General features: G+C 41.7%; 1 protein-coding gene across 1 annotated transcript; it reads left to right on the plus strand.

Annotated features, from left to right (window-relative positions):
- Positions 1–7,272: 7,272 nt before the first annotated feature.
- Positions 7,273–59,367, plus strand: pcdh19 (protocadherin 19). The gene is made up of 5 exons (XM_080035791.1): positions 7,273–9,410; positions 12,387–12,732; positions 36,833–36,891; positions 38,696–38,868; positions 58,508–59,367. Exons 1-5 carry the CDS (start codon positions 7,279–7,281, stop codon positions 59,068–59,070), a joined length of 3,273 nt encoding a protein of 1,090 aa, XP_079891917.1. The 5' UTR covers positions 7,273–7,278; the 3' UTR covers positions 59,071–59,367.
- Positions 59,368–72,089: the final 12,722 nt, after the last annotated feature.

Below are 72,089 nucleotides of genomic sequence, written 5' to 3' on the forward strand. Positions count from 1 at the left end.
ACTAAGCTAATTGACCATATGCTAGGTGAACAGAAACTTCTGAGTTCTGTGTAATGTCTCTACAGAGCGCTGTTCTTTTATTTCATTTATTTATTTATTTGTTTCTCGAACAGCCAAGGTCCCCTAACAAAGGCAACTTATTTTTCGCGCTTGGGTAATAACATCAAAATGAAATCTCCGGCATGCTGTAGTGCCCGTGATTAAATCTTGCTCAATATGGAAACAAATGTTAATTATTGGGATTTCATCACCTAAACATTTTAAAACGCACAGCTCCGAAAAGTCTGTAAGGAATGTACAGTAGGAGACTAGGTCCAAAAAGCCTTAACAATGCTTTTTATTTGTCATTCAAAGTGACTGTAAAATGTTCGATTTCCCAATTCAGCAATGTTTAACAGAATGCTTTTTGGTGGTCAATCCATTTTCAAGAGAAAACGGAAAGCTAAACTGTAAATGGCAAATATCAACAAACCCTCTGTGAAGCATGTCCTCTCTTAAAAATGGAGCCCCTCTAGGCAGAGGAGAGAAAATCAATAAGTGCACCAAAATGATCCTGGTATGTCCTGTACTGTAGACTCTTTTTGAATATATGATTTTCTGATTGAATGTGATAACGGTATTTCGTATTATCTGTAGCCGCTATGGACTGTTTGCACAGGTATGTTACACGCTTACTCATGGTGTACTGCTACTTGCATGTTTACATTTATTTTACAGAACAAGATATACAGTGGGTGTATATATAAATCTTATATTGGACCATTTAGACCCAATCATATTTTATATACAGTGCATTTTAATATGAGAATATGACGCAAGTTGCATTTTAAATAGCACAATTTACTGCTATTACTAATATTATAAAACTGTAACACTACTTTAAAGAGAGTACTTAAAGAAATAGCCATTTGGAGTTAAAATTTATATTAATCATACAAACATTCAAAGAGAAAGAGTGAGAGCACATTTGGCTCCAAATATGAGAGGACTGTACATAAAGTCTGTTAATTGCCATATAACAGAATAAATAGCTAAACAAATTATGCACGCACAGAACAAGCTTCTCTTAAACACTGTTCATTTCAGAAGCAAATGGGTCATTGGGTTACTAATTATTAATTGTTTAAACATCAACAAACTGCATATTAAATCAATGCATCTCTTGATGATCAGAAGCTCCACCAGCCACACGACTTCAAACAGCTCCACTGAACAATTATTTGATTCATTTGCATCTGTATGCATCAAGGGGCTGCATCCATTCTAATACGGGACCATCTGCACCCATCTTTCTGCTAGTGACAGGCAAAGCGTGACCAGAGCGAACACCTTTGACATTTCACGATAACATTTCAAATCAAATTTGGTAAAAAATCTAAGGCAGCTCTTGTGCTGGCAAGCGACAACACAAGTTTTCTACTCGGGTACCACTTCAGCAATTCATTCGAGGAAAGCACGGCGTCCAGAAAAAAAGCACAAACACAAACACTTCTATTTTATTTCCACTCGCTGATTCACAGAGGACTGACAGGGAGGGAAATAAATGGGATTGAGTGGTATTAGCACTGGTTGAATGACATAAAGCCAAGCCTTACCCACTGTACTATTTCCTCCTCAACTCAACCACAATGGGGGTCCCAGGCCAGTGCTTTGGGCAAATTAGGATTAAAAAACAGGATTAGATCAAAAGTAGCCCAACAACAACCTACAGCACAAGAAAAAAGAAGTTGGTGAAGAATGGGAAAAAGAAAGTCCAGTTTGTTGTTGAATTGTCCTTGCAGCCATGTTAGCAAGCCCAGGGGACTCTGTGGACCCTCAGAGAGACACGGTGAGGATTGATACTAATTGATGTATCATGGACAGACCCGGTGTGGAATGCAGTGGAGGGCGTATCGTCATTGACGAGAGGGGTATAAATTAAGCCTGTCAGTTCTCCTTTCCTTTTTATGCCTCTGGCAAAGGGTTGCTCAGGAGGAATCAATTTTTTGAGAAGCTGTATGGACGAGTACCATAATAATAGCATCATCTTCAGCGCCAGCCAAAATAAGCGTGGCCATCTTTGCCCATTCACAATCAATGCATCGCTGTCTGTCTCTGCTGTCTTGTGCTAGCTCCTGTAAGTCGGTGTCTGTTCATCGGCCGAGTTCCAGTGCCCAGGCAGCCAGGACACAGGGGTGATAATGCCAGCATCTGTCAGAGGAGCTTACATATTCCTTTCCAAGCAAGCAGCAGGGACAGACTACAGACGTGTGCCATTCCTTGGCAGCAGAGAAGAAAAAATATATATATGAAATAAAATCAGTCATTCTCTGTGTACTTTCAACTGCACTGGTTCAAGCTTTCTCCACCACAAACGCTTCAAATATGCTCAAAACAAGTGCGAGTTGGTGAAATTCCCACATAGTTAAATAGCCTTGCTCTGCCTTCTGTCTTAAAGTGCATGAATACACTCACTGCACAGCCTAAAAGCACACACAGTACAGTACTGCATTTCTGTCCAGAATTACATTAAAATGGAATAATTGTCACAGGACATACATATATTTCACAATATCGGTGTAACATTCAACGTCTCAATGTGATTCACTGAGTTACTTACTAATAGGTTGCCATTCATCCATTTTCTGCCGGTTTTTCTTCAATAACAATAGCAGGTGTCCTCATTCGATATATAAAAAAAAGTATCATACACTTATCGTACCTTATTTTGAAATAACTAATGTGAAAATCTACTGATAAATCTGTAATGAGCATGGAGTGTTACTTTCAACTAGCATGGAGTGTTAGTTTCAACTACTAATACTGGTGTGCTATACAATGGGGCAAAACAGAAATCAAGCCACAACATAAAGTGTGGTCAGTCAGACACTCCTGAGCTTGAATGACCGACAGTTTAATGGATCAGTAGACAGGTAAACACATTACGTTCTCACAATCAGTTCCCCCTCTTTATTTCACCAACCAAAGTGATGGCGGTGAAAACAAACACTGATGCCAAATAGTCGATGTGCCACCACTCACAACAGAAAATTTAAGGATTTTAACATAGGGGCAAAATCAATACAGGACACAAAGGAACGCCAACAGAAGGAAGTGTATCGAGGTGGGTTGTAGCTCATAAATGAAATATGCCACCACTCTGTGAGAGAAAGAAATACATTGTGGCTAAATTACTGCGCTATAGTTTATGATCAACCCTGCTGCTCCAGGCATTGCTGTTGCCTCTTTTTCACACTGCACTCAACTGCGCGGGAAAGAAAATCTGCAACATTTTTAACCTTCTTTTCCCTTATCGGGCCCTGTAGCTTTCCTGCTCCAACCAAAGCGTGAAAGACCAAGGATGTTTATCATGTCTTACTGCTTTACAGACAATATTATACAAGAATAGTCACATAAATACATGACAAACACACGTTTAGACAAATATATCATATGCCTATTCATTATGGATGATTCATACAAGCCATTTGGTGTCTTGCTTATTCACAGACAGCATGTAATGTAACAGCAACAAAGGCACATTGTGTAGTGCTAAGTACTTTAATGGACACTACTGTATTACCAGGGAGAACTTGTTCAACTCACAAGCCAGCAGGCAATGCAAGCCTCTGTAATATCATCTCAGACTGATAGAAATACCAAACTTACTACCCACTGTGTTGTACATACAGGCATCAGAAAGCCCCGAGGAAAAGACAGTCCCCTGCCTCCGCCTACAGTTGTTTAACTCACTGACATTAAGAATGCATGAGCTTAAAGATTCTTCTAGTGATTTCCTCATGCGACTGCAATATGGTCTTGAAAAGTGCCATGGAAGAGCAAACAAGTTGCTTTGTTGACACTTGCTTATTTGTCAAGATGTGATTGCATTATGCAAAAGGAAAGAAAAAAAGACTTCTCTTCAAAAATTCCACAGCCGAGGCGTTTAACAGTGATTCGTTTAGGAGATGGAGTGGATTCATGTTTTTTTTAAATTTTACAGCAGTATTATTCGGAGATGGTGCCAAGTGATTCTAGGCTTTTAAGGATAAGTATCCCATTTCCTCTTGCAACCTGTAAGACATAGTAGCATATTCTCATATAACAGTTTGATGTCAGCAATGTCCATCTAATAGGCTAAAATAGGCCCAGTGCTTCTGCTTCCAAGTGTTTATTAGACTGACAAGATTTTGTAATAAATAAAAACTTAAATTAATGTGTTACGTGTCTATATTGCACAACAATTACCTCATTCTACTTTGCCTATGCAGTTCATCACACTTTGTTGATTGAGAATGGCTCAAAACTAATTCACCTCTTGGACTGCATATTAATTGTGGTCAAACTGCCGACGAAAAAAAAGAACGGGTCTGCCAGCGCGTTTCATTGTTATTCTTGTGGCACGCTGTTGCTTTTCATTGGGGTGAAACGGTCTCGGGGTGAAATGGACAAGCTGGAAAAACAGAATCGAGCGGCGGCCGCGGACGCTAGGTGTCACCCTTGTGACTTTGAAATCGGCCTACCCCCAGACAGGATGTGATGGTGAGAAGCAGGGAGACTGGCTGGCTGGCTGCGTTTGTGTGCGTGTGTGTGTGTGTGTGTGTGTGCGCGCGCGCGCGCGCGTTCGTGAAAGAGGGAGCGGCTGTGAGCAACACTTCTATCTGAATCGGAAGAGTGAGATTTCATGGAGGGTGCATGAGAGGGTTAGCAGACGAACTTTGTATCCACCCCCTTCCCTTTTTCACTAGTTTTCTCACTTTTGGAGGTTGAAATGCATGCTACTAGGCCTATTTGATTACACGAGGAGCCTCAGTATGATCCCGACGTGTACATGGAGATGAGGCAGAGGGGACGCACTGAATGAAAGGATAATAATTGACTTGTTGTTCCTTTAAACATTGTGACTAGTGACAGACTGGAGGTCATAGTCCACCCACCTCATTAGTAACCTTCAACAATGCAGCTTACAGGCACAAACGATTTAATTGCAGTGTAGGCATATTATTATTATTCAAAGGATGAAAGTATTTCCTCTATTATTAAGCTCCCACCGATATAGGCCACAGTGACGTTCACTGTAAAGTATTAAATGTAAAAGTCCATTAATGGTAACTGTACATTTAAAAGACTTGTGTCCTTAAATAGGCTGAAATAAATTATTCACCAAACACGTGGTCATGATATAATTTATGATATCTCTATTTAACTCTATTCGCCCCTGTCTGTTTTATCTGAATGATAAGGGGACTCGTGGGCAATATTCAGTCGGGAAATGTTTATTGGGCTTTTCATTGTCATGACGTTCAAGAGGAAAAGGTAGATTGTTCTGTATTGATTGGGCCCTGGGGCAAGAATTCATCTTAGCACATATAGCATAAAAACAATAATCTATAATGTTCGTTTATTATAAGGAATCGCTTCACCAATCGTTCCCGGTGTTGCTTGGCTGCAGAGGTAGTGCATATAAAACGCAGGAGAGCAACGTTAGAGAGTATTAATGATGTAACATAATAGGTACAGTTGAAAGAGCTCTACAGATCACCGGGGCCCACACTTGACTTTGAAATACGCAGTTCGGGGCTAGAGGGTGAAGGAAATGCTACTTTGTTCTTCGGTGATATCTATCTGCTTTGGCACAGAGGATGCCAAACTGTGACATGTCACTGAAGATTCCAACAGATCCATATAAGGTCCATATAACCTCCAGGGATCCACCTAGAAAGAGAGAGGTTCTGAGTTGTCAAATAGGCTATCACTTGTTACAAATAACTGGCCGTCAGCTGCTGTAGCAGAAAAGAAAACAACAAGGACAAATATGTGAAATATTATCCTTATAGCATCTCCACTCTGCTGTGGGAAATGAGTTAATTCTTCTTTCCTTTTTTTTTTTTTTTTGCTGCGGCACCCATGGAACCCCTTTCAAAAGACCCCCACGAGTCCCCGGACCTAATCATCTAATACACAGCTTCGTGTTTCAACTTGTACCGCTGTAATTGCCCGTTGAGTCGTCCATCTGCAGTAGAACAGGTAGTTGGCTGTGTTTCATTGCTGTGCTGTGCTTTTGCCCCACCCACCAGCAGCCTCCCCAGCCCTCCTGTGTAACCCCTGATTGGCTGAGGGGATTGCGGGTCCCGAGACCGAGCGCTCGCATCGGAGCTGCGCGTCCGCCAGTGTGCACTAGTGAAGCGAGAGGAGCGCTTGTTGGACCCAACCAGACAGACAGTCTACTGGCAACGAGTGGTGATTTTTTTTCTTCCTTCTGCCTCAACCAGGCTGGATATCTAGGCTTCTGTGCCTCTACTTTGCTGCAGCCCAACACGAAGAGTGTTTTGTATTAACAGTATCTGGCTGCTTGCATCGTTTCCCCTTATTGGCTTTTGATGACATATTCGTCGGGTGATTTTTTTTTGCCTTCTTTATTTTGTGTTGCATGGACTAATTATCGGGATATGTGCAGCCATTTCCGAGTGAGATGCGAGGAAATTAATTTGTAAGTAAAATCTTCAAGAGTCTTGCGGAGGGGATGAGAGACTAAATCTGCTGGGGAAAAAAAGGTTATCGGGACTTCAGTGATGTGATGAGACATTCCTGCACCCTTGTTCTTTAGGCAAACATATGCGGACTTAAGCTGTTGAATTATTTTTTTTTCGACTGCAGAACGTTTTTTGCATCTTTGATCAGATGTGCATTTTGAAAGCCTATTTAGCTGCCGGCCGAAGAGGACAGTTTTTCACAGCGTATGATATATCGCATTAAAAAAAGATGTTTATCCACAATTCCACTTAAATATCTGCTGAATTCAAGGGGGATATTCTAACACGGACTTTTGAACCCCGTTACTTCACCTGCACAGAAGATTTAATTTTTGCGATTTTTTGGGGGGGACTTTTGTTTCCCAGAGGAATTCTCATTCTACGCCAGTCCGAGCATCGTTCTCGTATATCAACCCACTTGAACATGGACAGTTCATCATATGAGCCATGCATGGATTTACACGGCTAAAACACTGTTGTGAGAAGATTCAGCATGTTTTCACAGATCTGTCGTCCTCAGTGTTCTGTCCGCTGCAGTAGACCGGAGGATGTGCTCTGCCCGAGAAGTGTAAATTAGGCTAAGGCACAATTAGGGCTTTTACACCATGATATAATTTGCATATCACTAAAGCTGTTCCCCACCAAAACACTTTTTCCGAACACTTTAACGAGATGATTCATTTGGAACCATTTTCCTGCCTTGTGCGTAAATATCAAGGTCTTTATTAGACAGAAAAACTCAACAGGTACAAAGCAAACAAAGGAGATGGAATTAATACAAATAATTGCCGTGTTCCTCTTAATTTGGGTCGGGGCTGAGGCTGTTATCAACCTCAAGTATGGAATAAACGAGGAGATGAAGCCCGGGTCAGTGATTGGAAACGTGACAAAGGACGCGCTAAAACAAGGATTTCAGATTGCACCGCAGCCCCCATACTTAAGAGTCATTTCAAATTCAGAACCGCGATGGGTGGAACTCAGTCCAGCCGGGATCCTCACGACCCAAATGAAAATAGATCGGGATGTAGTGTGTCGACAGAACCCAAAGTGCGTTATCTCCCTAGAAGTGATGTCAAACTCCATGGAGATCTGTGTCATCAAAGTTGAAATTGAGGATTTGAACGATAACGCACCAAGATTCCCAACGAGCCACATTGACATTGAGATTTCTGAGAATGCATCCCCTGGTACCAGGTTTCCCCTAGAGGGGGCAAGCGATCCGGACTCGGGGATCTTTGGAGTGCAATCATATTCCATAACCCCAAATGAGCTTTTCGGACTAGAAATTAAGACTAGAGGGGATGGCTCCAAAATTGCCGAGCTTGTTGTGCAAAAATCGTTAGACAGGGAGACCCAGTCCCACTATTCATATGAAATCAGTGCAGAAGATGGAGGAGACCCTCCTAAGATAGGCGCGGTCCAGTTAAATATCAAGGTGATGGATTCTAATGACAACAACCCTGTTTTTGATGAGACTGTGTATACAGTTAATGTGATGGAGAATTCCCCCATCAATACATTAGTCATAGACTTGAATGCAACAGATCCTGACGAGGGCACTAATGGAGAAGTCGTGTACTCCTTCCACAGTTACGTCACCGAGAAAACGAGGAATGCGTTCAAAATTGACTCCAGAACAGGGATAATCACTGTCAGCGGTGTTTTGGATTATGAAGCAACACACATATATGAGATCGACGTGCAGGCCAAAGATCTAGGTCCCAACTCTATCCCAGCTCACTGCAAAGTCACAGTGAATGTGATGGACACGAACGATAACCCACCTGTCATCAGTTTACTCTCGTTGAACACAGAGATGGTGGAAGTTAGTGAAAACGCGCAGCGTGGATATGTCATTGCGCTAGTCAGGGTGTCAGATAAGGATTCTGGGGCAAATGGCAAAGTGCAGTGCAGGCTGCAGGGCAATGTTCCGTTCAGACTTCAAGAATATGAGAGCTTTTCCACTATACTTGTCGATGGCAGGCTGGACAGAGAGCAAAAGGACACATACAACCTGACTATCCAAGCGGAGGACAGTGGCCTCCCCCCTTTACGCGCCACAAAATCGTTGGTAGTCAAAGTCACAGATGAAAACGACAACCCTCCCCATTTCCTTAAACCGCACTATCAAGAGATGGTGATGGAAAACAACCTCCCTGGCTCGTGTCTGCTGGCAGTGTCAGCAGAAGACCCGGACCTGGGGATGAATGGCACAGTGTCCTACTCCATAGTCCCCGGTGAGATTAAGCACATGGATGTAAACACATATGTCAGTATAAACCCATCAGGCCGCATTTACTCCATGAGATCATTCGACCACGAATACACCAGGACTTTTGATTTCAAAGTTTTGGCGAGAGACAACGGTAATCCCTCGCTGTCAAGTAACGCCACGGTGCGTATTGTTGTGTTGGATGTGAATGACAACACCCCTGTCATGACAAACCCTCCCCTGGTTAATGGCACGGCGGAGGTTTCCATCCCTAGAAACGCCGGCGTGGGTTACATGGTGACCCAAGTCAAAGCAGACGACTACGACGAGGGGGAGAACGGGCGTCTGACCTACACCATCTCGGAGGGGGACAGGGCTTTCTTTGAAATAGACCAGGTGAACGGAGAGGTGCGCTCCACCCGGATGTTTGGAGAGAGCGCCAAATCTAACTACGAGATCACGGTAGTGGCGAGAGACCACGGCAAGCCCTCCCTCTCCGCCTCGGCCTACATAGTAGTCTACCTCTCGCCGGACCTCAACGCCCAGGAGCCCATTGGACCCGTCAACCTGTCCCTCATCTTCATCATCGCTCTGGGCTCCATCGCAGCCATCCTCTTCGTCACCATGATCTTTGTGGCGGTCAAGTGCAAGAGGGATAACAAGGAGATTCGAACGTACAACTGCAGGTACTGACTGGATCTACCGTGTGTGTGTGTGTGTGTGTGTGTGTGTTCGTGCATGTAAGAAAAATAGCGAGAGGGAGAGAGAGAGAGAGAGAAATATAGTGTGTCCTCGATTGTGCTTGAAACTGCGTCTTGACAGTGCATTGCTTTTAGTCATGCAGCATGTAGAGGCCCCGAATGTAAAGACTGCAGATTTTCTTGCGTTTTTCTGCCACAACTGAAACTGAGGAATAATCGCAGACACACACACACACACACACACACACACACACACACACACACACACACACACACACACACACACACACACACACACACACACACACACACACACACACACACACACACACACACACACACACACACACACACACACACACACACACACTTATTCTGCTGAAACCCACTGTTCCGTGTTAAGAACGTGACTGACTGATTGAATTCATCCATTGTAGCCAATTGACTCATACATATGACGGTTCAGCTGTCATGTCCAATTTGCGGGTGTTGGCGGACAATTAACGTCCCACCGGTTCAATAGCAGTCCCAGACATTTATTATTCAACGTCCAGCGTAGCTGATTGGCTGTTATCAGCCTTAATCTGGTTATGAGCAGTCCTCTAGGATCAGTCACATTTACCCTGCCTCCCTCTGCACCAACGAATAGTCTGGACAAGTACGACAACAAAGTGAAATAAAATGTAAAACCCCCCCCCAAAAAAAATTAAAAAAAACGCACTAAATATAAATATTTTAGATCATATGATATGTATTTGAAATAAATATGTAAATCACATCAAAGTCATTAACTATTTACCCAGTTCCCTAGAAAGCAGCAGATTATTATTTTCTGGACCTTGCATATTGAACATTCTGTTTTGTTCATCAATCTGATCATCAGCTCTGGCTTTGATTTCCCCCTGCCACATTATCACACTATAAATTTACATATAGATTGGATTTGAGAGTTTTACCTGAAGCTATAATCATATTTCTCTCCAAAAAATAATAATTTCAATTTAAAGTCTACTTAGGCCATTTTCCAAAAAGATATATACAAATAAATACATTGATTCTAAAGCTCACCTAACCTTGCTTTGATTTTTTTCTGAACATGTATTCGGAGTTGTGTGTGTGTGTGTGTTTTAAACCTCAGAGCTTTTAAAGTGCTTTCCAACATTTTATGAATTGCAGTGCATCCTGTCCTCTCTCTATTAGCTCTAAGTAAAAGCAGGAATACTCTGGTTTCAGCCGTGACCTTACTTTCTTTCTTTCTTTTCTTATCTCAATGCTAAAAAACAAAAGTCATAATGTGTTTTATCCAAGCTTGAAGGAATACCAGTGCATTGACATCACAACAGGTGCTTTATGTAGTATCATATGTTCAACGTCAGGGAGAAATTTTGTCCATAGAAGAAACAATGATAGGCAACACCACATTCCACATTTAAAACTACTCTCCCACTCTCCCTGCTGGGTGCTTTAATCAGCACTGATGTGCTCTGCTTCTCAGTCACCACCTCCAATATGAGGAGCAGTTATCTCCAATTTATTGCTTGTCCTCTGTCAGTCTATCTGATTCTGAAGATTTCCCCTCCCTGATTTCAATTTGGGCACAGTGTGGACTACATGTTGAAATGATAAATGTAAAAGAAATGTAGATTGGTATTTTCTACCCTTGCAGCTGCCCATTTTCTTTCCTTTGAATCAAAATGGGGCAGGAAGCTGTTTTCAATATGCAATCTAAAAGAAAAGTGAAAAAGACAAACTACTGTGGCGCCTCTTAGCCAGTGTGATTTCAGAAGCGGCAGAGGATTAGAACAGAGGGCCAGTGGGGGCTAGCATAGCAGAGACGTTCAAAGCAAGACAAGAGACAGGAACACAGACATTACAGACTACACAATTGCAGATGGTTTTGTTGTGGGCTTTAAAGGAATACAAACCATATGCTCCATGCCGAAAGGTTCAAACTAGTTTTCCACAGTTTGAAGTAATGCAGAGGGTAGAAAACATCAGAATATACATGTGGGAAAACTGCAAGGCTGTGCGAATAATGGATATTTTCCCCAATCTGGGGGATCCTTTGATAAAAGATGGCTGTGCTGCTCATTTGCTCTTATTAAAGTCAAAATACTCAGTTCAAGTTTGCAGCAGCCACTGAGAGCAGCTAAATGAATTTGAATCTGCAGTTCTCTGGCATGCCGTGTTGCTAGTGGGCTCCCTTGATAATGAAAGAAAAAATGGAATTAGTGTGGGTTGTGTGCTTTGAATATGATTGCATATACCGGTAGTGCTGCTGCTCAGTACCTGTGTGTGTTCCTTTGCTTTGCTTCTGTGGTTTTGGCATGTTTGCATATTGTCTGCCTGTTTGTGACATGTCGATGGTTGAGCATGCAAATGCAAACAAACAAGGGATGACAGCTCCATTGCAAGCCAGGTGTGGGGATTCACTGAAAGGTGGAGTCAGCGATTCTGGAGAATGCTTGTTGTCAGAATCACTTTTTTGTCAAAATCTGTGAATATCTGCTCGCAATCCGCTTCCTGTCCGTACTGTATGTGCACTGATAAAACAAATATGGTGTTAAATCAACTAGTATGTTAATAAAGGGTATGCAAACAAAGGGGGCCCACCACAGCTAGAAACATGCACGTTCACAGAGCCTAGTCTGTGTATAAACACCAGATTTCTTTTTCAGTGCACACACAGTATGGACAGGTAGCAGATCTTGTGCAGAAGTTCACTGATTTTGACAACAAGCAGCACTGTCCAGAATCGCTGTCTCCACCTTTTAAGTGTCACTGTTTCACCCCTGGACACTGTGGGCAATGAGTTCTTTGTCTTGCACCAATGGTATACCAACAGCGGCCTGTAGCTGGCATGGATGGCGGGGGCAAGCTTCTTTTTTTTTGTGGAGCGTGTGGTGTGGACAGGGGAGGAGGAGGGGGAAGGCAGAACACTGCTTTATTGAGTCTGTTCAGTTTCTTTTACTTGCGCAGGGTGGCGGAGTATTCCTACGGCAACCAGAAGAAGTCCAGCAAGAAGAAGAAGCTGAACAAGAACGACATCCGCCTGGTGCCGCGTGACGTGGAGGAGACAGACAAGATGAATGTGGTGAGTTGCTCGTCTCTCACCTCCTCGCTCAACTACTTCGACTACCACCAGCAGAGCCTGCCGCTGGGCTGCAGGCGCTCCGAGAGCACCTTCCTCAACGTGGAGAGCCAGAACTCACGCAATGCAGCGCCCAACCACGCCTTTCAGCACCCGTTCACTGGGCAGGCCCACCAGCAACCAGACCTCATCATCAACGGCATGCCCCTGCCAGAGGTGAGATACAAATTCGCTGTGCCTCTCTGTACCCTAAATTATTGGCCCGGGGCTGCTTTCTTTGGGTTGTTAGGGTGAAAGAAATAAAAAAGGGGGAGGTGTGTTTTTTTTTACTACTAAATCCCCAAATGGGAGTTATTTTTTTTAGTGGCAGATCATTATTCTTTTAATTTTTTTAAGGGCTCCTTGATCTTGCTGAATCTTAAAGAGTGAGATATATAGAAAGCCAAAGCACCACCTTTCAACACATCACAAGGTCTAGTGGAGTGCCAGAAAAATGTCCCTCTGTTATAAATGGAAAGCTGAGCTATTTGAAATGGCAAGTGTGACGATGTGTCAGTCGATCTGAGTGGAATCCTTCAAGGCATTTTCGAAGGGACTGAGACATTGAAGCTGACCTGTGACTGAGAGCGCTTTGCCAAGCAGAATTTGGAGGCCTGACAAAGTGGATTATTTGGCCTCTCTCACACCAGTTGTTTCCTTATTTATTTATATATATATATATATATATATATATATATATATATATATATATATATATATATATATATATATATATATATATATATATTTGTATGTGCTGAGCTTTTGCAAAAAAAGAGTTTGAGCTCCTGCCAGATGTATCTAATCAGCTCCACCATACGCCATTTCAGGTGCTAGCAGAAAGAATAATCATTGCTTTAAATGCTTTATCTGTGTGTCTTCCATTGGGCTGCAGTGTTACCGCATGGCCGCTCTGCACAACCAGCCATTGAATTACCTTGACATACCATGCATGGCTCTAGCAGAGCAGTGACAGTTTGACTTGAAAGACTATTCAGGCTGACAGAGTGTGTGCGAAACCGCTGATCTTTAGTTTAAAGATTTTCGTATAGGTATGAACTGGTTTATTGGATTCTTTGGGCTACCTCTTTTTCTCTCCTCATGACCCACTTTACCTTGATCCCATGGGAGAAGGGGGCACTTTCGTTTTATGTGTGAGAGAAAAAAATCAACAGTTGTCATTGTCTTTTGTGGAAGAATGTTAGTCATTCTCACTCCTTTTGGGAGGAGCAAATAAGATTGCACACACACACACACACACACACACACACACACACACACACACACACACACACACACACACACACACACACACACACACACACACACACACACACACTTGTAATTGATGACTCCATCTCCATTTGACATTCACTGAGAAAAAGGTTGGGGTGGGAGTGGGGGTCTTAAAACAAGAAACACAAGGTGGATATTGATGTATTGACTGGATGATCCAGAGAGATCCTTGCGCCGATGGATCCTGAGGGGTCAATGAGACCTACTTACAGCCATGCTGATTTACTGGGCCTGTCTGAGCTGGTTCCGACTGTGTGTGTGTGTGTGTGTGTGTGTGTGTGTGTGTAAATAACACAGGTGGAGAGAATGAGAAATCTTCTAGGGGGTTGTCCTGTGGTGCTATCCATTCAGTGCCAGGCAGAGGTGGTACAATTAGGTGGTGGTGGTAGGCAGCATTATGCAGGTCAACACACGCCTTTTCCCAGCCAAAACAATGTGGGTCGGCTGGCTACACAAAGAAATCAACCAACGTTGTGTGAAAAGCTCCAGCAGCATCCTGTCTCTATGGCTTAACCATCCAATAAAAGCACATTTGCCGCAGGATTAGGAGAGCCTTTATTTGTTTGAGCTAATGAAAAAGTAGAGGGAGACAAATAGGGCTGAAGATTGATTTTGATGATTCCACATGCAAAGCTCGGAGCTGGCTTCCTCGAGCCGTGTGAGGGCATACAGAGAGAGATAAGACGGGAAGAAGAAGTGAGCGAGGGGTGAATGAGTCTCAGTGCCAGGTGTCTGAGCCCTGACCCCGTTTTTCTACTTTCCTTAGACACAGTTGATTGGCTTGATAGAGGCCGGGCCTGCTTAGCATGCAGCTTCCATTGCTCTCCGCCATGCACATGATGTTGACAAACATCTCTTTGACCCAGCCTTTGCATATCTTCCCTGGCCTGGGAGTAAGGAGAATGTGTGTGTGATTGAGAAAGCAAGTGAGACATGGCAGTATAGCGAGAGAGTATGCCTAACCCTCCAACAGAGTGAACCCGCTGCAACAATAGTTGCATGACTGCAACAGTCATGTTTTTCTTTCCTCTCCATTGTGGCATTAGCAGGAGACTGTAGCTATTCAGTATGTACTAATGTTGCCCTTAAATCAAAACAGTTTTCAGTTTAATTACAATGCCAGTTATAGCACAAACAAACAACAGTGAAATGACTGATAATTGCTTTGTGAGTAATGAGTAAGCTTGGGCTTGAAAGCACTTGACTCAGAAGTCCTTAACCCATATCCCATTGGCTGGCATAGGACATGTGTGGCTGCACTGTTGTGATTACTAAAGCGGCTTTGTCTCCAAAAAAATGTGTTTCCATCCTGAGGGCAACCTCATAATTATCCTTTTTTCATTTATGCTCAGCGGAAGAGCTTTTTGTTTTTACACCAGGGCACAACGATGCCCCTGCGTTTGTTTATTTTCCAAACACGTCTGAATGTTGATACGATCTCCGGTTAGGTTAGCTAATGGAGGTAAAGAGGATCTGTGCTTGTGTCTGATTGTAAATTGTGGTTTAATCGATACAAAGTTCTCCTCCATTGTTAGGTAGTGGCTAAACTAGTTAAGAGTTGAATATACCCTCATATTAACTTGTGATATTAATTCTGTCATATTCTGCCCATAGGAAAGGCAAACTGAGAGAGCAAACTGACATTAGATAGCAGTTAGATGAAAAGTAAATAGAAACGATAAGTAAACAAATGTACCCGAGAGTAGGTGTACTTTTGGACCCGAACTAGCCAAGCTAAAATAAAACTGTACCGACCAATGAACAGAGAGTAAATTGTGGGGTGTGTGTTTGTAACAGAGTTTTGCCCCTTGCCTCTTGGTCTACTTGTGTAAGACTCCCATTTGCTACTACATTAGTTTATTTGGGGCAGTGAACATCCCGCTTGTGCCAGAGTAGCTGGAGTCAAGCTTTTCCTGCTTCAGACAAAGCACCCACATGCACACGCACGCTCGCACACACACACACACATGCACACCCCTCGCACACACGCACCTAAATACAGCAGACTTGGCCAAGATAACAGTGACAGGTCTCCCCAAAGGCCTGCAATTGCATTGTGTATATTGTATTCTCCCTTGTGAGAATGTGTACCAGTATATACCCCCCTGAACATCCCTGTCCGTTGTTTTGAAAAGCCTCAGTTGTGAGATGTTTGTTAGACCTGCCTGTGGTAGCACTAATATGAAAGCTCACAGGAGAATAGAGCTGTCTTCCATGGCTTAATTATAGTGAATCACTTGGTGGGGGAGACAATTATACAGTAAAGGAATGGCCTTTGGCTAGAATGCGTTTTTGAATTTGTAATATGTTCTAAGGCTCCTCACACCTGAGATTCCAGATAATGAGCATAGCAGGAAAATAAGTTATCTAACTTTATTGATTAGCCTTTTTCAGCTAAGAGATTGCCTATTTTGTATTATACACAGATGATAAATGCATTAGAAAAGAAGGGGGTTGGACTTTGCTCCACACGGTGTAAAATGTTCAGTGGGGGAACGTGCTTCACAGGTTTGGCTAATTGATAATCAATTGCAATCATCCTCCAGCTTCTCCCTGCACTGTTTCCTTAAAGATACTGTGGCTATGTAGGCACTGTAGCTCTCGGCGAAACCGTGATGTATGCCACAGTGTCGGGTTCATATTCTGACATAAAAGATATGGATGTACGTTTTTTGTTTGTTTGTTCATCTTCAAGCAGTCATTCAAAGGAACCTAAATGAGAAAATAAAAATGGGAACAAAACAACTGACAAGGTATCTCGTTGCACCAGTCGTGCTGTTTTTCCCTGTTAGTGAGGAAGACGTTTTGATAGTGATGCGGTAGAGACAACAGGGAGTGGTTCCAGTGAGGCTGCACAGCCCTCGCTATCACTTCACATCAGGACAATATGCATGGGAGCATTCAAACGTGTCATATTGAGCATGCAAACTAGATGTCATGCTGTCAGCGCATACTACACATCTGTTGAAACTGCCAATCTCTTCCCACACACATGCTCATGAATACACACGCACACAATGTTTTCTGATGGAGTGTCACATTTATTTGAAATACGGGCTGTGACATTATCATTTACATCATTATGGACCGACTCAGAAATCTCACAGAAGGAGAAACGAGAGGCGTAATCCACCATTCCTCGATACTCAAACATTGTTGTGCTCCTGCATTTAAAGTACTCTTTTAATGTTGTTTTGATATTGTCACCATTCCCTGGTGTTTAAGTTATGCCTGGCTATAAATGTTGCTAATAAGATTTCCATAATGGTTTCTGTCTTTAAGTGTTAGATTTTATAGTACAGCTCTAATGTTAATGAAAATTTCATATATTTACTGCAATTCCTAGCAGTTTTTCCCCCTCAGTGTAGACAGTTTTACGGCATACAAAATCATTGACAGTTTACCCTCATCTGAGCAGCTTTCTAATTTAACTATACAAAATCTAACCATTTCGATGGTCAGATTTGGAGATGAAGTTCTTTTAATTAAAATTTTTTTTTGTTTATCTGTGATTAACAGAAATAAGTGACCGGCAACAATTTTTTTTAAAATGTAATAGGGAGAGGACAATTAGGGAAAGCAGAAAAGTACAGAGTTCTTTCTCAATTGCACTCATTATTGCAACAAGGACACACTGGATGGAACTTGAATTAAAATGGAAACCTTTTTAGTTTTGCAGTTTTGCAGCATTCAGGCTTCAATACCATATCGAAGCGAATAGCATTATCAGCAAAGTAAATGTAAAAATTATAAAAAACCCAGTTACGGTCTATTAAAAACAGGAAGAATGTTGCAATCACATAAATGACAGAAACTTAAAATATATGTCTCCTTGACATACACAGGTATATTGAAAAAAAAGTTCAAAGCAATTCATCCCATGGAGCAAGGTCCCCACTTTTAAAATGTCTGTAAATTCAATGATTGAATGAGAACTTTGATCAGTTTTTCCATTCAGTATACAGTACAAATAAAGGAATGTTTGTTGAAAAAGCTTTGTGGAATAAGACATTCTCTGATGATAAAGAACCTATTCAACTCTGAACAGTTTGTCAGTCGCGGTGGAAACAAAATAACAGATATACAGATATTGCAAGAAGAAGAGGGGATAAATAACTGCTTGGTGTTAGAAGTCAGTGTTTTTTTTAAGATTATTTTTTGATGTGCTGTAAGAGTGGTAGGTGTATACCGCATTCTTTAAAGTCTCCTCCTTTCAAGGGATTTAAGAAAGAATCGTTTCATCTCCCAACGCTTCCGATGCGCGCACACTGATTGAGTGGCAGACAAACCTGTTAATTATTTAGAGAGGTGATTTGTAAGTCACAGACTTCAGAGATGCTCTGTTTTTTGAGTGTCAGTGTTTATAAGGGGGAAATAAAGCCTAGTCTGTCAGAAATAAATTAACAGGGTGACAGTGATGTACTCAGTGCCCTTTTATTACATTCCACAGCTGGCTCCTCCTATCGTGTTTAACACACAAAACTGGTGAAGCTTAAGGGTTGATTTTTGCGACATTACTCAACAAGATGGTTTTCACTTCATGCACAAACCAGTGCTAGTTTTACACTTGGTTGGGTTTTTATAGCCTTGACCCCAACCCGCAACACCCCCATCACTGCATGTCATTCTGCATGTCGCAGAGGTACAATGAAATGACATAACAACTCCGGGCAGCCAGTCAGAAGCACCCACGCCCGGCGGGTTGCCACCCTCTCGTCGGAATCAGAGCATCCAAGCTAAAGAGCTTAGGAGTCAAAACACATAAGTGACGGCGTCTGATGTACACATGTCACTGTGTGTGTCCTTAAACACATGTGACTGCTGAGGAGCACACACAGAGGCAGCAATACTGTGGAGAAAATGGCAAGGCCTAGAAAAATATGAGGAGAGACAGAAAGGAACAGGGGAGGGGGAAAGAGATCTATTTATAGAATGCCAATGATTTGGCTCAACCTGTATCGCTACTGCCTGAAACATGTTATTTCTCTCTGTAAAACGTGGTGTAAGGAGGAGGAAGAGGTTTTATTGCACAAACCATACAAACCTCTACAGAAAGCAATAATGTCTATTGTTAGTACAAGATGACTTTATCCCCCTGGAAGTAAAAAGAAAACAATCTGTTTATTTTAATGTTCCTGCAAATGTTGAATGTGGTATTAACAAAGGATAGTGATTTGAGTGTGAGTTTTATGCTTGCACAAAATCATTTAAAAAAAATCTAGTTAGTCTGGTAAAAAAACTCAAATGGTTGAGAATGTTGACACTGTCAACAAACGATATGTGCTATGGAATTTTTTTTAAACACACAGGCGCGTTCAAATTAAAAAGTAAAAGCAACTTAATTGATCATCCATCTTTTGAGATAATTGAAAAGGAATATACATTTTAAATGACTTTAAAAGCTCTATCATGTGGAAAGAATTAGCTTACTTGTAAACATCAAAGTAATGAGCCAAGGATATAGGTGCATAATGGCATTAGTTGTCCCCACAATTTATGTTAAAAGATATTTACTGGACAAGTCCCTAAGTGCAAAAAGGTATAATGGCATTGGGCTTGGGTTGATGGGTCCAAAGCTAAATGAGAGCAGGCTAAATGGAGTGAAGGCAATGGACATAGCGATGATGTTCATCACTGGGGAAGGGGACATCATTACGCACCTTGTTAAGCCCCGCAAGCAATGCTGTGTGGACGTAATCACCCATTTAAATGACTTTCCCAAGGCGTTGTTTTCTTTTTCTTTTAATTTCTCAAATTAAACACCCTGACACAAATATGTCGCATTCTATTTGTTTCATGCAAAGCTCCCTGAACTCTCAAGTCCCAAATGCACAGGCAGTCAATGTGCGGAAATGTACCATCAAGAAAATGGATTCATTTAGACATTTTCAAGCAATCTTTTACACATTTTCTCAAAATGTTTTTTTTTGGTTTCAGTGTTATCAAAGCTAAGGTGTAGCTTTAAGGAAATATCAAACAAGTTAAGGAGAAAGTTTTGAAAAAGCTAAATCCTCCAAAAAATGAAAACATAACCCCATATCTCATTTATGCATTTTTTGCTGCCTGTGTTTGGAAATGCCTGTAGTTACATTAATATAGGATAGAAAAGGTCAGCTTACATATTTAAAAGCACAAACTTTGTTATAGCCAGGAGTGGAATCTATTTGCCAGGGAAGCTCACTATTCTATTTGCTCTGTTGTATGTAGTTTATGTCAAGAGAATTGTGCCCAGCCCCGTCCCTCTGGCTTCAAAAAAATATCTACTGGCTTGCACTGTAGGAAAACATTTACACTCCTTCACTATATTTCTCTCTCCTTGCAGATAAGAGTAACTAGGCCCTCCTAACCCACAGTCTTACGGGAATATTTTTTTTCTTTTCAGATATGTTGTGGAACAACAAAACCTGAGTGTTTTTATGCAAGTAAACCAAGCGAGAAAAAAGTAATTACAGTTCTCTACTAATGACCAATATGGTTTGAGTGCGTCACAAACTAATTCCATCCAAAGTGAGGGAGAGAAAAGGTATTAATTAAAATTCATGGATATCGGTATTCTTTTTTTCCCACCAGACTTGTTGCCACATTGTTAAGCAAATTCCCAGGGCTTTCTCCTGAGTGCTGTTGCTATGCTTTTTGAATGACAGGGAAATGGGGGTAGGGATTCAGGGAAACACAGCAATACTCGCTGTGAAAAGAAACTTTTTTCCAAGCAGCCAGCTCTGACACCAGGGGAAAATGACCTTTCCAAGTGTCCTGTTTTTTGCCTAAAACAAAGAGGAAGCAGGAGGATGTTAGTTAGCATTTCCCCAATCAGATTAAATGTCAGCTTCTGCATGCATAATTGTAGAATGGGGAAGGAGGAAGACTCGAAGTGAACCAATTCGCCAGTCGTGTTGATAAATCCTAGTAAGTTATTCACTGCATTGCAGATATTGTCACAGCACTCTGAGCGTTGTCTGCTTACACACTTTACAGTCTATCCTTTTGATGTTGTCTGTGTGTTAGCAATCCGCCTGGCTGTGTGGTAATTGTAACATTGAGTGAAACTTAATTCAGCTAAAAACAACAACATAATTCTCCCTTTGTCACATGTCTTACCTTTTTTAAAGAATTGAAAAAAAGGCAGAGCAGACAAAAGGCATTGTATCACACACACAAATGCTACAATATACCTTTTTGTTTAGTTTGCTCCTGCAGTGGAGCAGCCCTTTTACAGCAGTTTTCTCCCCTCCATTCATTTTCTCCAAATTCGTACGGCGCTTTTGTTTCTCGACATAAACCTGGATGGGCATTAAGAAGCGCATGTATGGGATGTTTGATGAGCACCGAGGCTGTTGGCAGGCGAGCCACTATAGCAGCAATATCGGCCGCCTCAGAGGCATGCAGCAGCAGTGTAGAGGAGCAGCAGGATAGCGTAATTGCGCATTGTTCATCCACAGAACAGAGGCAGAGCATGTAATGAGCTGTAGCATTTTTACCAAGCCAGCCTAATGGGCTATGACCGAGTATAGGCCCTCGCGTTCCCTCTGCCCTATGTGGCCAGTGTCTTGGGCCTCTTTTCTTTATTTTCTTTTGGTCCCCATTCTCCCCTATTTCTCTGGCCCGATCAGCATCAGCCATTCCTTCACCCCTGTCATCCCCCTCCTTTATCTCCGCTGCCCTGCCCCATTGTGCCCCTGTCTGAGGAGACGGTGGGACCCCTAATGTGTTGGATGTGTGGCTCCTTTTCTTATTCATGATGTCTGCAAAGCACTAAGCAGTCAGTCTGATTCGGGCTGACATAAATCAGAATAGCTCATTGACGGAGCCCCCCGTATGCAGTGTGATTACATTAAAAACCCCAAACACAGCATACAAATAAAAGTTCTGCGGGTAGAATTTGCTGATGTTAGGTGTAGGGGATTTGTTGTGGGAAGTCGGCTCATTTTTCTATCAAAGGCTGTTTTGCATTTTGATTATCTGGTTTTCCTGAAAGCAATTCAGGTGGGCCCCGTTTCACTCAGGGTTTGTTTTCTTGGGATTAAGCCTTCTGAGAAAAGGGCCCAGGCCTATTATTTACACCCATATCTACTTTTCGAGGCGAAAAAAAAACATTTCTTTGCTCGAGTGATACCAGGTCAAGTTGGTAAAGATAAGAATGTGTGTACCAGGGAATAGATTAGATGAATACTCTAGGCTGAGCTCGGAGGATGAAACACTACTGATGATAATAGTTATGATTGCCTTGCAAGGGAATTGATAACGACTTTGCCCGCCCCCTTTTTCTGCTCTCTAACGGCATCAGAAAACAATAGCCAGGGTTCAGTCAGTGTCTGGCTGTGGAACACAATGGGGCGTCAGTTTTGACTTTCCCCTCACGTCCGTGGTTTGACATACCACGGCATAGGCGGCCAAGTTAATGAATGAAAAGCACTTGGCCTCTGTCGGACCGCTCCGAGTGCACTACTTTCCCCAGTAACCTCCTTAGTTCAAGATTACTCTCGTGTACCTGTTATTTGAGTGCTGCTACCCGTTCAGTCCGAGCTATAGTGAGAAAGGAAGGCAGCGTATTTGTACTTGAGTAAGGAGTTTGCATATAATCTTTGTGCTTTAATAACAGCGGTTGACTGCTCTGTTGGTGGGGCACGGCAGGAAGGTCACCATGGAGTTTAAGATTAAGATAGTTCAAGATTCAAGATATTAAAATTAAATGATAAGATTTAACAAAATATAGCACAATATATGCATGTACTGAAAAATAAACTGTGTGCATTACAGATCCTACAATATTCCAGTTGAAAAATTAAAAGTATTTGCAATCTCCAGAGTGAAGTGCATGATATGCTATACATGGCAGTAGAAAATAATATACATAACAGAGTAGGATATGTATAAATATATGTGATTGAGAATACACAAATATAACAACATGGACGGTTATGAGTGTAAGCGTATGAATATGAAAATAACAGAATTAATGGTGCGAGTATGAATTCAAACGAATGTAAACAATTTAAAGACCGTCAGTTAAGCGCCCTTATATGCAGTAGTTCAGGACATCATGGCAGTGAGGAGTATGTGTGGGCATGTATGTCAAATGCACTTACATGCATGCACACATGAGAACACAAGCGCACTAGTTAGCAAAACATTCCTTGTGAACCACTGAAGGAATATCAAAACAAATCATAAAAAAACTACAATTAAAATGAAAGAATATGACATTTGGGAAATTAACATTTATGCTTTCGTAACGAGTGTGAGATGAGAACCCTGCTCTGTGGTGTGTTAAGCATAGCTTAACAGATACACAAGCAGGGGGAACAGTTAGCATCCCAAAATGGTAAAATATTCCCATAAAATATACGGTTGAAAAATTACTTTTAAAAGGAATCTTTTAATTTTGTTTTGGAAATACACATATTAGATTTCTATTTGTGAGTCACATAAGAACATGGATACCACTCGGATATCTGTTCAAGTCAGTGTGAAAATCTCTTGGCTGGTAGCTGTGACTTTTTGGAGTTTCCCGCTGGTTATCTTAATTTTTTTGTACAAATTAAACAAACAAGATATAATGTGTTAATTAGTGAACCCGAGCTGTGCTGCTATGCAGATTTGATTGCCTTTGGACAGAGCCAAGCGAACGGCTTCCCCTTGTTTTTAGTTCCTATGCTAACCATCCCATGTCTTCAGCTCAATATTTAAAGCACATATATGAAAGTGGTATCAAACCTATCTTCTTATTCGAAGAGATACATTTTAAAGGCAAATTTCCAAAAATGTTGTTATGTTATGTTTTTTGAGTTTTCATAATCGGACCAAAACATTGTCTATCATCAATGCTAACGTATGGCTGCTCCCTTTTTTGTGTGCTTGCCATAGGACCGCAGTCAAAATACCAAGGGGTGGTGGGGGTTGGAAAGACATGGGAGTGGTGTTCTTCTGACTTTTCATTTGTTTGCTATCCAGTAATAATGATTATTTCAGCCTCTAAGCCCTGGATTTGGCCTTGTTTTGCTATGGGAAGCAGCATCAATGGGGACAGAGCCGCCTTGCCCCGGCTGAGGAGCTTGTCTGTGGCTAAGCTGGTTGGCAAAGAGAGTCAGGTAGCATGGAAGGCATTTTTGAGTGTAGTCACATGGAGGTCAGCTAGGAATGAAAAGGGAACCTATTGTTTACTACGTTTTCTTTTGTCGCCCGGTGGCTGAATAAGAGCATTTTTCCAATTATGGACCTCCATAATATTCCCTTGTTATTGCTGGTAACAAGCCAGTCGCCAGCTTGCATGAGCAACTGCAGAAAGCTGACTTTCAGTTTAATTTGGACGACTAGCTATAATCCAGACTAAATCCTTTAAATCTGAAGCCCCCTCCCTCCTGGCACCACTGTTGGATTATGGGAATGTCTTTAAAAGGATAAGGACCTGCTTATCACTGCTTCTCTCAACACTTGTTTGGGACTTCAGATGTGGGGGAGGACAGTTCAGCCAGTATGTCCGGGCGTGGATATGAGTCAAAGAGATTAGGCATTTTATGACTGAGATCAATGATAATCACAATATATACAGTTTTTTAAAACCTTGCAGTCACACAGGCATATGCATGTGCCTCTGTTCCCTGCCCAATGGTTTTCATCAGTAAGTTAAGTGCAGCTGAATGAAGCAGCTAAATCAGATGTCGAGCCAGTGCTTAAGGAGTGCTATGCTTGTTGCTTTTCATTATTTTCACACAGGCGTGTATTAACCGTTTGATGAAACAGTTCCAGCCAGCCTTTCTTGCAGAGATGGAATTAAGTCCACTTAGGTATTATAAATCATCTTATAAATTTGCAATGACAGAGACTTGCAACCTTTCTTTTTTTTTGGGGTGGGGGGCTTTATCACTTTTCACAAAATAGGAATATAGGAATGGTAGAGCGCTTTAAAAAAACAAAAAAACACTTGTTTTTAGTGACGCATGTGCTACATCTCACCATAAAAGCATTTTAATAATGTTTTTGCATGTTGTGTTGTGGTGACCATGGAGTTGAGACTCCACTGCTGCTGGCAAGAATGAGGATAAGTGAAACAATTTCAAACTACTCCTTTAACGCCGCACCAAAGTGAATTATGCCGACAAACTGAAGCCGGAGGTGTATAGAGAAGGTTTATCCTAGCAGTTTGGGGCTGTTTGTATCACTCACTACTAATGAAGTGCTGCTGGGAGTATAGGATGGGAGGGCTTCAACAGGGAATAGAGACCAATCTAGCACACAAAGGCATATGTGTTGTTTGAGATGCTATATTTGGGTGTGAGACAGTTACTTATCTCATGGGGTGTATAAAGGCGGCGAGGTGAGGGAGCGAGTCGTATTCCATAGTGGATACCATGCTGTGAACCCTGAGCCTTCAGCTTAGGAGCAGTCTGCCAGGTACATATAGAGCCATGCCACACGGGAGGTTGGGGGGGGATACAGGTACCTTAGTGTGAGTACTTGTTGTTTACCTCGTTGTCAACATTTTCGACTCATCTCATTAACCTGTGCACTTGGGTGAAACAAGCAACACTTCTCTCCCTCTTGCTCCCTCCATTTTCTCACAATTAATAACGATAACTACGGGTAAGCATAAACACATTCAAATTCCAGCTAATGAACAGATGCAACAGCGGGAGTGACGGAGGTAGCTATAGCTATCACACCTCAAAAGGCAGCCAATCGATTTCAGCTGATATCAGTTCACACAGATACACCCTGTAGCACTTTCCCTCAAATCTAATCATGGATCCATTTAAACTACGCTAGCAGGGAGTCTACTTGCCATTAAAATGGGTTTTCAATTTCTATTATTTTGAGAGCATTGGTGAGAAATGAACAAAGTGCAAGAGGTAAAGTAACAGCCATACGTATTCTATCTCCCCGAAAAGATGGAAAAAGGAGATGAGCCTCCACGCGTTAATCTGCACGCTCGCTCAACGCCTCATGTCTTCCTATTACCCATGCAGGCGGCATCTCCTCTAAATTGTTTTGCATGACCTTTGCTACAGTCGCTCTAATTATTAGCATCACACAGGCCCTGTAAGGCACACAGCTAATTATAGTGGATTTATCTGAAGGGACATTGGTGCCATTCTTCATAGGCATCTCTTGGCTACCATCGCTGGGACTGATATAAACCTAGACTTTAGGTTAATCATGGGTAATACAGTAATGGTAATTAGAGTCCCAATAATTACACGCATAGTTGTAATAACAATGAAGACCAGGTGATCAGTAATAGGGATCAAAATGAACTTGCTATAAACATATGGAATACCTGACGTAACTGAGAAGAGCATTGGCAAAAGAAAAGTAAAAAGAAAAAGGGGGACGTGCATTGAAATATGCATAATGGCTTTATTATTGAGCTGGATTGTTGCTGTTTCCTTCCAATTGCTCCGAATCAATGTTTGACAATGGCAGTTGAAAGATATTTTTTCAAAGGCATTGTGGGATTACCCGTTAGTGTAGGTACCAGGACCTCTAGTCATCGCATCTCATAAAGAGTTGTTACTAGAGGAAGAGATCTCTTTCAAAGCTCCAACATGAATGAAGAGGGGCAGTTGGAGCAGTCTTTTGGCTGGCGGGCAACTCTTGTAATGAGCCTAAGAGGGTTCCAATTATTCCACTTGCGATCAAACGGGAGAAGGAGATTACTTCTCTTGCCTCTTTTTTTTCTTTGACATTTTACACAGTAACATCTTTTGATAGGGGCTGGGGGAGAGAGGGAAAAAAAGAGTCGCTAGTGAACGCCTGATAGTCTTGTACTGTCTAGCAGAGACAGAGCAATGCATTTGCAGCTCACACATTTTATTTCTTTTTTTTGCTGTTGATGTTTTTTTGATAATAAAACTACTTTTCCTAGTATATGGTACATCAGTTTTCTCTGAGACTATGTCACCTGCACAAGACAATAAAAGGAAGTGTTCCTATGGCCACAGGCTTTGGCTACAGCAGACTTCATGGATGATCGCTGCCATATTTTTTTCACAGCGCTGTTGTAAAATGTGAGAAGGCATGGTGGGTAATCGCTCACTCACTGCTGTTGTTTTCCTCTCCTGCTTAACATTGTAAGTCATGTTCACGGAATACAAAGGGGAGTTGAATTATTCGATTATGCACAAGATTGTTTCCTCTCCTTTTCATTTATTAAATTCCCAGATTACAAGTAGAAGGCACATTAGATGCCTTGGAGTAACTAAAAGGATTTCTCCACTATAGGATATCAAACTATATCAGCCTAGGAGAAATGCACAGGGGAAACAACAAAAAGACAAATTATATTATGTACCACTGCTCTGACACAAAGAGAATTCCAATCTGCATCAGCACAGATAAACATCCACCCCTAAGATATGTTCTTGGTAGATAAGAGCTTAGTGTGTGTGTGTGTGTGTGTGTGTGTGTGTGTGTGTGTGTGTGTGTGTGTGTGTGAGAGCGCGTGCAACACAAACACGCGCACAAACACAGACACACAAGTGCACCGAGCAGAGCTTTGATAAGCACAGAAAATGACTGCATGTTGTTTATGGTGGTGCAACAAAAGGATTCTAGGTATTCCTTTTAAGAAATCAAGCTGTGGGAAGGTGGATGCAGGGTCGAAGATGCATTTCAATGGGAAAGATGTGAATCCATAATACAGACATCATTAGGGGGGGAAGAAAAGCTCCATCCATACACGTCTGTACTGTATGTGATTGTTTGTTAGTATACTTGCGCGTGTGTGTGCCTGAGGTCTGGGAATGCTTCCCTTGTGGATCCACCACAACGGTTGGAGATACACCGTCTGTTGCTGTTTTCCATGCACCCACCCCCCACCCCCTGGCAGTTTAAAGCGATGTTTGCCCCCAAAGATGGCCCTAATACAAATTAAATTAAATGAAGTCAGTGCAGCTAATCCCTGTGTGTTTCAGCTGCTGAAACGCCCACCCAACCCCCTTGTGAATGAGTGGGTCAAGCCCACTGCATCTGGCCCCCTCTCAACTGGCCATGCTCTCAAGCTGCTATAGCTCCCAGTCCCTGACGGAGACCACAGCAGATCCCTCTCCCACCCAGTGTGTGTGTGTGTGTGTGTGTGTGTGTGTGAACACGTGTGTCTTACTGTACATCTTTGTTGTATGTCGTCCCATCTGACTCACAGTGTTTATTCCCCTTTGCTTGTTTTGCCTTTGTGCCTATATTTGCATGTGTGCATTTCTTCAAAGAAGGATTTGTTTTTGTTTGCGACTGGCTGGCTCACACATATCTCTGGTTTTGGTGAGGTCTGTTTTTTTTGGTAAATTTACAGTCAAATGTAAACTATAAATGTTCACATCTCTCAGACATTGCACCAAAGGGGAGTTCAATGGAAAACAAAAAAGTAGCATCGGACCGCATATTAGTGTTTAATGTTGTTTTGTTCTGAGCGTGCCCTGAATGGCAGCCTGTCACAGTCCTGTTAACAAGCTGGATTTACAGATGCGGCGGTGATGTGCGAGCAGCTAATGCTCTGCTGTCAATCCCAGCTGCCTCGAAAGACCATCCCAAATATTACCACCAGATGTGCATCTCATTGACGCACCAGCAAACAGGATCAAAAAGCTAACTAGGCTTCCATGGCTGGATCACTGATAGGGTTAGCCTGGCTGTAAACGAGCTAAAAGATCTCGTATGCCCATCTGTTTAATAAAAAGCCCCTTTTGTATGATAGGTATTTTGGCACCAAGCCCAACCGTCCACCCCTGATTTTGAGCACCAGCTCTGATTTGCGAGACAAAGTGCATCGACTCGGTTTCAGCAGCTGGTGTACACAGATATTATGTTTAGGGGATTGTGGGCAGGAGAGTGGGTGGGTTTTTCGATGAGCTGGAGTCTGAAGTACATGTTTGTATGTGTGTGTGTGTGTGTGTGTGTGTGTGTGTGTGTGTGTGTGTGTGTGTGTGTGTGTGTGTGTGTGTGTGTGTGTTCGTCTGTGTGGCGACAGCATGCGCATTTGTATGTGTGCGTTGTGGATCTGTGCACCTGCACACATGCCCTTTGAAAAGCTCCATCACCCCTGTACCCAGCCAACAGGCAGAGTAAACATGGTTTGTTTGAGCGGGTTGCCTGGGGTAGTTGGATTAATGAGCGCTGATGAAGTTCCACTGGGTGCTGCTGCTGCCTCCTTATTTGCCGGAGTGGCTGTGATATGGTAGTGTGTCTGGAGGCGGTGACTCATTCCCTTTACCCCCTATGTCAGATTAAGGCATGTCAATAAACAGACCCACTCAATCCATCTCCGAGTGACTGCATCCGCTCACAGAGCCTCCCAGTCTGTAACGAGCTGCTGCAAATCTCCATCCAACTAAAATGTCCGGAAAGATGCCTTGTCACAGTGAGAGAAGGAAAAAAAAAGAGAGAGAGAGAGAGAGAGAGAGAGAGAGAGAGAGAGAGAAGCGAAGGACAGAGTGAGACTAAAGCAGCACGGTGTGTGTGTGACTGGCAGCCACCGTTAAGCCGCCGAGAGAAAATGTACCAAGCTGCGCGCCACCATGTCGTGGAGTGCAAGCCTATCAGCTGTCCTCACAGATTCACTGATTTACTAATATCTGTCGTCCTTATGTGTATTTGGTTGATCATAAATATATTATAGGTTTACTATTTACAAAAGCATCTCAACTTCCTGCTGTTAATTCACTCACTGTTCTCATATAATAATCTAAGGGGAACGTGTTTACATAATCGGCAGTGTTTTCTGAGCGTTTATTTTTAAGACCCGGCCCAGGGGAGGTGTGAAAAACCTCTGGGAATTCCTTATCCAACCTCCCTCCCCTCAACACTGGCTAATGTAGGGCACAACTGAGAAGAGAACATGCTATCCAGTAATTCTCTCCCAAAACATTTAATGATTTATACAAAAAACATACCTATGTACTGCCTACTCCCACAGGACCGGAAACCACACATCTACCCTCAACATTTCAGGAGTCTGTTCACAAGAAGTCCCCACCTACCCATCTCCTGTGGCGCCATACACACATTAACGGATTTGGGGATGAGAGGAGTGTGAAAACTTTTTCTGATCTGACATCCAAATTAAAGAAAATCCCTCAAGACTTGCCTAAAGGGGAAGTTCCTTCTATTTGAGTTTGATTAGGCTCCACCGGCTTTAAAAAAAGTAAGCCGATTTCTTTTAGGAAACGGCGCAGATAGTTTAGTCTTTTTACCACCCTCCCCCCTTTTTACTATGTAAAACCATGAATCGTAATCTCATAGAGATACTCAGGGTTTTTCTTTCTGACTCTGAGATAGAATAATTCTGAAAACACGTGTAGCCCTGAACGGCGAACAGGTGTTAGAATTAAACTCTATCCAGCTGCACTTGCCTGGTGACGCCGTAGAGCCCTATTCATTCTAAGTGGACACTATAACTCCATGTGAAAGGCTTAAAAGCACCAGCCTTGTGTCTGAATACAAAGACTAAACAAAAACACAGACCCCGGTAGCCCACACAGCTACCAACAGTTTGAAACATGTCGGTCCGGAGAGCAGTGATTCCCTGCTAAGACAACAGCTCTGACTTAAGCCTCTTTAGCGTCAGCCGAGCTCCGCTGGAATGCAGACGTCTGCAAAGGGGGCCTATTATTTAAAATCTTTTCATCGCGCTGAAAGGGAGGGAAATAGCTTTGACGTTGAGGAGCTCATGAATAATGAATGTTGTTTCTATCAATGTATGTATAATTAATCACATCTCCACTAACTGGACTTCTGTGGAGCCTGTAGGCCTGAGTGACATGGAGACCGGTCTGGATGCTGGTCTCTGTGTTAAAATAAAAGACAGCCACGCGATCTGCCCTATGCTATACGTGGGGGAGGGGGGATAAACAGGTGGGACAAGCAAGAGTTTTTGTACTTTGGCCTTTTTTTTCCCTCACTTTTTGATTACGGGCAGGGGTTGATTGTTTTGGTCAGTATGAACACATTTGTGCTATTTCACATGGAACGAAGAAAGAGGAGGCAATGCAAGCAGGAAGCAGTGTTTGCGTATCGGTTTCATTGTGTTTCAGAGAAGCTGTTATTTCGTTTGCTCAAACAATACTCAGCACTTAACACATGTGGTCAAGGACATAAGTGACCTCATAGCAGCATTGAATTTACCCTTTGTTTTTTTGTCTTCCTCGCTTTTATACAGTCACAAAGACTGCAGAAATGTTCAAGCTTTGGCGTCGCAAGGAGGCTTTTTAACAACCTTTTTCTCCAGAGAATCACTCGCTTTCACAATATGATTGATTCCCGAATGGGCTTCTGGAGTTTGGGGTGAATTAATGGGTGATGAAGTGAAATGATGCAGAGAATGTGGCAGGTTATTTGTCACACATGTAGCCCCCTGTCACAATTGATTGTGTATAATTTGAGTTTTGCAGGGGAGCCAGTTGATATTAAATGTTACAGCTCTCTGTATTCATCACAGCAAGGCCCCCTTTAGCAGGCAGAAATAGAAAAATGTAATCTCATCCACAATCATGGCTGTGCCTCGGGCACTCTTTCACCCTTTTTACCTTCTGATCCTCCCTCAGGGGCCCTGGCCTCTCTAAAGGAAGAGGGGAAATCTATAATCGAGCAGATGGCAGAGGATCTATGGGAAATTCTATAACCGGGAAGTTGGTGGCCATGATGGTCTTTGGGGCAGAGGGCAGAAAGGTGCTATAGTGGTGGTGGTGGCGGAGGGTTACAGTGGTTTAGGGGCCAAAGAGTGTTTCTTTCTTCTCTTTGTTAAACAAAATATAGTCCCACTCTGAGAAGGTGCTAGAGATTGTTGTAGGGAAACGGAAAGAGAAAGAGAGAGTCTGTAGGTATGTGTGTGTGTGTGTGTGTGTGTGTGTGTGTGGGAATGTGAAGGTGCGAGAGGCTCAAAGAAGTGAAGCATTTTCTTTTCATCTGCAAAGTGCATATAGGACGACAAACATCACTCACAGACACACACAGCAGTGCATACAAGCACATCCACACTCCTCTGCATCCTCTCTGCAAAAAACTACATAAGGGGAATATATGCAACTGTTAACATCCAGTTTGAGACACTGACTATCCCTCATCCGGCAAAGTTTACGCTTTTCATTTCCTCATCTCTCTTCATTTATTTACCCATTACTTCTCTTTTAACTTTACCATGAAACAAACACAGCTGGATAAAGAAGCGTTTTATATTTTCTAATTGCTGCCGGCTTGCCCTGTAAAACCCCCTGGATCTCTTTTTTCTCATCTCCTTCGTTAGCAATGGGATATCAATAACAAGGCACATTATGTGTAACATTTCCTTCCGGGACTGAGGGGAGTCAGTTAGCGAGCCGCTGCAGCAGCAAACAATAAACAAAGACAGAGGCTACAATAACCCCGGACTGCTTAAACACAGAAAGAAGCAGCAGCATTTGATCTGACAGTTTTAATTGATTCTGTCTAGTCTGTTGTTTTTGTATGTTTAAACTGGGCATTTTAGTGTGGCAGTCAAAGCATTTTGTGTCCACAACAAGCGTGGCATGTTTTCTGTCAGCTACATTGATGACATTAAAGAGCTGCACCCATGACAGACATAAAACACTCACTTACTCACTTATAAATACATTTTTCTTCTTTTCGATGCTTCATTTTTCCCGACACAACCTGCCACCCCCTGCTTCAAGACTGTTTTTAAGTAGTTGCTAAAATGACTAATATATATATATATATATTGGTAAACTATTATTTACAGATACAGATTTACATGATTTACAGATATATTTAAATTACATGTTAATTGTGCTTAAAAAATTGATTGTATGCATCTGTGTTTAAGCAAAATGTAATGTTCTAATTGGATAAATGCTAATTATCCCAAAATAAAGACACAGCCTGGCAAAGTTTGCCAGATTGAAATTGTAGTATTGTGGCATCATGCCTTTTTATAACACTGTAGAAAGAAAGAAAAGACAAGTAGGAAGCAGATTGCTGATGGCATCATCTTATGCATCCTTATTTTCAAAATAACATGTTACTAGTGCATGATGCTGCCTCTGTCCATATTTTCTTCGCTTGCTTCCTTTGCTTAAATGTAATATTGTGCTGTATCAGCTTCGATACAGTGGGGCAGCTGTGTGACATTTTTTTTCTTTTCTCTCTCTTTTTCTCTCCTATCTCTGTGACATCTGCTGAACTTGTCGGGTGTTTACTGGTGTAACAACTGGTGTCTTCACCCCCCCACGCACCCCGCTCCTCCTCCTCCTCCTCCTCCTCTCCTCTTCTTCTATGGTGCTCCCCATGCCCCCCACACAATGAATACACTTGCATCCAGACTACAGAACCAATTGTCACGCTGGGAGGAAGGCAAATCAAATCTTACGGCAGCAACTAGGCGAGGAGATTGCTTTTCCTCTCTCAGTGGCGGAGGAGCAAGCCCCGCTGTCGTCCCCGCACCTCCAGGTTTCACTGGAGAGAAAAGAAGCAGTGAGAGAGAGAGGGTGAAAAGGGCGAAAAAGCTACTGGGGCTGCAGCAGCTGGACCGCAAGTCTCCCGCAGGTCAAGTCCTTCCCACTTCGTCCCAAACCTCTCTCTCTCTCTCTCTCTCTCTCTCTCTCTCTCTCATCTCTTTCTTACTTCCCTTCTCCGCTCATCCTGACGCTGCCTATCCGTCACCCGGGCGACATCAGGGAGAACTACATTCCTCCCTCCAGCCCTCCAGATGAAACGGAACAATAATTATGGGGATAGAGTGGCTCTGGTCGGCCAAACTGGGGCCGCTCAGATCACAACAACACATTGTCCAACCCGATTAAGGAGCCATTTGTGGGCGTCTTGCTGTAGTTAAGCAGTCCTCGTCCTCTTTGCCTGAAACTTGACCTCGCAGCGAGATTTATTGACATGTCGTCCAATTTGAGGTCGGTTCAGAAAATGTGTGGGGGAAAGAAATTACATTTCTTTACAGGAAGCCCGGGCTAATGCATCCGATTTCTTCCTCGGAATTGGCGCTCTGTGAGCGACTCGCCGATGCCCAAGGTTATGCCCTGGCATGTTGGGTGTGTGTTTATCACCACTGACAATCTGATAAATTGAGGGAAATGTGGTTATCTCCACTTAATCCTTTGATTAATGAGCAGCTGCTGTGTTGAAATGGAGTTACATAGGAAGAGATGGAGGTGAAAAAACAGTGAATGGTGTGAGAGTGCTCTGAAGGGTTTCCTTTGGTTGTATAGCTACTACACACTTAAGAGAGCGCCGTGTAAAAACTCTCAGGGAGAATTGTATTATGGAAAATATAGTTCCATTTCTGGACCGGAACAGCTTGCGAGCATAGGGCCAAACCGTCTTCCTCTCCAGGCCATGCTCACATAGAACCTGCCCTCCAAACCAATTACAGGCTGCAGCCAGAGTGACATTCACAATACATTTTCTATCTTGTCTTTTTTAAATGAAGTTTTCCCCTTGTTACTCATGCCTTGCATTTTCATTAGTCTCTCACCGGATGCGCAACCACTGTAGAAGTCCAGGGGGCTTAATTTGTGTTCACTGGGACTGAAGTGGAGGACAGATGGAACACAAAAACACATGTGCAGTACATTTTTCCTTTAGCATAGAAACATTATTGATAGAAGCATTGTACATCTATACATCTTTTCATGGAAAGATATGCTGTGATAAAACACCACACGTGTTTCAAAACAGCCGCATCATTTATAAATGAATTAAATGATACGTGTTGATCTTTAATTAATGGTTAATTTGAGTTGCACTTTGTTGCCACTGTCGTTACCTTTGATATTTAATGGAGTCAAGCTGAACAGGAACAAAAGGAGTCAGGGGTAATACAAGCGAACAAACACGCCGTGCTCCAAATTAAGGGCTAATAATAAAATGTTAATTAAATTCCTTTTTATGAATTATCTTTTTCTATAGCAAGGAGTTAAAGTTTAATTAGGGGTAAATGGCAAACAGGAGACACAATGATGGCAACCTTCAGCCCAAACACATTGCATCATAATTGAGCAAACCCCCAGTCAGAGGCCTTACATTGTTGCTTATCATTATTACATTTTCCTGCAAAACTAATTAGGAGCAAAGGGGCTGAGATGGCAAACAACAGCTTATCGCCTAATGATTGAAGGTAGACCTTTACACTTTTGAGAATATTAAAAGATGAATACACACCTGACAAACATACTAGTTCCTTAGAGTGAACTGCGGATAAAGGAAAATTAACAACCAGCATTATCTTCATTCGGATAATAAAGCTACCCAGCATATACTTATGTTATTTGACAAATATAATAATAATAATAATAATACATTTTATTTATATAGCGCTCTTCTCTCACTCAGAGCGCTTAATATGTGCCAGATTTTAGAAAAAGAAGGCTGAAATGGTGGTATAATGGTGGAAAGGAATTGCACGTGTACCGAGAATCTGAACAAACAAGAACATGTACTCGGTAGCATTAGCAAGCTTTTACATTTTTCATAGACTACAAAACTGGTCATGGGAGCTATTTGCCAGAGGTAAACACCACACATTGGTGGCTGTGATCTACCAGCATCGCCGGAATTTATTTATTTATGTATTTATTTATTCATTTCAAAAGAGATCCAAGAAGACTAGGACTAATGTTTGACATTTCCTGCTCTGCTCTCCCCCGTCCCTGCTGCTCGTACTGCGCTGCATTGTGCTTTCACTTCCACGGCGAGGCTGAATAAGTTCAAAATGTTCAACATCCATTAACATATCATAAGGAGAGTGTTCACACTGAGATTTATCCAAATAGATTTGGTCACTGTGTACGCTGTCTTCCTCACCAGCAGGCCTGTGTCAAATGTATAGCTCAGCTTGGATCCTCAGCAATTGCTGCTTCAGTGCCTGCATTAACCTTGTTTTATCATAGGGGTGACTTTTTCTTCAACAGGGCCTTGACACCCGTACTGTAGACTTACCTCGGGAAGTTACCCGCTGACTCTCAAGCTTTTTCTCAGGCTACAGTATCTGCACTGTGGATTTTTAAGTGGATGCTCTGCTTTCTTCCCGCGCCGGTAAAACACCTGCATCTTATCAAACCTTGTGGAGAGGGGTATTGTATCCTGGCTTTTTTTTCACAGGACTAAGAAAAGTCCTTTGAGAGGCGTTGATAGCCGTTGGCCCTCTGACATCTTACCTAGTGTGAGTTGAGGCTTTGCAGACGCAGGAGGGGCTACCTGCTCAGCGTACGCTAACTGTTCTGTCCATCCTCTCTCGCCCATCAGAATTTCCCCCTTGATAAATAAATGTTGGGGGAAAAAATGAATGTGTAGAGGATGCCTTTGAACTGTGTTCTCTAATGTGGGTCAGAGATCTATCATATGCATATTCCGAGAGCCTTTTCATCTGCAATTGCAGAGTTAAGACTCCCCTCGGTGCTCTCTTAATTTCATCTACTTCTCTCTGCAGTTATTTATTTAATCCTTTTTTACATTAATGTCTTCTCAAACATGGTTAAAAGTGAAGAGTTCAGAGAAGAAAAAAGGGAAACTTTTCTTCCCCCCCCCCCCCCTCCTGTCTGCGTGATAGTCTGTCCGCCCTAATGACTCCATTTTAAAGACATTGGGCTGACCGGCACTGGAGGGAGGGTGCAAGGGATTGAGAGAGAGCGGGGAGGGTGAAGAAAAGAAGAGAGACTGCGCTCACTGCAGCACTCCTCTCAGCTCCCAGTCAGCCTTTCTCTCTCTCTTTCTGTGTGTGTGTGTGTGTGTGTGTGTGTGTGTGTGTGTGTGTGTGTGTGTGTGTGTGTGTGTGTGTGTGTGCTTTGAAAGAGAATAGGATTCAGCCCTTTGAAAGCAGAGGCTGCTCACCGGGGCCCTTGTGTAAAATAACATTTCTACTGAAAGCCAATTACTGGTAACATTATTTTGGTTGCTTCCATTATTAAAAGTACCTCTCTCTGTCCCCCCCCCCCCCTCCATCGTCCCTCAACCACAACCCCCCCTCCCCACTCATCCCCCTCCCACCCCACCTTGTTTTGCTCTGTTGCAGACGGAGAATTACACCATCGACTCAAGTTACGTGAATAGCAGAGCCCACCTCATTAAAAGGTATGTCTTGATTAGGAATTGTTACCGGCACCTCGTTATCATTGGCATCTGTAATTGTTTTATCTAATGAGCGCGCTTGCTACTGTGTTGCAGCAAGTGTGTAAGGTTTACATGGATGTTTTTCCATTCATGGTAGTTGCAATGGGAGGATAAAATTGTTAGGGATAAATAGAATTACTCCACACAATGTGTTTAGTAGACACTTGTTGAAATGAGCCACAAACTCACACTTCCATATTATTAGATTACACAGAGCCGCAGAATCGGCAAGTAATGATTTTCACATTTGCAGATAATCCTGTTACTCTCCTGTAATTTGGTTTATGAGCAACAGATGTGGCTTGAATTGCACCAGGTTACAGCCTAAAACAAGTGCTTAATGATTTAATATTATTCATGATATTGCTCCAGCGTTTTTCTTTTCTTCTCCCATGGATTTTCAAGACTTCACACCTTCATGAACAGTCGACAAGGAAGTTTTTTTTTCTCTTGGGTGAGGAGGTGAAGAATACAATTTTTCATTGTTCTTTGTTTTTCAGTCCCCCCCCCTCCCAACCAGGTTGTTGGATAGGGTCGTTAGAGGGTTGGATGAGGGTCATACAATAATTTGCTCCAGCCATTTAGGTTTTCTGAAACCAGGCTCTCTCTAACAACTACAATTCTCTCTTTTCTTACCTGCTGCTATGGAAATATTCCAGTCTTTTCTTTTGTTTGAAGCCAACCCTGGCCCTTTTGAAAACCCATTATGGCAATTTCCCCCCTAAAAGATTCACTGCATTAATGTAAACATAGAGTATTCAAGTGTGGGCCTCTGCAGCACACTACAAAGAAATCCCCTCAGGAGCCACTGAGCCCATGGTCTGGGACAGGTGCAATTACAGTGATAACATCAGAGAGCCAGCATTACCTGCAGTCCTCTCTCCCAGACTGCAAAAACAGAGTCTTGGGCTGGGGGAATGCAGCAACTTTGTACCGTCCTTCGATTCCCCTACACTTATTTTTGTACGCACTTACTTGTTTACTTTCATTTTGTCCTCTGGCTATTCTCAACTCGTCATACACAAACTCATATATATTTTTTTTTTTATTTTTTTTTTCTCTTGCAAGAACACATGTTCATACATTCAGCCCCCTATTTAGTGTTGTTTGTAAAGCAGAATTTGTTCCAGTGGGATGGAAATCAAATGAAGGGAAATCACGCTGTTACTGTGCAGCTGTTGATTGTGCCCCCCCCCCCACACACACACCACCCTCTTTATTGACTGTGAGCCCCAAACAAGACAGATGCTCAGTTTGTATGCTTCCAGCGTTTCCTACATCCATCTTCCTTCCAGGAATTCCTGATTACTGCAGTATTTGTTTGATTGTAGTGAGTGAGTGCCTCCTGTTTGTTCAATGTGATGTCCTTGAAGTCAGCGAACGCATCCAAAATGTCCCTGTCTGAATCACACCGTGCTTGGATGCAATGTTATCAGGGAAGTTAAAAAATGCCCACATAATCCAAAAAAGGCTCTTAACAGATTTGAACTTCCTTCTTATTTCGTGGTCGCTGTTGCAAGCATAAAAGCTAGAGTGACAATTTGTCATTGTAGCAAGAAAAAAAGTGCTTTTCTTGTTTTGAATTGATGGAAATAGCCACCCTAAAGGGGTTGAAATAATTCATAAGAAAAGGACGGAGGGGGGAGAGGAACAGCTCATCACAAGGCATGGAGAGACACAGAGACGAAGGAGAGCATGTGTGTTTAAGGTGATGTGACACTTAAATCAACATTCCTCTCTTTTCTCCATGCTGGCCCCTATGTAGCACGTCGACATTCAAAGACCTGGAGGGGAACAGTCTGAAGGACAGCGGCCACGAGGAGAGCGACCAGACCGACAGTGAACATGACGTCCAGAGAGGACACTATGTCGACACGGCTGTCAATGACGTGCTGAACATGACTGTCCCCCCCAATGTTTGCCAGCTGCCAAACCAAGGTAAAAAAAAAGAAAAAGAAGAAAAGAAGTGCTTGTACATGAGAGCGTGCTCTGTGTGTGGTTCTTATTCATATGAAGTGTGTTTTTGCCAGTTTCAAGATAAGACCCAATGTGTGCTTGTGTGTGTGTGCACTGGAGTCTGTTTTTATGCCAGCAGAGCATCTTTTAAGATGCATTATGCCCATTACGGCCTTCAGATGTGCAAGTATGAATAACAGCACCGTTTTTTTTTCTTCTTTTTTTGTCTTTGATGTCCTGCTAGAGCAGCTAATGTAAGGGATCCCCGACAGCTAAGGCTACCCTTTGATACGGGCTTAGGCAACATTATTGACCGATAGTAGCAATGTCTGCTCTTGAGGTGGGGGCCGACTTCAGATGTGCTTGAATGGCAGCAATTAGGCTCGCGAAAGGTAGAAGATGGGAATCTACATATCTCCATGTGCCCTCATCCGTCATTCATTGGGATCATTTAGCGGGGGAAGTAATGTTGATGTTTCATTTCTGACTCACCATTTAATAAACACATCCGATTGGTTGGCAGAAGTCAGTGTAGAAGTGTCATGCTCCTTCATAACTACTGCCATTCAGGCAGTGAGTGGCTCAGTGTGAGAGCAAGAGACGACTGGAGCGAGCAGGATAAAGCTTACTATATGCTCCTGAGGGTATTTACATGGGCTCAAAGGAAACGCCCCATGCACAGGTGCATCGGCTCAGCAGACCACAACAGTCGGCGTGTGTGAAATTTGCAGACATTTTAGGATGACTCACATTTCATTTTAAAAGGAGGAAGGAAACAAAGGACATATTGTCTTAAAAGCACACTCCTGACGACAGCACTCACCCAGATATCACTCGCACTATCTGAACTTTACATACTGCACTGTGCTCCATTTTGGGAACTTTTGCCTAATTTTTTTTTTTTTTTTTCATCTCTCAGTTAACACCGACATCATTTTTGCTTCCTCTTTCTTCCACTTTCTTTCTAACAGTGCCCTAGTAAGACTGTATCCTTTCTTCCTAGACAGCTCGAGAAATTTTAATGAACGGGAGATAAGGAAAAAACGAATCCTACTTTATAAAAATGCATAAAGGAACGTAGTGTATGTGATTTCTTTAAATTATTTATCCATCTATTTCTATCGGTGGACTGTGAGTTGTGTGGGCGTGGTTGGAGAAGCAATAATAGACATGTGTAGGCTGTACCGTTGTCTAGTCCCTGGCATATCTAACTTACCAGATGCTTCACTCAGATACATTTGGCTGTTGATGTTGTTTGACGGAGGAATAATAACATTAGACAACCTACACTTTATGTTAATCAGGAATGGAGTCACACAAACGGTGGAGCCTTCAAGGCCCGTCGCCCCATATAATGTAATGACTCGTAAGCGGAGAAATACATATTGACATACTGTATATGGTTTCAGGAAGTATGGTGACCATAACAGTGGCAGCAGATGATAATGAACAATTCATTCAAAAGCGGAAAATGTATTTGTCGCCCCCCTGCCCAAATTGAATTCACAACCTGCAACAAAAGAAAAAAATCCTGTGCCTTAAACGCTGCACGCTAACAGGTCTTCCAGTGTTGGGATCTTATTACTGGAGACAATTACAAAATGATGTACATGAAGAACATATTACAAGTGGGGAGAGCTCTCTGAGGCGGCTCTTTTTTCATTAACACCATCAACGAATGTATCTGTTTCAGCAAAATGGATGTATGCCTCTTGAATGTGTAATGCAGCAAGCAACACATCTCTGGTAAACAAGAAGCGAACAAGAGGCTATTTCACAGGGCTGTCCATTCTTTTGACCAGAGCGAATAGATGGATAACAACGTATTGGTTCAGAATTACAACTAGATGGATTGTTATTGTCTTGTTTTTTAGTTTTTTTTTCCAAATCGCACCCAGCTTCAGACTCACTTTTGTCTGGCAATCTTCCTCAGTGAGGATTTAACAAAATGGCTCCACTGGAACCCTTTGCTCACTTTTGTTTAGACAGTCAGTCAGTTAGCAGTGGTCACACCAGACAGTAATGAGAGGTTCATAATTATTAAATGAATTGACCAAAGATCCTTACACGTGCAGAAATGTGATGACATAGCAAATGAAATCGTCCCTCTATTACCATCTCAAACGGTCTAATTACATAGTTAGGGGGCATGGAGTGCTGACAGAGATGGGCAGGTTCAGCACGATGCAGCACAGTTGAATTTATGTGTGGGATTCCACACCATCCTTTTTTTTCTGTGCCTCCTCAGGAGAACACTAGCTTCCTCTCTTCCCTTCATTTCCCTGTGTGCAAACCGAATTGGCTACAAAGGATAGAAATAGAACAGTTGAGGTTTGTATAATATGAGACAGGCATGGTGGTTACAGTAATGTGATGATGATGTGGTTTTACTTTGAGCTCATCTGTCTTAATTGACAAAAAAATTGACACTATCTGCTAGTAGTATTAAGGGAATTGTCAAAAAAACAAATAGGCAGGTTCACTAAACACCCTGCTGCTGAAGAGATGTCTTCTGGGAGTAGCTCTTGTGTTGCCTCTCCTGCCAGCTAAAGCAGAAAACAAGTTGAGAGTCTGCAATTGCCAAAGGACAACAACACAATACACACACACAAGCCGAGGATAGAAGAGCCTTGTTTTGTGTGTGTGTGTGTGTTTTTATTGTTCCTGTTTTCTTGTGTTGATATGCGCTGAGAACAAAAGAAAGGGGGGGAGGTTTAAACTCTCGGGCTTTTTACAGTGCAAATGTTTACCATTCCCAGTGCCATGTAAAGGTGTTATTTGCCCAGGAGACAAAGAGATCGCACACCCCTCATCATCCTTGTATAGACTTTCATGTGGGGAATCCATTTGTGTGCCAACATACCACCAGCTCTGAAGTTCCCACAGGGGGCATTTTTTTCCCTTTTCTCTGTCAGTTAAGGAATTTGATATTTGACTTTTGTCCTTCAATATAATTATTTTATTTTCACCTTAGTGCCTTCAAAAATGCTATTCATTATTCCTCTGCCAGCCATTACTAAGGTAACTTTCAGCCCAAGTGCCTGTGAAGAGATTTTACACTTAAATCTGAGCACCGGCCTCTTTAGTTGAACCACTGCCAAGAATCTAAAGAGGTGTGTGTGTGTGTGTGTGTGTGTGTGTGTGTGTGTGTGTGTGTGTGTGTGTGTGTGTGTGTGTGCTCTTTTTGAAAACCTGACCTGAAACATCCTCACCCAGTGGGATTAGATTAGCGAAGCATCTGAAGAACAAATTACATTAAATCTCTTAAAATCTATAAAGGAAGGGGCTATCTTTAACATGTAATGGCCCCCCGCATATCTGCCAATACAATAAAAATGTATGATATCGCGGTAAGAAGAGAATAAGAGCTATATAAAATGAATTCTTCTTTATCTTTATAGGCATGTCTGTGAAGTTAGGTGGGGGGGATTTGGTTGACAATGTGCGACATGCTAGCTTTGGCTCTGCAGAACCATTAGTGTCAAGGGAGAAGAGAGGGGGAACAGACTCCAGAGGGGGCTGCTGACAAAAGAGAGCTAAATCTATTTTTTCTCGACTTCCTTTGATTGTCATAGCTCACACTTTAATTCCTCCCGGATATGGATGAGCCATGGTTTTTAGGGATTAAGATTCATGTATTGTTAAATCGCCTGAGTTATCTGTGCAGGAAGGGGAAAATAGGCAGAGCAGGATTTCGTGTTTCAAGCGTCCGATTTGTGGGTTTAGAGGTTTGTGGTCTTGTGGTTTTGGAAAAATGACAACCAGGTCAGTATTTAAGTGTTCTTCCAAAAAAAAAATATATATAAAGTATATTAGACTCAACTGGACCCAAGACTGCTCAATTAACCATATAAGGGAAACAGGCCTCTTTTTATTTCCGACATTTTTCCTTTGGCTTCCACCTCTGGAGAATATCTCTCATCTATCTGTTAGTTCCCTATGGGTGTGTGCCTGAAGCTGGAGCCCAGGAATGGAAGTCCCCTCCATGGGCCACAGACTTGTCCATATTCCCTTCTTCCATCAGCAGATCCGCAGGGTTTCACTGTTCTTAATTGATTTCATCTCCTCCCCACCTTCTCTCTCTCTCTCTCTCTCTCTCTCTCTCTCTCTCTCTCTCTCTCTCTATCCCTCTCTCTCTCTCCCCATCCACATGTCTTCCTCCTCTGTTTCCATGGAGCGACTGCGAACACCTCCAACCCACATCTCCCAACTTTGTGCCAGTCAAGCAATTCCCCTTCCCCTGTTGAATTAAAGAAAGGAGTAAAAGCTCCTCACATGTTTTCTGCTGCAAACGTGGCCTAAATTCAACACAGGAACATTTCTAGTTTGCAGTCCTCTGATCTACTAACACAAATGCTGACAGGTGTCAGAGTCAGGAAGGCAACAGGAACAGGGCTGTGCTGACAACACGAGAGAAGGTGGAGAGAGAGAGAGAGAGAGAGTCTGCGTGTGAGGGAGACAGAGATGGAGAGATGAGCTGAGAGTCTAGTAAGCAGTCTTAGCGAGGGAAAATAAAAAGAGGAAACAATCTCTCTGACAGGTGGGAGTGATCTTTCTCGTTTTCTCCCACTCCGAGAGAACTCTTGCGAAGAGTGCCAGAGGTTCTCGACTGATTCCCCAACAACATTTGATTGAATTAAGCATCAAAACTCTTCTCGTGATTTGGGCTGGCAAACAACACGTGTTGGGTTATGATATTGCCTGATTAGATTAACGTACAAAACTCTATAAGGGGGACCATCCATTTTGATTTGGATTTGCCTAATCTAATGTGTAACCCCGTAGTGGAGGTAAAATGGCTGACAGTGACAAAGAGCTCAGTGCAATACAAGCATTAACGAAGATGGAGTGCACACAAACTCACATACACACACACACACACTGCAGGCTCAAACACACCGGAGAATGCTTCCAAGCAGGTGTGGGGAAGTCAGTAATGAAGCACCGAAATGCAGTGTTTTCCTCTGAGATGTAGAGACTTGAGGAAGTATAAGGATATAAAATGTCATTTCAGGCTGGGTCCATCTGTGCTCGTCTTCTATGTGACTCATTGAGGTCTTTGGCTATGTCTTAGTGAAATTACAACTAATGTAATAAAAAGAGAGCGGGCCAATATTGATTTCACACTTGGTGAAATAGATGAGGCACTTTTATCACTTAAAGTGAAGATGTGGATTTTTTGTTGTCTCTGGCTGGGTATGGAGCAAGCCTGTCTCTGCAAAAACTGCACTGCTTTTATGTCTTATTTAAAAGAAAAGTATCTAATAGCACGTGGGTGTGTTTGTTTGCAGCATTCACATGAGGAAAAAACAACTAATTATTTAAAAAAAAACAGTGCGTGAGCCCATCCATTTAGTTTATTCCAAGAGGTTATAAATTAAGAGTTCTGAAGGAGGACTTAAACAAAGGTTTTTAAGCATCGCCTCTAGCCTTGGGTGTGGTTTCCATGTACGCCTGTGCACGTTTCTGCTGGACCCACACATGTAATTTGTTTTAGCACTACTTTTTCTATAGTGTTTGTATGTGAAATAAAATTAAATTGTGCTGAGATGCACACACAAATGCAAACTGTGTTCCTTCCCATTCCAGACTAAAAAAACACATATAGTAATGTCATAATGCAATAATGGCATACCCTGAACCCTCATTCTGCCAAAGCTCTCCTGAATATACCCAGTGTATTTAATCGGCTCAAGAGGGGACTGCTTATCTCTTTGCACTTGTCATGGATAGCGTATTGAACATATCAGGGAGAGAAATGGGAATAGTTCATTATTTTCTAGGGCTCACAATGAGCCTGATGTATCTCATTGCAGGCCCTCCACTGACAGCTCATTTTCTAGACAATCCTTGCATTCAGTTCACAACGCGGCAGAGCAAGAGAGAGAGAGAGAGACTGAGGGAGAGAGAGGGCGGGAGGAAACACGGAGACAGAGAGAAAATAGGGCTCCGGATCCCCATTGCTTATTCATGGCACTGTGGCATGCTAGGTGTGTTAATAATCTCTGCAGAAACCAAGTGAATCTCAGTTGTTTGTTGAACACCTAGCCAAGCCAGGCCCCATTCGACAGCAGATGGGAAAACAGGGGGATCAGGATGATCCCTGACAGAGGGAGGGAGATTAAGAACAGGTAATGTGCTGAAGTTGATGGGGGCCGAGTTGTGTGCATTAAAGAGAGAGGAGAGAGTATACCTGAATTTTAAATCTAGTCTTTGGGTGTCTACTCAGTGTATGGAGAGTGTGCATTGCTGCAAGTGTGCACATTTAAAGGTTAATGAGAGAAGGAGGGGTGGAGGGACAGCCGAGCCACAGTATTGTCTCCAGTCTACTCGCCTTTTGTGCCTCCCCATTGATTCTAGTTCTTGACTGATGAAGTGAGGCACCTCTGTGTTTTTCATTCTTTGAGGACACTGCATGGGTGCACCCCTTCCCCCCACTGCAGTATACAAAGTATGCCAGTAATATTACTTTGGGTTAAAAAAGAGGAATGCATGGCTTGAGGGGTGGAAACAGCAGTCCCATTTTACACTTAAATAACACACACTTATGGACATGGACTTATACTTAATAATAATAATTGCATTTCAAACATAATAAGAAGTAAATTAGATTGCTTTAGTGATTCTGTTTCTTAATAGTGACTCTCTAGATGTGCCATTTCGCTACATCCCTGCACATACTGAATCTCGACAAATGTATCTTGGCAAATCTTTAATGGGATTAGGATCTTGTACCTCCAGTTTGATGCCAGCATGCCGCCACGGATTCTAGTATGTACTTCATTTGCATTTTACAGCGATAATCTTATCTCAGTGTGATGTAAATTCAACATAATGAGAGGTTAACAATGCCGCCGCTGCCATGGTGTTCCTCACTTGCGTTCCACCCACCCACAAACAGTTCCAGTGCAGAGGCTGTTTCACTCACCCATGTCGTGACAGTAGAAACGACAGTGGAGCCAAAGCTATTTATTTTTTGCTTCAGCGATACTGATACAGGTTTTCATTCAAATGTGTTTATGCATGTTTTTTTTGAGCATCCCAGAACCTCCATTTCAGTGACAAAGCCCTCTAGTGGCTGTCGTAAATTTGACAAAAGCAAAAGAAAGAAGACAGAAGTCATTGTTATAGAACCAACAGAGTCATAAAACTGTTTTATTTGTTGACATTATTTTGTTTATGGAAGGCAGAGACAATGCCTCCTTCCTGCTGATTAAGCCATCTGATCTAATAACAATACAGGTCCTTCTAGAAGGGATGAAGAAAACTACTTATTTTGTCATTTAATTTGTAGGACTTTGGCAAAACAAGGCGAGTATCTGTAATATACTGGAAATGACACATTAATGAAATACACTAAGAATGGCAATTTGATGACACTAACATGGTATCTTTTAGCGTGGGTCTGGACATACTTCAGAGTTTTAAATGAGGAAGCTTGACTTCTGTTGTATCTCTTATGGCTGCTGGTCAGCTTAAAGAAATATTTCTTTTGTGCTGCCAGGGTAATGTGTCAACAACCAATTGGCCATTGTTGTGTGTCTTGTCAAGCATGCAATTTGTGTGTGTGTGACAATAAATTTGGCCACCAGAACCACTCTGCCCCAAGGATAGGATATTATCCCCTTTTTCTGACAACTTGAGTTTCTCTTGAGAGTCCCCTAATACACCTTTACAAAAGCATGATTTACCACCACAGCCTTGTTGCTGAAATGCTATGACTAGAGACTGATAGCATGTGGAGTAAACACTATGATGAGGACATACTATACTATACACATCGACTAACTCAAAAGGAGCCTCAGTGTGTGTGGCTGGAAGTGGGCACCGAGTGACTGCCAAAGCAAGGCTTGTATTACAGGGATCCCAGGATATCAGACACCAGGCGGCCTATGCTCCCTCCAGGCAGGGCAGAGTCTGGCAGCTGGCCCGTAGCCCAGATAGCTATAATCAGCCCCATTACCTGTAGCACTGACTCCCATTTATGAGCCTGTGGTGGAACCATGGCTATACTGTGGGGGGATTAAGGGCGCTGTGAAATTTTGGGGAAAAGTACAAATAGCATGCGGTTGCACATCCTATAGCTAGCTATACACCTGCTGCAGACATACATTAAACACACTGGAGCTCATTCATTCGTATAGTCACACGCCGGCGTGTAGTGGATAGGGGGATATTTTCTGGGCATTATGTGACTTGGCACGGGGCATTTGTTTTATCTTCTCCCTCTGTGAAAGGAAAGATTAAGAATATACCCTGCTCTGTTAAAAGGGGTTGGGGAAAATCAGCTGTCTTCTGAGAAGTACATTGTAGCCTGCAGTTTTCTGTCCAGAATACAAAGAGACATTTATCACTGCAGCTGTGGTGGTAAGGGAGGAAGAGAGAGAGAGAGAGAGGGGGGGGGGGTCTCCTGTGCTAGCAATGTGCATCCTTTTTTAACCCCTATTACTTCCTTTCTATGTGAGAAAAAAAACACTACACCTCTATCCGCTTTAATCCATTTGCGATTCCCTTCAGTCTTTTTTTTTCTTTCATTTTCCTATTCCTTTTTATCATATCCACCCTGGATTTTTATCTTAGCTCTCGTTGTTACTGAATATGTAGCCTGGAATATGTAAAGTTATGTCTCCCCCCCCCCCTCAGTTATGGCAACAAAAGGTTACTACCTCAGGCATACAGCTATAACATTTCCATATTTTGCTCTCTTCATGTATATTCCACAAGAATAATTTATTGGGTAACATCTTATGGCTGTTCAAATGCAGAGCATCTCTCACATACAGAGCTTGCTGCAAAACACTGCGAAGCACACAGCATGGCACAATGGCACTCTTTGGATTTGCACATTGCAGAAGAAGTTAAGCAGAGGTTAAAGAGAAAGACATCCAAATCACCTCTTCCATTACAATCATTCATTCACCAATCAGTGTCAGTGTTTCCTCAGCTGTCCCCTAGATGACCTTGCAGGGATGAGCTCACTGTGTTGTAATTCAACATTTTGAGTCGGGCCTCAATAGTAGAAAGCGTGTGGTGGCTGCTATATAGTGACCCGGATGATAAACTATTGATGAGAGAGTGAAGGCACAGTAACAGAGAAGAGGGGTTTTAAGGCCCAGGGAGCCTCCCCTGACCTTTTCTTGGCCACCAGTCTATGCCATATCTTGCTTGTGTTTGATTTTGTCTTTCAACACGTCTTCATATTCAAGAAACCTCCCTGTCTTTTAAACCTCCGTGCTCTCTTTGTACCTTACGCAATGACTTAACAGGCACACTAGCAATGAAGACTAAGGATATACACATATTGCTACATGGTAATTTTAGTTAAATAAGGATTAAGATTTGCAATGTGAATAACGCCACATTTAGTTTTGCTAGTCAGTCTGAGTTACTGTATTATGCGCACAGTTGGATTTCTGCCGGCTTTGTGCTCGTGTGTTAGAAAGGTCAAGAGCCGAACAGGATGGAAAGTGGTGTTGCTACATTGTGGTGTATGGCTTGCGGCTGTGGATAATCAAATCAAAGTAGACTCATCAACATTAAAAACATTATTCAAATGGTAAATGTTAGATGGTCTTGACTTATATAGCGCTTTCTAGACGATTTTCTCAGCCCCAAAGCACTTTGCATTTCTTACCACATTCACCCATTCATACACCGATGCCATGCCATTCACAATAGCTCTCCCTTTTTTGTATCGTGCTGCTAACACGATGTTACCTTTAGGCTAACGCACATCTTTTTGGCCTTACACTAATTATCACATCACATTAGTATTTTAAAAATCAGGTCAGTGTGAACCATGTAAATACTACAATATCTGCGGAGTTGATCTGCGTTGGTTAAGCACAAAATACATTTCAGGAGGCTTCTATACTGCATGTACAATTTTCTACAGGACGGAATTCACTGGGTTGGTGTATCTTTGCCAGACAAATGTGACTTTTTAGTTTTTTTAAACCCCAATGTCCCCCAACTCCTTAAAGGGGAGGATAAAAGGTAATGGGAGAGGTCGGCTGTTAAGTTTAATGGCTGACAGGAAAGTCTCAGAATGGCTCTTTTTAATGATGTGCCTTTTCTCATGCAGCCCTCGTTAAGTATGGGGCCAGAATGCATTGCAGGGGGCAGGGGGGAACTTTGGCCAGCAGACACTGCACTATATACCCCCCACAACATCTTTAAGATCTGCAGATGGGGGTCCCAGCCAGGCTCCTTTGTGTGTGTTCACCGTCTCATCTTAGAAAAAAACCTGTGCTCCTTCTGTGTGTTCCGCTCACATTAGCATCAGAAAATAAATAAAGCAAGCAATCAGGCCGTGACCTCTTATATTCACAGTGCTGCCAGCCCCCTCCCCCCCCCCCGTCCTCCTCCGCATCACTCTACATAGGTTTAACTAGCTTGGATTTGCGACTGAATGTCAAGCATGTTGTTTGGCTTTACCACAAGGCGAGGTTGTTCCTCAGCTGCCTCCAGAGAAAAGGGACTGGTAGGATTGAGAGGGAGCGAGGGGAATTGGATCTTTGACACCTGTCACTTCCACTCTGCTGCACCTTGCTCCCTCGCCACACATAAGGACTTTCTGTGTCACAGCTCAGCATGTTATCATGAGTGGGCACGGGGCCTGAGAAAATCCAATTACTACCTCTGTGTCAGACCCCGGCCATCCTCCTTATGTATGCTCTAGTCATGTTCCTCAAATCAGAAGAGATGAGCCTATTAGTTCCTTCTCTTTTTCTTCATACCGGTCTCCCACCTCCATTTCCAGTCTGTGTGTCTTAGATATACTATAGCCGCGGCTTTACTCTCATGGACTGCCTCGCTGCTGACAATCCTCTATACAGTGTAGCACTGGGCTGGGTGGGTGGTAAATGCTACGTACATTGGTTGTGACTGTTTGATATTAAGTGGTATCGCGGTGCAAGGGAAGAGAATCAGCCTGCCTTTTGCGATGCCAAACAGAATGGCCTTTGTGGAAGGGAAATGGAAAGTGTTAGAAAGGCCTCCCACTTGCTTCTCCTCTGCCCGGTAGGTGTCAATCTAATGCATCTCTCCACACAGCGAGGGCCTTGCTGTGTGTTGTCCTTATTTCTTTTTATGTGTCGCTTGTCTCTGTGTGAAACAATCTATCTGGTGCAGTAGGAATCAGGGGTGGCGCTGTCTTTTTAAACTATGATTTGGTGTCCCGATGTGGCCCACCCCCTTTTACATGTTCCTGCCCGATGAGCTTAACCTGCCCACACTCTATGGTGGCACACTCACCATGCTACAGTGTCCTAGTTCCAGTGGTTGTTGAAAACTATAAGGAAAAGTGACAAGTAGAATTTCTTTAGGGGAAAAAAAACTGAAGAAAGGAAAGAAAAAAAAGAGAGAGGGGGGGGGGGGGACCATGCGGTGCTTCTGCAACAAGATAAAATGGAATATAAAACACATAGGCCTGGCTGACACAAAGTGAACATGACTGAATGAGAAGCCACATTATATTAATTATGTAGGGCCACTCTTTTGAGGCAAAGCTGAAGCACACAGAGAGAGAGAGACAGAGAGCGAGAGAGAGACAGAGATGAAATCTTAAGGTATTATTGGTATGCCGTCCGATGTGCCGTCCCCAGTTGTTTGGAGCTGGACACATTGACAAGGCAATACAGTGTCTGTTTTTATTTGAGATGGCTAATAGAAATAGCAATTGAGAAAGGAAAAATAATCAAAAAGAAAAAACATAATTTAATATATATTTTTGAGAAATATATTGAGAGAACAATGGTTTATTACTCTTAAGATGTCTATGGGTTATATATTGTTTAAAAATAATAAGATAATAAATACATTTTGTTGATTAAGGGATACCTACATGCAACACAAATCATTATTTTCCACCATCACTTTTCTCTTCTGCCTATCAGAATGAATCTACAATTAAACTTATTAAAAAAAATGTATTGCAGATGATAACACACCCATAGATTCAGTTAATAAATGGCACTGGTGTTTTTTAAGTTAAAGCAGCTTTTGACAGTGATTATGGTCCATTGCCAATCAACTGCACTTCTCTCTCTCTTCAACCATTCTCCTCCCTCAAAGCTTTCCGCTACCCCCCCCCCAACCCCAATCACACAGATGTAATTTAAGACTCTGTTTCTGTCCCCCTTGCTTCTCCCAGACTCAAGGGTTTAGGAGCAAATTAGCTCCATAGCTCGGTCAAGCTTAAACACAGAAATACAGCATTTGTTCCGGTTTATTTAAAGATGTCCTCTGCCGATGCTATTGTAGAGGAAACAAGCCAAGCAGACACAGGCAGGGAAGGCAGTCAGGCTGGCATGGTGGAGTGGGCAGGTCTGCTGCAACTGGGATGCCAGCAGCCTGCTGTGCTGACTTTTGGGGAATGCATTGTACTGTTGCTGTGTGCCTGGAGCGAAGGAGCACAGGTTAATTTGAGACCCATCATTAGAAGGGCTATTTGGGCGCTGAGAATTGACGAGGGTGACATTTGCTGTGTCATTATAGAAGTAAATCACATCACAGTGCAGCACAGTTTGTGAACTTGTACCTTGGTCGAAAATGATACAAAATTGCAAAGTCAGTATTAGATACAAGATGTTTTTGGCATAAATAACATTGATGTGATCTATTTTAATATTTGTTTCAAGCAATAACCCCAAAAAACTGTAAAATAACACTTTCTGGCTACAATGGTAGAACCGGTCAAGTCGTTTGCTCTAAGTACAGTAATTTGGCTTTATTGATCAGACTCACATAAAAAAGCTTTCTTTCTCCACTGAGTTTCTGCAGTATTCTGGATTGTCAGTCGGTACAACAGTTTGGTTCTTTTCAGGCATCCTTCCCAGAGGCTTTCTGATATTTCGAGGACACATACGCGTGTTGTATTTGGTGCTATTGCTATCTTGTGAACCTCTCTGCACCCTCTTTTTTTCAGTTTAGCCAAGTTCAGAGTTATTCAGCCAGGCGTAGGTCTTTATATCTTTCTGTCTATAGATCCGGTCCAGTGACTGTACTTCTCTTGTAGTGTATTAAAAAAAATGGCATCTCTTATGGTCTGAAAACCTACATATCATCACAAACTCTCCAGATGTTGAATATGTCATGAAAGAAACCAAGGGTAATGCTTTTAGAGCATTAAAAATGTTTACTTGTGACAATGATACCCTCTAGGAGGCACTGATGGCAGGAGCAGGGCATAATAAGGTGAGGGAATCCTCTCAGCAAAATAGTATTTGTTGCCAGGGCACTGAAGCCAGCACTATCATGTATGTCATCATGACAACCAGTTTGTATTGTTTCCACTACATCAAGCAGTCCATTGGCCAGCGGTCCTGCTTTTGAACAAAACAGTGCTCTGCGATGACATAGTGATTTATAAAACAGCATAGCGATTGCTTTTCTTCCTCCCGCTGCTGTTACACAACTGTTAAATAGATGCTGTTTGTACCAATTTGGAAGCTAGTGCATTGTTTGTCAACACTAGTTTGGAAATGCATTCTTTATACCAGGACCTGCTGTAGAATGTACAGCCTGGGCTGGGAGAGCCAACAGCGACAGAGGGAATACGGACAGTGGAAATAAACACTTGCTGAATTGGGCTTCAGCTGTTTAATTTACATTTTACATTTTAAAACAATTATTGACAGGTGCTTTTAAAGTGTAGCGACTGTAAGACTCGCTCAAAATTGAGTTGACTTGCCATTTTGCCTCAGCTTTGGGGAGGACGGAGGCAGTGCTCGTGGAAGTGACAAGTTGTCAGGCACTCTCTGCAGTGCACGATGGATTAGACAGTGAATTTGTTCTTGATAAATTGACTGGTACTAATGTTCAGGAAAAGAACCAGGCTAATATGAACCCCTGGCTTCACCAGCTGTACAGCAGTACTAACAAGGCTGCCCAGTGAGTCTCATTTTCTCCACAATTAATATTTGACAGAGAGTGGAAGGGATTCTGCTCAGATAGGCAGAAGTGAGAGGAAGATATTTTTGGGTGAAGGATTGATTTAATTACACCCATGTACGTGAGATAGCGGTACTGAGGAGATGAAAGAGGAAGAGAGGCAAAAAAGAAGGAAGCTATGAGGGATGGATCCAGGGGTTGGGTGTCTGTGTGTGCGTGTGTGTGTTTGTGTTTGTGTGCGTGTGTATGTGTTGGCCTGATGTGACTGAACCAGATGCTATGGTGAGACGGGGAGAGGACCCGGTGCTGTGTAGAGAATGATGGCTTGCGCGGTGCGGTAAGGGTGCCCCTCTACTGTTTGTAAAAACAAGACCATCACACTCCATCTTGCCGCTCCCACAGGAGCCAGGCCTCGGGCTGATTTATGGTCCATGGACTGAATTGGCTGGCCGGGATGACAGCAGTGCCTCGGACTCTCCCCGGTGGGTAGTGTAGGAGGCTGCCTGGCCTCAGCTGGCCAGAGAAGTGCCCTAGTGCTGTAGTTAGGGCTAGACTAGATGTTAAGCTCTGTCCCCAGTGCTGGGATCAGTTAGGGCCAAACCTGTTAGGTCTTCTACAGCAATGCTTTGGACTCTTAAACACCATCCAACCAAGCCACAGACAGTCCTCCCTCTATTCTTCCACTGCCATATTTTCTGAATTTTCTCTCCTCCCCTGTGATGCTTCCCTCAGCGCCATATGCATCACAGGCTTCATCAAAACACTGTTGTAACAATTTCAGATTTAATCAATCTTTGCCATGTGACTGCCAGGATGGAAAATTAATATGGAGAGCAATTAGAAAACAGCCATCTCACTGTCAAAGACACACCCCAAGATGAAAGCAGGAAAGTGGAAAAGCATTTAAGCAGTAAACAAAATGTCTTTGGTACAACACTGACAGGGGACAGGGAGTGTTCATCGGGACTATACGGCCACATTTTAAACTCTGTCTGTAGATTGAATTATGTTGGATTTCATACCAGTCCTCTGACACGGCTTTGAAGAGAGACATTATGTCCAGGTTGCTGTTTCCTCTAATAACACCATAGCATTGTCATCCTCTTTTTTCAGGCTATAGACATTTGATAGTTTTTTCGTAGGATTTTGATAGAGTTTAATATTTAACAGAAAAACTGTGAGGAAATCAAAGGGAATCGGTGAAGCCACAAGTAAAGTACGTCTGGGTTTAAATTGCTCTAAATTGCTTGCTTTCATAACAGCTACATCAGAGGAATCATCTCAGTGAAACTGTCTGTTTGTGTGTTCAGGAGTATCTATTTCGATATGACAAAAAAAATAGTGACATTTATGTTTACAGCTACGGCAAAAATGTCAGCATGCAGAGAGAAAAAAAAAGAAAGAAAAAGTAGTTTAAGGCAAAAGTGGCAGATAGTCTTTGAAAAATGATTTATCGCGCCACGCTGCTGTTCCAAATTCTTTTTTTAGGGTTCATCATGCTGTAAAATCAGACTGACTGAATGGTGTCATAGTGAAGTCCCTGTCACCTTGTGGCATCAGTTAAACTAAGAAATAGAGAATGAAGATTCTGAATCTGCACCTGAATCTGGGTTCATGTCAACTCATCAGCCCTGTCTCTGGCCCTCCAATCTAGCCTTCTGTTTTTTTTGTAGCTGCTTACACTCCTCTAATAGGATTACATCATTGTCTTTGACCTTGAGGCTGCTTGCGCTATACTTTTGGAGGGAAAAGCGCCTTTGCTTTCAGAGCCAGCTACCATGATGTGTTAGCCAAACAGGACGTAAAAGAGCTGGCAAGTTTTTCGCGGGAGAGATGCCTCTATTCCAGTGTCATGGGATTTTAGTTTTTTGCTGATTCCTCTTTTTTTTGCTACATTAGCAACAAACAAATAGCACCTCCAGCTGTATGACATGAAGGGATTATTATATGTGGTGCACAAGGGGTAAACTGAGCAATGAGCTTGTCGGGTTGCGGGATCCCCATGCTGAAAGCTGAAGATCTGTCTGCTGTAATTTGAAGTTAAGACGCCCTCATCGTATTGAGGGAAACAGACGGGATTGAATCAGCCGCTGGCAGGCAGCAGATACAAGATGAATTGGCAGGGGACATGAGGGTTTTCCCCCCATGCCCATGCAAAGTGATGCTATTCCAGGTAACTACAAACAGAAAAAAACATGATAGGCTGTATCAGGAGGATTTGGCTTTTGCATTTGAAGGTATTATTTTCCAATGCCATGTGCTTCAATATATACAGTTCATATTCAAAGATCCTCCCAAGTGCCTCTGCCGGTCGTTGGACCTTAATTCAGTATTAAAGTGCAGTATGTTTGATTTGTTAGCAGCGTTGTGTTACTTGTTACATGACTCTTTTTTTGTGCCTCCGCCACCATTAAACTGTCTGATTTTAAAGGTGGAACACTAAAAAACGCAGGCAGTCTCCACCGCATGATGAAGCTGGCCTAGTGATTAATAGGCATTACATGGATAGGAAATGTCTCTAATGACATCCTTCATGTACTGTACTGTGAGGTGTTCCTGGGGCTGATTGGCAAGCTTATTTTCCTGTTGACTTTGAATAGACATTCACAGCAGGAGGGGCCTTCACTGTGTTTTTGCACTTGTTGACTTCTAAGTGCTGCTGTAAAAGCCATTAATGTATCCCTTGCCATTACCGTTTGCTATTCTTTTGGAGTAGGAGGATATTTTGTTTTGTTAGAGGTCGATAGCCTGTCACTTTTTTCATTAAAATTTTGTCTCTTCCATTCGTTGTGGCTCTTTTAGAATAACATCTGCGTTTTATGAAGCTCTGAGCAGAGGCAGGATGTGTGATTCTTAATAGCACTTGGCTTTCGTAACAATGTCATTAACAACCCAGTTGCTCTCCCATAGACCCATAAAGGAAAGGAGAGACAATGCCATTCACTGCATAAGTAGAGAGCATACAACTCGTCTATATTTCTTTGTGCCTTGAGGCTTTTCATACTTTAGAAAGTGCTTTGGGCTGTAGAAAAAGTGAAAGTATTTAGAGGAAATTGCATTCATTACCAAGATGCTTTAAAACTTAATCAGTGAGGAAACATATCTACTTTGCAAAACGCGTCAAACAAGATTTAGAAAGACATTTCCGATAACTAAACGGAGAGTTGAGCACATGTGTACGAGTTTGAAATGCATGATACAACATTTAAATATGTATTGCATATGGAGTTGTTCCATTGCCAGGAAGTACTTATATATTATTTCCAAATATAATTTACAGTGCAATCTTGACTGCCTTAAATCAATACATTGAAAGCAATTTAAAGAAAAAGGATGAATTCAAAATTACAGTGTCACAGTACAAAGCAGTTGCATAGGATTTAAAAAAAGAACATGGGATTTGAAAGGGTTTTAAAAATATACCGTTGTAGTGGACAATCTAATCTCGTATGTGGGCTTTTTTTTTGATTAATCATCACCCTCCATTATGTTTCTGGTACCTGGAAAAAATGGGGTTCTGTTGTGATTACATTATTACCTTCTGATTGGATCCCTTCTCTTCAAACAACCTCCCAGCTCTATGCCTTTTGTGTTCTTGATTGCTGCCCCTCGGACCAATCAGCATTCATGCAAATGTATCTTCATAGATGCATAAAAAATTAATAAAATGTTGCTCATGTTCTGGCTCATAAAATGATTTAAACTCTATATAGATGTTATATGCCATTTATGCTACAGCGTGGTTAATGTGGATAATCGTGTATAATGATATTTTATATGGTGATTCATTTTCACACAGATAAAAAAAAGTCTTTAACTTGGAGATATTGCAATGCCATCCTTTGTAAGGATGTCTCAATCAGCATTTATTGAGAAACACTGCCATGCCTGTGTGTTTCAGTGCGCTGCGTATTTAAGGCATTTAAGGACAAGGGAGGCTGATTCTGTGCTGCCTCTGACTCACAATCGGTCACTTGTGTGTCTGCGTTCCTGATGCTGACAATGATGATTTTAGCCTTTGAGCATGATGATTCTTCCTAGAACTTCCCCCGTCCCCATACTGAGGGATCAAACAGCCCATGATAGCCTTTACTCATTCATTCAGTCATTTAGTGGCCATGTTATCCGTCACTCTCATCAGATTATACTTGGGACATCTCTGGTATGTCTGTTGCTGTGAAAAGCCCCATCTCCAATCTTTAAAATCGATCCCCGGGGCCTAAGCAGAGGTGCCTCTCGTGAGTGCAGGGAAGAAGGGGAGAAAAACAGATCATTAGTGATTTTAATTAGGTGATCTGTCAAGCTGCGATTGCCAGATGTAAGCGTATGCATTTGGGTCGATGGCAATCCCTCACAATCCCCTCCTGTCACCTTGGGCCTCTGGAGCGAAGGATGGCTCTTGCCAGGAGTGAAAAAAAAAAAAAAAAACAGTAGGGGAGCTCAGAAATGTCACAGCACGTACCTGTGCGGCAGCTTCTTTCTCAAGATTGGGAACAGGTGGAATACAAGACAGCACTCTACAGAGGGATTTAGGAACTGTTATGTTTTCCAAGGGGTTGAGTCATTTTGTAAGAGCTTACTACTATGAATTGGTGTTGTTCATGATCAACACTTTAAAAATAAATCAAATCTCCAGATGACACGTGTATCGGTGTATGGAAGATTTCTAGCACAAAGTTATTTCGGCAGAAGAGTCTACATATGTGAATTTAAATAGTTAAAATTACAGCATTTCAGTAAGAGAGCATGCCACGTTGCTTTTATAATGATTCGAAATGATATAAACGAGTGCAGTTATATACATGCTAAGGTAAATCCTCTTTTCACTCCAGGGTTAAACATCATTACATATTTATAACTCGGCGCCAGATGACAGAGACGGAGAAGGAGACAGAGATGAAGCGGGCAACAACACCGCAACTCGTCTGGTGTCTCTCTTTGTGCGATATCTGATTGCACTGTTTAAACCTGCATTTCATTTAGTGGTGCCACCCAAATCCCAATTCATACAAGAGCTGCAAATGGACTTTGGATTTAAAGATACATAATTTAATTGGCATATTAAAAGTGCCCAAAAAACATCCTGCTCTAGTAATAGTTGAGTATGGCTAATTGGACTGCAGTCGTGCTGTCGCAGGAATGGGTTGCAACTAAAAGCAAATCATTAAGAAATATTAAACTTTAGCTGCTATATTTAAAACAAAATGTAGTTCTTGTTATGTTTTCCATTGACTTACATTGTTGTATTATATCACGACAAGTGTCATGTACTAAAATCAAATAAAAACCATGTAGTACATTACAAACAAAGCTCTTATCTCTTCACTTTATCAGTGTGGTGTCCTTGTCCTAATTTTGTGTTTACTTAGATCAAAGGTTGCTCTCTTAACTTGTGTGTTTCTGTCATCCATATGTTGTTTTATATTGCCTTGTTGAAGGGAGACTCCTGAGATTCAAGACTTTCAACGATTGCTTCTGTATTTGTTGTGCATATGCCAAATCATCAATCTCAAATCTTGAAATAATTATGAGACCTGATAAGTGAAAACATGTCCAAAAAAAGACAGAAAGTCTAACATCACGTTTTTCTTTCTTTCTTTCTTTCTTTCTTTCTTTCTTTCTTTCTTTCTTTCTTTCTTTCTTTCTTTCTTTCTTTCTTTCTTTCTTTCTTTCTTTCTTTCTTTCTTTCTTTCTTTCTTTCTTTCTTTCTTTCTTTGTCCCACAACAGAACCTGGTGAAGGCTTCCACTGCCAGGACGAGTGTCGCATCCTGGGCCACTCCGACCGCTGCTGGATGCCGCGCGTCTCTGTGCCGGCGCGCGCCAAGTCGCCAGAGCACCCGGGCGGCCGTAACGTCATCGCGCTGTCCATCGAGGCCACCACTGTAGACGTGCCCCACTACGAGGACGGCACCATCAAGAGGACTTTTGCCACCTTCGGCAAGGACGGGCCCGAGGACGTGGAGCGCGGGGGTGAGATGAAGGGCAAGCAGCGGACTCAGGAGTCTCAGGTGTGCAGCCCCAAGGCCAACGGAGGGGCCGTGCGCGAAGCCGGCAACGGGCGCGAGGCGGCCAGCCCCATCACCTCCCCCGTGCACCTGAAGAGTCCTGCCTCTAAGTCCTCGTCTGCCTACAACACGTTGAAATGTCGCGACGCAGAGCGCATCGCCAACCACAGCCTGCTGCGGCAGCCGGAGGGCAAGGACAGTGAGCCGGCCATCAGAGAGTTCAACACGCTCCTCCACGACAAGGAATCCCCCAGCAGCAAGCGCCTGAAGGACATTGTGCTTTAGCGAGTTTACTCCTATGATACACACCACCCAACAACATGCATACACACATACAGTGTACACTCACATATATGTAACCCGCAATAGCTGTGTGTACACAGAGAAGAAGAAAACCAGGCTGAGGCAATAGAAAGACACACCCTTTTGCAGTATACACTATTGAAGAACCAGCCCGGGCTGACGGACTGTAGTATGCTGCAGTTGTGTGTGTGTGTGTGCTCAAGCCGAGGTAGTGGATGTGGCTTTGTTGTAGTCGCAGTACTTTTTTCCTTGTTTGCTTTTTGTTCGGTTTTCTTTCTATCGGTCTGCAGTGAGTGGACAGGCAGGTTACTGTTGACTGCACGGGAATGGCCAGCCGAGCCCCGCAGCCCTGGCGCCTAAGCAAAGGACAATACGTGTTTGGACACCTGAGGTGCCAATTCTTAAGTACAGTTATGCCTTTCGAACTACTTTTGTATCACAAACTGATATTTGCCTTCTTTGGTTTTGCAGTTTGTTCCAGCTGCCTAAACCGCTCTTTGTTCCTTTGTATAGTGAGCTTCATCGATATAATAAATGACAACAGACATACACAGGATTCTTCAGAAAAACATCTTCAATTGATTCCTTCAACACTTTTCAGTGCATTCGGAAGACAGAAAGGGAGGCCTCTCAATCTCATCTGCCCTTTTCTCTGACTAATAAAGAAACTTTCTCTGACTATCCCTGAGGACATCCTAGTGTCATCAGACTGTGAGCTCTTTACAGTATTTATATTTGATCAAGGATGGAGCTGAATGAACTCTTGCTCTGTGCAGCCGCTGTCAACACTGGAAGTGGACCTGACGGATCCTTGTGTTCAAATTGAGTTGTATCAAAAAAATAAATACTTTCTGCTTTTGAAATCTCCTGTGCCCAACCTTGATTGTAGCCAGTGGAGCACAAATTAGAACGTTGTGCTCTGGTCTTGTACTTTTTTGACTTTTGACTATGGGGCTAGGATAGAAGGGATCGTCACTCATGTCTTGCTATGTGGAACTCTCTGTAGGGTTTACTATTATCATTTTTAATAACCCGTTGTTATGTGACAATCCCTTTAATGTTTTGTTTCAAGAGAAAAAAACGAATAAACATTGGTGTTCAACTGAAGCTACAGTAGCGTTTGTTACACAAACACAAAAAAAAACAAAAAACATATATGCCAAAATATATTTTATAAATAATTTAAAAATGTATAATGAGAATATTTAATGCTGTGTAGTTATTTTATGAGTAAGTTATACTTGAACTTGCTTTTGTTCATTTGTCTTTTGCTTTTATATTGAATCTGATTTGTTTTTTATTGGATTGGATTTTTTTTTCTTTACTGTGTGACCCCTGGCAACTGTTGCAGTCTACCTTGTTGTAAAGAGTTTCTTATTGGTCAATTATTGTGCCATCAAGTTTCTGTGTGGGCTACTAGAAAAATTTAAAAAGACAAAAAAATAAAAAATAAATAAATAAATAAAAAGCGATATCAGCACCAACATTAGTGTGTCAGTTCAACAAGCTTAGAGTGAGATAGCAAAGGAAACCAAAAAAGATGCTAACAAACCCTTAAAGATTGCCGGATGTTGCTTAATCTTAGTATCTAAGGAGGAGAAAAAGCACCCATTGCTCTTCAAGCTGGCAACAGGGTTCCACTTATTGTATCCGTCTCCTGAGTCGGCTTTGCTATTGGGCCCAATCAAGTAAAAACACGACTTTTCTAGCTCCAACTGAGGGCATTTGGTCGTGCAGAATAGCTTTCCTCAGCACTTCTGTCACCTTTTGCCATCTGTGTTCAGTTGATCTCAAAGATTCGGTTGAGAGCAGAGTGAAATCAAACGGGCTCTCCCCTCCTACGAGCACCACACAAAAGACAGGGTGGAATTGTTTTTGGATGAAATAAGGTCTCGGAAGAACCGTGTTGCACATCAGCAATGTGGTTTTATGTTGCTTTGCAGTGAACTGTGTACAATGTGGAAATTCATGAATGAAAATGGACAAATTGCATACAACAAACTAGATCTTGTAGCTGAATGTTTTGCTGGTCTCACCCATGGCTTCAGGCAACATGAAAATCGGAATAATCACTGAATGTATACAGCAGCTTATAATTAAACTATTAAATGTCCCCCGCTTTGTTTCCTTGTCTTTACTCAACACAAGTACTGGCATTCGAATTATCCTCACTTTTTTATGTATGGAATTATATATATGATATTGAAGGTATTGTGTTTTTTGCATTTTTCAAAAGGGGACGAAAAAAAGTTGAAGTTTCTCAGTGTCAGGCCTCTGGCTTGGCTTTTACCAAAGCATAATTTGACCGAACTTGAATACTTTTTTCAAAGTTTGGGTATGGCTATTACCATAAAACTCTGTAAATCTGTAAACTTCCATGGTGAGTTTTTGAAACAATAATACACCGCTTTGTCAACATGCTAATAGTGTTTGTTATGGATTGTTACTGACTTAAACCATTACCTTAACAAATTTAACAATTTGGAGGAAATCATTGCAATTTACTTTTTGTTCATTCAGGGTTGTGAAATTCCTATTATAACCCAAAGAAGTCAGAAACCCAAACAAAAACTAAGGACTTATTCACAGACTTCTTCAAAATCCAATTTTAATTTCAGTTCTTTCAACATTTTGTTTTGATTCAATATGCATTGAAAATTACCATTTATTACTTAAGTAATCTATGAGTCAGTGGCTGAGGTTTGTCCATGCTAACAGTATCCATCAAGCTTTCCATTTTGAACTAGAATTAGGTCATACAACATCAACAATCTGCAACATGATATGAAATATTATATCGTTCTTGAAAACATCATGATAACACATGCAGTGATGTCTATTCTTTTTGTCATGATAAAATGGAAATTAACAGTTGGAGTCGAGGCTGGCTCCAACTCCCCATTAATATTCCATGCATTCGCTGTTGCTCTTTTCCATTATTTCTAAAGCAGACGTTTGGGAATGGTCCAACAAGTGAGCTGAGCGCGCACTAGTGTCTATTTCTGATGGGAGTGCTCTTTTCATTTGCCTGAGTGGGTCACACGTGCCATTTTTGAGACATTTAACATGTCCAAATGTCTCTCAAAACACTACAATAACAGACGCTGATCGTGTATCCTGTCATTGAGACTCACATCCGGCATGTGGTTAATGTGCCCTTACAGCCAGCAGTATGATGTCAGTACAACACAAGATCCCACTTGAATTATTGATTTATTTGTCGACTTTGAGTGGAAGGGTCTAAAAGCTCTGAAATAAGTTAAAAGGCGAGACCCAGCCTGATTCTTTCTCTGCTAGTCTGCAACAAATTCAATGACATTTTCAGTCAATAGAGGCTCTACTTTTCACCTCCCTCATACACAGAAAAATCTTTCTCCTGAGTTAGTTTGTATGGATTGATGAGGAAAAGGCTGTGAATAGATGTAGAACAGAGCACATTCCAGAGCTATAGACTTAGAAGAAGGCAAACGAGCTAGGGGTAACACACAGCTGCCCTCTATGATAAGAAAAAGGAGGTTGGCTTCATTTCTATAATTAATTTGCCATTCCCTCTTTACCCCGTGGTGGAGCCAACATGAAAGCTGTTCTGAAAGCGCACTTGCTAACACATCCATTAGTCCATAAGGAGGATCTTGTTTCTTCCAGCTAAATTCTCTTCTCCTGGGCAATACCACCATTCTAGCCCTGCCTCACTCACACAAGTTACTCATGCCCTTTCCTTCTTATTTAGACCCCTGGGTCCCCATAACAAAACTCGCCTGCAACTAAAAGGTAAAGTCATGCCTCCAGCTGAAGGGCAAAGTATGCATTTTAATATCCATTTGAAAAAAAAGTCTCATTATCATTGAAGTGGAGAAGCTGACTCAGTAGCGCAATATTGCAGCCATTTTAGTTAAAAAAAAACACAAACTTCCATATTGACAGTATTCCAGTGGGGTCAAAACCGTGTTTTCAAATGCAGGCACCGTATTTGCAAATCCCCCGAATGGTGCTTTTCCACGCATATTTAAATACTCCTGACTCTTGGTGGTCATGGAGAAAATTCTCCATTGCGGCGAGATTTATGTCAAAGGTTACCCGAACACACATCCTATTAACATCCCATTAATGATTCAATTATTATTTTGCAACATGGCGAGAGGGGGAATCAGAGAACAATTAAAATGATTTATTCCCGACGCAGACATGCATTATAAAAGTGCAGAAGGAGGGCCTGCTGCAGCCTTGCATTCCTTCAATACAAAATAGTTTGTCCTGTTCTCTTCAGTGAGAACCGTCCTCGACCCACCCCCAATCAGGCACACCGATCTCTGTCGCTCCAGTGACCTCATTCTAACAAAAGGGCTTGCAGCTGCTCCTGACTAATTATGACCAAGTACTCCTATTCACTAACCTCTCTGGTGGAGCTTCTCCATGGTATAAGGTGTCAGCCAAAAACATGTCCGACACAGGGAAGTAAAATGTCCTGCTCTCTTGCTGTTTTATTGCAATCTTTGAATGTCAGAAGTTTGGCAAAAATAAAGTCAACAGATGTAGATGGCAACCCTTAGGGGCATTTGGGGAAGAAGTCCTTGTTTTTGTCTGTGGCTACAGGAACATGGAGGGATTCAATTGTATGTCTTATTTGATGCGGCTGGAAAGTGCAATGGCAACATATGAGATATTTTATCTCAAAGACTGCACCTTCAAATACAGGATATTCAAATATATTTTGTAATCCTATACAGTATGCCAAATTAATTTTTATTTCAGGTGTGCGGTCATGCAAACACTGCCTTTGGGCAGTTTAGGCTAAAATCTCCCCCTCATTTTCTTCCACAAAGTAGTAGGTGAAGCACTCAAGATATCAGTCAAAATGTAGTGAGGTGTGGTTAAACATAACAAAGAAAACCGCTATTCTTTGTAACTCTCACTCAAGCTTGCAAATAATAAACTATTAACTTAGTATCTTCAAAGAAATTACTTTTTGGTCTGTGTTACAGTAAATCTCTCTGGATCAGTTTCTCAGCAGATAATGGTTTGTTCCACAGATCCACACCTTCTAACAAGACGATTAGCATCACTGCTGGAGATTAATCAAATGAGCCCAGAGCTGGGCTCAACTTGCCCTGCATGTGTCTTCACACTACATCTGCACAGCTCTCAGTCCGGGCCTGGGTGGAGACTTGAGGTCCTCACGGACGCTGGCTTGCACTGCATTGTGGATGACAAGTTCAGACATTGCCACTGTTAAGGCTTTGCTGCAGTCCCAGTCATTTGAAAGTGTCAAACTCTATGAATAGAATATGAGCTCAGAGACTATAGTGTGAAGCCAGAGAAGGTTTGTAGAAATTATGAAGACTCCCGGGGATGTATTTTTCCTGGCCTAAATGCAAGGCTATACATACAAGAAGAATAACCTTTTGTGAAAGCTTTATATTGTATTGAAGAGGTTAGTCTTTGTCACAATGAGAAGTGGGCTGGTCATTGCTATCAGTAAGAAGACTGATTACCCTCTCCCTCTCCCCCACCGCAACTACATATCTAATAGGCTGGCCAGTGGCCACATCCCTTTGTGGTAGTCACAAAGGAACTTTGATCGCTGCTAAAATGAGTGCTTCAAACAATAGTCTACATTCACTGACCACTACTGAGCCCCTCAGTGATGTGGGGAGCAGCGGTCGCCACATTCCCTCAGCAAGCTTTAATTAGAAGTGATGCTAGACAGATCATATCATAACCATTAGTGATGCCCTGATAAAAACTGACCTGGGAGCTGCTTTGTAAAGCCCCTTTGTTGGAGAAGGGTCCGATCAGCCCCAGGACCCCTCAGCCTGCCATCTCCGGCAGCAATCATAGCCTGACCTCATCCACCTCTCTCAGCCTTTAATGCCCAGGATGCTGGCTCTGAGACTGTGGTACAGGGGACGTTGACCTCCCCCCTCTCCAGAGGATAAAAATGCTGATAGCAGGGACTACAAACTAAAGATTGTGGCCTTTGAAAGCCTCCATGGTAACACTTTACAATAAGGTACACAAAAAAAGAGTAGTTACCCTTTTAAAAAGGTTAGTTACCCTTTTGAAAAGAGTAGTTACCCTTTTCAAAAAGAGTAGTTACCCTTTTTGAAAAGAGTAGTTACCCTTTTTGAAAAGAGTAGTTACCCTTTTCAAAAAGAGTAGTTACACTTTTGAAAAGAGTAGTTACCCTTTTGAAAAGAGTAGTTACCCTTTTCAAAAAGAGTAGTTACCCTTTTCGAAAAGAGTAGTTACCCTTTTTGAAAAGAGTAGTTACCCTTTTCAAAAAGAGTAGTTACACTTTTGAAAAGAGTAGTTACCCTTTTGAAAAGAGTAGTTACCCTTTTCAAAAAGAGTAGTTACCCTTTTTGAAAAGAGTAGTTACCCTTTTTGAAAAAAGAGTAGTTACCCTTTTTGAAAAGAGTAGTTACCCTTTTTGAAAAGAGTAGTTACCCTTTTCAAAAAGAGTAGTTACACTTTTGAAAAGAGTAGTTACCCTTTTGAAAAGAGTAGTTAACCTTTTCAAAAAGAGTAGTTACCCTTTTCAAAAAGAGTAGTTACCCTTTTTGAAAAAAGAGTAGTTACCCTTTTCAAAAAGAGTAGTTACCCTTTTTGAAAAGAGTAGTTACCCTTTTTGAAAAGAGTAGTTACCCTTTTCAAAAAGAGTAGTTACACTTTTGAAAAGAGTAGTTACCCTTTTGAAAAGAGTAGTTACCCTTTTCAAAAAGAGTAGTTACCCTTTTTGAAAAGAGTAGTTACCCTTTTCAAAAAGAGTAGTTACACTTTTGAAAAGAGTAGTTACCCTTTTCAAAAAGAGTAGTTACCCTTTTCGAAAAGAGTAGTTACCCTTTTGAAAAGGTTAGTTACACTTTTGAAAAGAGTAGTTACCCTTTTGAAAAGAGTAGTTACCCTTTTCAAAAAGAGTAGTTACCCTTTTTGAAAAGAGTAGTTACCCTTTTGAAAAGAGTAGTTACCCTTTTCAAAAGAGTAGTTACCCTTTTCAAAAAGAGTAGTTACACTTTTGAAAAGAGTAGTTACCCTTTTCAAAAAGAGTAGTTACCCTTTTTGAAAAGAGTAGTTACCCTTTTCAAAAAGAGTAGTTACACTTTTGAAAAGAGTAGTTACCCTTTTCAAAAGAGTAGTTACCCTTTTCAAAAAGAGTAGTTACCCTTTTGAAAAGGTTAGTTACCCTTTTGAAAAGGTACGTTTTTGAATTTTCTCCATCCACTTAGAATGGGGCTGTGGAGTCATTTTTGGAAAATAACATTTCAGATCCACATACATATTTTCATATATTTTCATATTTTCGGGGTCCTGGGGCCCATTCCAGAGGAGGTAATTTCAAACTCCTGAAAAAGTTGAACATTTTGAAAGTTATTAGAGGAAAAGCATTCTCAAACTCTCGACTTAGGCAAATTTCACTTAGTTCAAAAGGGTAACTAACCTTTTCAAAAGGGTAACTACTCTTTTTGAAAAGGGTAACTAACCCTTTTCAAAAGGTTAGTTAACCTTTTGAAAAGAGTAGTTACCCTTTTCAAAAAGAGTAGTTACCCTTTTCGAAAAGAGTAGTTACCCTTTTTGAAAAGAGTAGTTACCCTTTTGAAAAGGTTAGTTACACTTTTGAAAAGAGTAGTTACCCTTTTGAAAAGAGTAGTTACCCTTTTGAAAAGAGTAGTTACCCTTTTCAAAAAGAGTAGTTACCCTTTTTGAAAAGAGTAGTTACCCTTTTGAAAAGAGTAGTTACTCTTTTGAAAAGAGTAGTTACCCTTTTCAAAAAGAGTAGTTACCCTTTTGAAAAGAATAGTTACCCTTTTGAACTAAGTGAAATTTGCCTAAGTCGAGAGTTTGAGAATGCTTTTCCTCTAATAACTTTCAAAATGTTCAACTTTTTCAGGAGTTTGAAATTACCTCCTCTGGAATGGGCCCCAGGACCCCGAAAATATGAAAATATATGAAAATATGTATGTGGATCTGAAATGTTATTTTCCAAAAATGACTCCACAGCCCCATTCTAAGTGGATGGAGAAAATTCAAAAACGTACCTTTTCAAAAGGGTAACTAACCTTTTCAAAAGGGTAACTACTCTTTTTCAAAAGGGTAACTACTCTTTTTCAAAAGGGTAACTAACCTTTTCAAAAGGGTAACTAACCTTTATAAAAGGGTAACTACTCTTTTCAAAAAGGGTAACTACTCTTTTCAAAAAGGGTAACTACTCTTTTCGAAAAGGGTAACTACTCTTTTCAAAAGGGTAACTACTCTTTTCAAAAGTGTAACTACTCTTTTCAAAAGGGTAACTACTCTTTTCAAAAAGGGTAACTACTCTTTTTGAAAAGGGTAACTACTCTTTTCAAAAGGGTAACTACTCTTTTCAAAAGTGTAACTAACCTTTTCAAAAGGGTAACTACTCTTTTCGAAAAGGGTAACTACTCTTTTTGAAAAGGGTAACTACTCTTTTCAAAAGGTTAACTAACCTTTTCAAAAGGGTTAGTTACCCTTTTCAAAAAGAGTAGTTACCCTTTTGAAAAGGTTAGTTACCCTTTTGAACTAAGTGAAATTTGCCTAAATCGAGAGTTTGAGAATGCTTTTCCTCTAATAACTTTCAAAATGTTCAACTTTTTCAGGAGTTTGAAATTACCTCCTCTGGAATGGGCCCCAGGACCCCGAAAATATGAAAATATATGAAAATATGTATGTGGATCTGAAATGTTATTTTCCAAAAATGACTCCACAGCCCCATTCTAAGTGGATGGAGAAAATTCAAAAACGTACCTTTTCAAAAGGGTAACTAACCTTTTCAAAAGGGTAACTACTCTTTTCAAAAAGGGTAACTACTCTTTTCGAAAAGGGTAACTACTCTTTTCAAAAGGGTAACTACTCTTTTCAAAAGTGTAACTACTCTTTTTGAAAAGGGTAACTACTCTTTTCGAAAAGGGTAACTACTCTTTTTGAAAAGGGTAACTACTCTTTTCAAAAGGGTAACTACTCTTTTCAAAAGTGTAACTACTCTTTTTGAAAAGGGTAACTACTCTTTTCAAAAGGGTAACTACTCTTTTCAAAAGGGTAACTACTCTTTTTGAAAAGGGTAACTACTCTTTTCAAAAAGGGTAACTACTCTTTTTGAAAAGGGTAACTACTCTTTTCAAAAAGGGTAACTACTCTTTTTGAAAAGGGTAACTACTCTTTTTGAAAAGGGTAACTACTCTTTTCAAAAGGGTAACTACTCTTTTCAAAAGTGTAACTACTCTTTTTGAAAAGGGTAACTACTCTTTTCAAAAAGGGTAACTACTCTTTTTGAAAAGGGTAACTACTCTTTTTGAAAAGGGTAACTACTCTTTTCAAAAGGGTAACTACTCTTTTCAAAAGTGTAACTACTCTTTTTGAAAAGGGTAACTACTCTTTTCAAAAAGGGTAACTACTCTTTTCGAAAAGGGTAACTACTCTTTTCGAAAAGGGTAACTACTCTTTTTGAAAAGGGTAACTACTCTTTTCAAAAGTGTAACTACTCTTTTTGAAAAGGGTAACTACTCTTTTCAAAAAGGGTAACTACTCTTTTCAAAAAGGGTAACTACTCTTTTTGAAAAGGGTAACTACTCTTTTTGAAAAGGGTAACTACTCTTTTCAAAAGGGTAACTAACCTTTTTAAAAGGGTAACTACTCTTTTTTTGTGTACCTTATTGTAAAGTGTTACCGCCTCCATTATTGTCAGCAGGACCATGGCAATGAATCTCACCGGCCCTCTCCACGGACATTCCGTATCGTAGGGGTGATTTTTTGACCTAACGTCTCTGCTTGCCAATTATTTATTTTACCCTGGCACAGGTAAGTTCCCTGACCTCTTTGCCCTTTGGAGGGGAGGCGTATTGACAGAAAACTCTGGATCATAAGCGGTACACAAGTTTTAAGATGTTTGAGGACACCTTTTTAATCAGGTTTTGAGTCCATCTCAAATCAGCTTTTATGTCTAGGTATAAATGAAGCCTTTCACAGGAATATAAAGGGGACCAAAAAGATTGGATAGATTTTTTTGTTCTAATACAGAAGAATGAATGACATTCCAAAATGAGACCCAACATGCGCTATGAAAAGCTTAAACGAAAGGAGCATGTCACTTCAAATGTCAGTTCTCATGGTTACTCAGGTACGCTAGCAGATGTGTGAGCAGTTTTCATAAATATGCAATATCTTCAGAAACAGGAGGAGTAGGAGTGAGAGGTTTTTGTTTTCTGTAGTGTTTTGTAGCTGCCGTTCTGTGTCGTGTGATCTCTTGACAATAAATGTAGTGTGAAGATGATTAGCAACATATATTCTGCATCGGTGTGACTCATACAGTAACTCAATTCAACCTACTATATTGATCCCTCCACCATGCAGTTGATGATATATTGATTTTGCCCTTTTTGTGTTTCTGCTAGTATGTTACAGTGTTTTTAAGCATGCTGTACAGTTTACACGGTCCACTGCTTGTTTCCTCGGCCCTGTGGTTTTATGAGGAGCACTCGGCGAAATAATACCTCCATTGTGTGCAGGTGAAGAATTCAGCAGGGAGAAATAAGCCTCTTGGTGGGCATGCATGTAAAGCTCAATAGTCTGCAAACACCAAGCAAATGGTGAATGAAGATGAGCACATTAAAGCCAATCGCACACCAGTTTTTGCAGTGTGTCCAGCATGGTTGGCTCCGCTTGGCCCTCGTCAGTCGTTTGGCCCATTCAACACGTTGAATTGAACTCAGTGGAGGCAGCCAATGTGAGAGATCTGTATGATAGGCTGTTTAGCCTGGTAAACCAGTGATTTCACCCATGCAGTGCAGTTTCTCTGTATTCTTTTTGCCTCTGCTTTTTCTTGTCTTTCTTTACAATTAAAGATCAGTGGCTGACAATACCGGTTGAGACTAATAAACTGACACCAAAACAGATGAAACATGTTCAAGGTGGAGTGTGTGAATGTTCAATTGTAAGCTTGTCGTAGGCTATTTTCCTTGAGGATTTATCAATTGCATCTTTTACAGGAGAACTGAGTTGAACCGTGAAACTGAAAATCTGCCTCTGTCTCTCAATGATTTGATCCAAAAGTCATGAAATGTATTACCCGTTAAGAAAGAATGTTTTTCTTTCAACTTCAATACTTCTGCTTCAATACTGCTGATGTGCTACTGACGATAACAATGTTAAGTTTTCCATTGCAATGTTTACCTACCTGTATGCATAGTTACCTGACATGATCTACTAGGCTCAAAGAAGAAAAAAAAGACATTTGTACAAAAGGCATATAGAAAGATACACTGTATTTTCTAGGTAGCAGGGCTAACAAAGTGATTCAAACTGTGAAAAGATAAAAGACTGGCAGCTGGAATACAGAATCCACTCGCTTTGTCCTGCATGTCACCTAATTAATTTCCCTGTGATGTCCCATTGTGACAGAACAAGGCAGTTTTTTTCTGAGCTGCAGAAGAGGATGACAATGAATAATGCCAGATCCAAAACATGTTGGTTATCAACTATTAAAAAATATTAATTTCATTGAGATACTAATATCAGCAGTTTGTGATATACGTAGCTGTATTCCTATGACCAACAGAATGCATTGAAGATTTATGTTTAACTTTTCTTTCCAAAGAATTTCAAGTACCTTTATAGATACAAATAATGATTCTTAACAATGACTCATTTGAATACAGTCAGTGCATAGTTTTGGTGAAATTGTAATGAACAATAACAATAATCTGTAACTTTTGACTGTACAGTATTAAAAGAAGATTGATTCTTACCCTTACCTTTTGCTTTAAGTGCATACACCTGACCATTAAACATGTTTATTATATTTAACTTGAGTTGCTATAATAATTGCAATACAAGAGCCTCTTTTTAGATTTTATGCACTTTTAACATTTTGCCACTTGACAAGTACGTCCAATAAGAACATTTCTTAATTATTTTGATCCAAAAATATAATGTTAAATATATGTTACACATATTCACATATGCATGCAATTAACACCAGACAGCTTTAAATAAATGCTAGTGTACTCCTTTTTAGAGGCAGTGGCAAAAATAAATAAAGGTTGAATGGATTTCACTATTCTGCAGAGAAGAATGAGAGATTACTCAACAGCTGAAATTGGAACGGTGTGTAGAGTGCATGTTAGTTATTGTTCTCTATGTTATATAAATCTCTGAACAAAAGGGAATGGATCGCCTGGAGCTTTGACTACAGGTGTGTGCAGCTTCAACTGCAGCTGGTGGAAGAAATTGGACATGTTTTTTTTGTTTAGCCTAAGTCGGTAGAAATTGTTCGGGACGGATTTCTTCAAAAAAATACAGAAGGGGAACATGAAGCGTTAGAATAGAAAGAGTGCGCTCTACGGTAGCGAGTAGCTGCATCATCACAAATACATCTTCACAGATTTCTTGTGGGTGGCTTATGTAATTTGTTACTCGACACCAGGGTACTCAGCACAGCAGTGTATACATCTCCATCCTGTGACTATTGTATCGGCAAAATCCTCTTGTTCGGCAGACAAAAGCTGAAGATTTACCAACACTTATGGCCACGCTTTTGATTTACCATGTCTTCATGTGCATTTTGTACTGATCATATTTTTGCTATCAAATGACATCCCTAATGTTCCCAATAGCTTTAATTAAAACGTGTCAAATTCAGTCCAGGCGATATAATTCAAATGGATGTTTTTCCTCTTTGGAAAGTTGAATTCCAGCTCACCTATCCAAAGGAGCTCAGTCCAGCAATGCAATGCTTTTAAAAGTCACATAAAACCCTGGTGAGTAAGTGTCTTTGTTCAACGCGACCTTGTGGAGAATAAGATGCCTGAGGTGCAGTTTTCCCCTGAAGCACTTCAACAATGGAAGTCTTGGGTGATACCACCAACATTGTGGGAGAGGGCGAGAGGGTAAAACCTACTGCGGATCAACCAAGAGAAACTGTGTGTGAAACATTACTTCCCCCATCTCTGGTCATTCCCCTGGCTTCTCTTCATGACACACTTGGGAGC

This window comes from Ammodytes marinus (genome assembly GCF_949987685.1).
Source record: "Ammodytes marinus genome assembly, chromosome: 10".
NCBI lineage: Eukaryota > Metazoa > Chordata > Actinopteri > Uranoscopiformes > Ammodytidae > Ammodytes > Ammodytes marinus.

What these genes read in the sequence shown, in the direction of transcription:
- pcdh19 (XM_080035791.1), top strand. Translation starts at nt 7,279, where the DNA reads ATGGAATTAATACAAATAATTGCCGTGTTCCTCTTAATTTGGGTCGGG. An exon ending in AGAGCCCACCTCATTAAAAG is followed by an intron (nt 36,892 to 38,695) that starts GTATGTCTTGAT and finishes GCCCCTATGTAG; the next exon opens with CACGTCGACATTCAAAGACC. An exon ending in TTGCCAGCTGCCAAACCAAG is followed by an intron (nt 38,869 to 58,507) that starts GTAAAAAAAAAG and finishes GTCCCACAACAG; the next exon opens with AACCTGGTGAAGGCTTCCAC.